The sequence below is a fragment of the Nicotiana attenuata genome, chromosome 3 (genome assembly GCF_001879085.1).
Source record: "Nicotiana attenuata strain UT chromosome 3, NIATTr2, whole genome shotgun sequence".
Lineage (NCBI taxonomy): Eukaryota > Viridiplantae > Streptophyta > Magnoliopsida > Solanales > Solanaceae > Nicotiana > Nicotiana attenuata.
In genome coordinates, this window is record NC_031991.1 from 51,393,956 (window position 1) to 51,458,783 (window position 64,828).

The 64,828-nt window shown below is 39.4% G+C and overlaps 2 protein-coding genes across 4 annotated transcripts; one reads left to right on the plus strand and one right to left on the minus strand.

Moving 5' to 3' along the window:
* On the plus strand, positions 34,345–42,214 carry LOC109223746 (rac-like GTP-binding protein 3). 3 transcript variants are annotated; one of them, XM_019388164.1, is made up of 9 exons: positions 34,345–34,656; positions 34,768–34,904; positions 35,396–35,483; positions 35,636–35,745; positions 35,826–35,889; positions 37,556–37,620; positions 37,705–37,770; positions 39,295–39,389; positions 41,949–42,214. In XM_019388164.1, the coding sequence occupies exons 2-9, from the start codon at positions 34,800–34,802 to the stop codon at positions 41,986–41,988; spliced, it is 633 nt and encodes a 210-aa protein (XP_019243709.1). In that variant the 5' UTR covers positions 34,345–34,656; positions 34,768–34,799; the 3' UTR covers positions 41,989–42,214. The 3 variants fall into 3 exon arrangements, with proteins under 3 accessions (XP_019243709.1, XP_019243708.1, XP_019243710.1); XM_019388163.1 differs by having other exon boundaries at positions 34,345–34,645; XM_019388165.1 differs by having other exon boundaries at positions 34,345–34,605.
* On the minus strand, positions 43,038–51,372 carry LOC109223745. Its single transcript, XM_019388162.1, has 5 exons — positions 51,277–51,372; positions 50,734–51,138; positions 48,988–49,359; positions 44,287–48,695; positions 43,038–43,636 (listed from the first exon to the last, which is right to left on the minus strand). Exons 2-4 carry the CDS (start codon positions 50,878–50,880, stop codon positions 44,313–44,315), a joined length of 4,902 nt encoding a protein of 1,633 aa, XP_019243707.1. The 5' UTR covers positions 50,881–51,138; positions 51,277–51,372; the 3' UTR covers positions 43,038–43,636; positions 44,287–44,312.

The following is a 64,828-nucleotide window of genomic DNA, read 5'->3' on the forward strand; positions in this document are numbered from 1 at the left end:
CTATTCATATTAGGTTAGTTTTGATTCATAGCAGGTCGGTTTTAATTCACAATTTGGTTATTAATTAGTGATGGTCGAGTCTGCTTTGGTAATTGTTTCTATAATTAGTTTAATTTTGATTAGTTTAATTGGTATTTTGATTTTTGATTAGTTTCCATTAAGTATAGGTTTTAATTTTCTAGTCGATCCTGTTCGAGTCTTGCTTGAGTGTTAATTAGTTTAGTTTAATTCAGGTTAATAAAGTAATTGTTTTAGTAACTCCATGTTCAGGGTTTAGTTTAAACTCTGCTAGTTTGTTAATGTTCTTCAGTCTTCATGGTCTGATCTTGTGTTTAGTCGACTCATAATTGTTTATTGCAAATAGATTTTAATTGTTTCAATCTCCTGATTAGTTAATCTGTCTAGTTTGATTTAGGGTCTGTTGGGTTAACCCTAGTTAAGTAGATTGTTTGGTTATAGCTGATAGACTTTAACTAGGATAAAAGTGGGTGAGGTCTAGTTTGGTATAGGGTTAGTAATTTCAGGGGTATTCAGGGGTATTTTGGGCACTTAAAATGGGTTAGTTTGTTAGGTTCAGTAATTTCAGAATAAAAGAAAGGGTAGCATAGGTATTCCATGAATAGAAAAAAAGCTAGAATACCCTAGATGCTTCTAGAAGAGGGTCTTAGTGTAAGTTTCAGCATTCTTAATGCCGTAACTTGGGCAACAAGCCAAAAATTTAGGGATTAATGTATAAAAACTGAAATAAAAAGGGGGGAAAATGAGTGAATAAGTTCTGGAACCTTCCTGCTCCTTTTCTGCCTATAAAAGGCATGCCTAGTGCCTCATAAGGTTTGGGACACATCTGAAAATTCCAAAAATTCCCCCCCCCCCCCCNTCTGCAAGTTTAAGATCTGAAATTTGAATTTCAAATTCAAATATTCAAATCTGAAGTCCTATAACTCAAACCTTCTCTTAGATCTTATTTCTGCCAAAAATACAAAACAACGAAAATACAGTAGAAAAATCCAAAAAAAAAACACTGTTACATAGCATTTTCCAGGTTAATTTTGAGTTCTATGCATTGATTCTCATCTCTTCTAGTTGCTAAAGTTTTCAAAGGGTTTCTAGTTCAATTTCGAGTAAATTTGAGGTCAAACAAGTGTGTTTTTGGTTGATTTGTTGCTGTGGATTCCCTGTTACTCCTTCCTGGGTATTGTGGTTTAATTTGGGTTGACATTGGCCATATATTTGCTGGTGTGAGCTCTGATTTGCCGAACTGCTGCTGACCTCTCTCTTCCTCTTGTTACTTTACACTTCCAGGTACATATTCAAACCATGAGTTGATGTAGCTTTGAAGAGAAATCATGAAATGAAATACTCATTTACTTGCCTCCAATGTAGTTGTTCGAGCTATCATAGTCAAATAGATAATAGTTCTTTTGTATTTGTTTAAGTTTACTTTTGCTTTGTGTCTACATGAACCTTGGTTTGTATAACTGGACTGTATCGGACTGTTTGAGACCATTAGGCTTATGATTGCTCGTCTATTAGTAGCCTTAGTATAAAATAGTCTCTTGTTTTAATTTGATTCTTTTGTAGGAGAGTGTTATGAGCTGAGAACTGATTCTGAAGTCATTAGAATGTTAGTAGTAGTGTTAGTAAATTCAGCCTTGTTATCATATTCAATAAAAATCAAATTGATCGCAAGCGGTTGGTTGGAAATTGGATTTAAAATGGACTACATGTTCCTACTGATGTAAGATTAGGTGTTTTAGGTTTCAGTTGCATTAGACAGCTCAGTTCTTCATTTACAGGTTTAAGTCACATACGAAGATTCATAGAATGTGCTGATTGAAACTAATTTGGTTTTATGTTTGAGATTCTAAACTCAATACGTTGTGGCTGATTATATGAATTGACTATTCATGTGGTGACTAAGTTCAAGGTTATTCGATAAGAATCAATATTTGGAATTAAAATCAGCCTTCCATTTAAATAGCTGTGGATTAAAATCAGTAATTGGAAATCCACATAGAAATCAATATTTGCTTATGAGCCCATGTATGCCAAACCTGGCAGCTCCTCGCCTAAATAAGATTTGGGCCCAAGAATTTGTATGACAAGGGCCCAACGCAGGGCAGCCTTTCATGAAGCTGACGTATTCCTGGGCTAAACTTCCCGGCCCAAAAATGCTGAAGGTTGGGATTTATATTAAGATTACGGGATTAAATTCATAACCTAGGTTTTGGGCCTCCTAGTTAAGTAGCATGCTTGAGTTAAGAGGTTTGCCTCTTGTTCAAGTGTGGACTTGAACTTGAAGCCCAAATTCCTTGATCACTTTAAATAATAGCAATTGATAATATTAATCAATTAGGGCCTTTTAGAGACATTCCATACTAGAAAACAATAGTCTCTTTAGGGGGGCCTTTAAATAAAATGAGGTGCGCCACGCCAAACAAAATTCATAAATTGCGTGACCCCTCTTTTAAAATTTATATCAAAATACTTAGAATTCGGGACGTTCCGTTTAGCGAATTTCACGGCCTCCCGCAAAGATAATAATACGCTAGTCGCTTTAGGCGCGCTTTTTAATAATCTTACTTTCCTAAATGCGGGTGTGCATTTCATGCAACCCAAATCCAAATCCCAAAATGTTGAATAAAAATGTGTCGAGGATACGGGTGCATTTCATGTGACGTGATCCAAAAGCGCGTTTTTAAACGACGTTCACTTTCTTAAAATTTTTTAACTAAAAGCGGTTAAATAATTTTTAAAATTGCACTATAGGATGACATGAATTAAAATCAGACTTTAGCCAAATATAGCAGTTGAGCGACCGTGCTAGAACCACGGAACTCAGGAGTGCCTAACCCCTTCTCCCGGGTTAACAGAATTCCTTACCCGAATTTCTGGTTCGCGACTGTTAAACAGAGTCAAACCCTTTTCCTCAATTCGGGATTCAAACCGGTGACTTGGGACACCATAAATCTCCCAAGTGGCGACTCTGAATCTTTTAATAAAATGAATCCCGTTTCGATTGTCCTTTAATTGGAAAAACTCCTTTTATTATACCCTTCGCGGGGTGTAGTAGAAAAAGGAGGTGTGATAAAATATAAGCCAGCTCTGATGAACAGTAAGCAAGAAAATGAAGAATGTATATTCCTTTTTCAATCAATCGTCCATTACAAATGAATGGGATCCCCTTTATTTAGTAGGGGAATACTAAATAAGGTACACTTCTAATTATAGTAGGGAATCTCATTATACGGCTGTCTAACCGCCAAGTACAAATCCATTCCGAAATTTACGCCGGGATCTTCGGGTCGTTGCGGGAATCTCGCTATTTCTGTTACTAAACTATAACGGTATTATCTCGAGGTTGGCCATACTCGGCCTTGGTCTTCATCGAGCACTTTGGTCTTCAAGTTCCACACTCCGCCATCGAGCTCGAGTCAAGTCTGTTTTGAGCTTTTTCTCGAAGCAACTCCCCGAGCCTACGAAATTGGGCATACCTGATTTTGACCGTATACAGATAGTCCTCGCGTTTCTTAGAATAAGATCATAAGAAAGGATTTGTGCCTTGATTTTTCGGAGCCCCTGATGATGATGGCATCCTCATGACGTGTGCTCTCGAGGTGACCGAAACGTCCCGTCGGTTAGCTTCCCCAAAACGTTAAATGCTTGCCAGTGGCGGTTGGCCACTAGCGCCGCCGAACCGTTGTCGTTTGCCTATAAGTACAAGGATCCTTATTCGAATTAAGAACTTTACTTCCATCTTTAAACCACCTTCTAATTTCTCTGATCTCTCCCCCTCTTCATCTCTCTCTCTCTCTCAACCTGCTACTTCCGCCCTTTTAGCGCCGAAAGATATCAAACTCCACCTCTTTCCGCTTCTTCTAACCTAAATCAATGTCGAAAACCTCCAAAACAGTTCCTCAAAAGGAGAAAGCTTCCTCTTTCTCTTCCCGATCGGCCGGCGATAAAGTGTCGGCCCTTTACGAGATTGTTCCTGGCCCCTGTGTCATAAAGAAAGATTTCAAAGTTGAAAATACCCCCGCGATTCCTGGCCAGTGTGAGCATGTATCGAGGTATATTTGCTCGATAACGGAGAAACACCTCGAGGTCATGAAGAGGGATTGTGGCTGGGGGATGAGGTCGTGGTACAGATCCGCAGCCCCGAGGAGTGTATCACCACTAATGTGGAGGGGTTCCTAAGTGTTTACACTTACCCCTTCACGCTGGGTCCCATCGATCCAATTGTGATCGACTTCTGCAAGAGGTATCAGGTCACCCTCGGTCAGATCCATCCTTCTTTCTGGCGCATAGTGATCATGCTTCGATATATCTCCAGCAAGGCCGAGGGACTAGAGTTCACCCTCAGTCATCTTATCCGATTGCATCGGCCTCAGCTTTTCCGAGGGTTGATCAAGCTCCAACGTCGGTCGACCAAGGCCTTCTTTGCTAGCAACAACGATGATAAAGATCGGGGTTGGATGAGCCGGTTCGTGCGAGTGAGGACCTACGATATCATCCTAGAGGAAAAAATGTCGTTCCCAGAGAAGTGGAACCCCGATCGTAAGTGAAGTTTCTTCCCAGTAGCCTTTTGTACTCCATTTTTGCATTGTATAATGCCTTCAATTTTTTGTAGCGGTCGCTTGGATACCCAACGTGGTCACCGACCTCGAAGAATGGGTCTGGAAACTAGCTGTGACCTCCTCGTATGACGAGCGCCACTGGCGTGACTTGGCGAGGGGCAGATGGGAATCCAAACTGCACGGTAAGTTCTTCTTGTAAGTTTTTTATGCTTTCCCCTTCATCGGAGATGTTTCTTGACTCATACCTAATTTTCGTTCATGTAGGCATTGGAGAGGTTTCTGAAATGAGACCAGCCCCGCCCGGGGAGGAGACCGAGTCCCCGATTCCAAAANAAATGTCAACCACCCTCGAGCCTCAAAGTTGAAGGTCTTCCGGAATATTTTCTTCCCTGCTTGCAACCACTCTGGCACAGTACCTGGGATTGCCAAGTACTGGGCCAACCAAGGATGGACTTCCTCACCCATCCCTAACTTAGCCAAATAAAGTGACTCATCTTTATCACGGAACCCCAAATACTCATTTAAAGATATTCCATCAAACAACACTGTTTTGTCCCGAACTTTGGTCACCTTAGTATCCTTGACAATGTGAGCCACATTAGAGTAGAATTCCCTGACCATGTACTCATTAGAATCGATGCACTTCTCCATGAAAAACTCCCAGCCCCATCTAGTTCTGAACTCCCTCTGCACATTAGGTTTGTGGGGTAAGAGGTCAGTGTCAATAAAACTCCTCTCCGGTATCAACTTTCTCACCGGCCACCACTCCTAAACTTGTGAAATGCCACTTGACTGACAAATCGATCTTCCCAGACTTCAAGTTTTCTAGTTCGTTCAATACCCCCAATCTGAGGCTCACCTCCCTCATCTTTGCCTGCACTCTCCCCAGATAATGAAGCTGTGGGGCAGGTGGAGTATTTCCCACTACCGGCAGCCGACTCGACGCTACACTAAGGTAGGAAGAGCGGGTCGCAATAGATTTTACCCGAATAGTGGTTCGGGATCGAATTTCCACAGGGAGCTAGTAGTGGAGTTGTATTGTCTGTCTAGTCTAGAGATGCGTTTGTACTTCTAATGTCACTTCAAACATTTTTGGTTTTCTTTGATTTTTATATCTACTATTATAAAACTAATGATAAAAACTAAATTATGCTGCGAGAATATTGCTAACTTGTATTTAATATAGGGAAAGGCACTAGGGTCGTGGCATTACCTAGGTGACTAACCAACGGGTAGATGATACGAAGGATAGTTGACATATTTGGGGCTTATGCTATAACCGTTGCACAATTGTACCCACTCCCACACCTCTCGGTAGAGAGAGTGATTTTGCCCAATTGACTCTCTCGAGATCAATTGGGTAGGCCAATTAGATCAAGCAACTAGGGTTCAAGTAGGGTGATTACTCTCTCGAGATTTAACCCGTTAATTGGGACTACCATTTCTCATGGGTCCATCCCAATTCATTGTTGGGTCAATTTTGGGGTCATGGACTCTCTTTCTCAAGAAGAGTTAAACCCACAAAGCTAGAATCAGTGTTTGCAACCACCAATCCTTAATTAAAACCTAAAATCAACCCAAATAACAAACACCCAATATCAATCTAACCTTAGATGGCAACACCCATCAATTACCCACACTAGGGTTGAGCCACAACCCTAGCTACAGGTTTAGCTACACATAATAAAGAAGAAACAGAAGAAATAGAAGAAGAACTAAACATAATAATTAATTGCTAAGAAGAAACTAGAATAATAAAGAGCAAAAGTGCCAAAAATGGCTACAATATTCGGTCTCACGAGCTCAGCTGCGTTCAGAACATAAAACTTAACCTAAAAATGGTAAAAGGTCCTATTTATACTAGGCTGGAAAAACTGGACAAAAATACCCCTGCGGGGTCAGCGCGGACCGCGCAAAAAGGACCGCGGCCACACTGGCTCTTGGACTCCTGATTTCAGCCTCTCTGAAGTTGGGGACCGCGGACCGCGTGGAAAAGCAGCGCGGCTACGGTGGAATTTGGCGCAGCCGCACAGAAACAAGCGCGGGCCGCGTTGCTTGGAATTGCCAAAATTAGGGCTCTCTGAATCTCTGCTCCGCGGACCGCTTAAAAGAGTAGCGCGGCCGTGGAGCCTGACCGCGAGAATTCAACCGCGGCCGCGTAGCTTGCCCCCTTGAAACTGCCATCCTCTGAACCTCCTAGTGTGGCTGCGTTCACATTTGCGCGGTCCGCACTAGGTTCTCTCTTCCTCACCTTACTTAGTCTTTGACACTTGAGCAGGTTTCACTCCTTTTTGAGCCGATCATCGACATTTCGTCACTTTGTCGATCAAACCTGCAATCAAGTACAAGTTGTGAGCATTTTGGTTCTATTTTGTAGCAATTTGTACAAAAGCAATAGCAAGTAGGGGTATAAATCATGGTAAAATCCTAACTTATCAACTCCCCCAAACTTAAGCCTTTGCTTGTCCTCAAGCAAACAAAATAAGGCCCACCCCTTAAAGGAAAATCCAAGTAATTCCAGCTATCCTAAAGCAACCTCAACAAGCATCAATTGGGACTAACAATTGCCCTCAATACGAATGCATCATTAACACATTTAAACTTTGAAAAACCATGGATCAAGTGTGACACAAGAGCATCAAGAGTTGACACATTTCATCAAAGAACTTATCTCAATTACTTTGGTCATTGTGGAACCCAAACTCACACATCCTCAACTCTCCCTAAGCGAACCTCACCTTTTAGAGTATTAACACACAAATCAAGGTTGATGGAGTTTCACTCATCTCTCTCAAGAAGAAGGTCACAAGTCCGGCTCTAGGTACCATATGCTTGCCCCTTATGTAAGTATCCACTAATGTAGGTTTCCTTCAACTCAAGATCCTATAGGGCTTTTGTGGAGTCATTATGAAGGCTTTTGGGTAAGGGTAGGACATGTTTTTATTCAAGTGGGTTCAATCTTCCCTTAAGCACTTCTTTTGATTCATTTTGGCACAACTCTCTTGACTCTTTTGAGTATTTCACTTCTTTACAAGGGGTTAGAGAGACACATTGTCACTCTTTCTTATGCAATTCAATACGTTTCTCCTTTCTCTACTTTTTCCACACCTTTTTCACTTTTGTTTTCCTTGAATCACTTTTTATTCTTGTTCACTTTGGACTTTCTTTTTGTCTTTTTCTTTTCTTGCTTTTTCATTGCCTTCCTTTTTTTATTTTTTTGTACCTTTCTACCACTTTGTTTCCTTTCTTGTCTCTCCCCCCAAACTTAGACATTTGCCATTACTCAAGGGAAGATTTGGATGCCAAGAAAGGGTAATCATTTAGAACGGGTATAGGCTTGTAGCATTGGTTCTTGAAAGAAAAAGGTTTAAGGCTCAAAAGGGTTAACTAGGGATCATCTCTTTGGTAGGCTATGGAATTGTTAAACTTAACATTCGGATCAAGGAGAGCCTATAATCACTTCTCAAGTCAAATTCCACCTAGGATTTCGCCTCAACAAACATTCAAGGCAAGTTCTAGACCATTGGCTCGGGACATGGACTCACAATTTGATTCCTCACCACACACACTAGGGGATTGCTAAAGACATCGAGTCGAGGGCCCACAACGACCTTAGTTACGATTCAAGCACACAATGGTCCGAAAAGACCACATGATGATTGTTTGGTCAACGCAAGAGTCTCAAAGCCACGACTTTCACCATCCTAAACACAACATTATGTCTTTGACCATGGGATCAAAGGCAAATATGCTAGGCCCAAGTGAAGCTTTGCTTGAGGTACCCTTAACTACAACTATCAAAAACAAAAGAAAAATCAAAGAAATAGACTCAAACCCTTAAGAAGGTTGTCACTCCATCCATCATCGGGAAGAGCCACCCGGTTCACACAATACTCCACCCTTGGAAAGAACCGTGGCCTTAAGAAAACCAAGGGCTTATTGGAAGCGTTAAAAACAAAACAAGAGGCTACGAGCCTAACTATAAAGCTAAAAACAAAAAAAAATTGCGAAAATAGAAAATAGAAAATAGCTCTTTCACAGACTCTTTGGAAGCCCGTGATCTCCTCATTTTCTTGTGCTCCTTGGCAAGCTCCTTCAGAGCCTTGCCATGTGACTCCACAGCTGTAGTCAAAGTAGCCTGTGTCTTCATAATCCTTTCCTGGTTCTCCAGGAGCTTCTTCAAAGTGTCCTCAATGGACTGGGGAATCTGAGCTGGCTGAGGTGCTGATTGGGTCTGAATAGTAGAAGACAATGTGGATAACTTGGATGTCGCAGCTGAGATCCAGTTGTTCAAGCTAGCCAATGTTTGGCTCAACTGATGGGCAGTGAAGGGGTGAGTCCTGGAAGATGGCACTCCTTGGCCAGCTGAAGTACTGGGACCAGCAATAGAAGAAGGTCTTGGAGGCAAATCCTCAAATGTAGTGGCAGCAGGTATGATGGAAGGCTCGGTAGAAGGCTCTACCGCAACTGGCTCCTCAGACTGGCCAGTTGGGGCAGAGGCAGGTGGCTGGTAGTTCTTGGACTTAGGGTTGTCCGGACCCTGCATACTGTACCAAGAGTAAGGAGCCACAGGCTTGGTCTTGACATCATATCTCTTCTTCTCCACCTCCAGGTCCCGGAAATACATTGAAAGGGTGTTGGGAAAAGGGTAATTCCGGTCATGCTCCTGTCCCACAGCAGAAATCACCCGGGTCATCACATTTCCCACATTGATAGGGTACCCGGCCATAAAAGATGCAACAAGAACCGCCCGGGTAAGTGGAATAGTCTGATTGTGGGTAGAAGGATCAAGCCGACTGCATACAAATGTCAACCACCCTCGAGCCTCAAAGTTGAAGGTCTTCCGGAATATTTTCTTCCCTGCTTGCAACCACTCTGGCACAGTACCTGGGATTGCCAAGTACTGGGCCAACCAAGGATGGACTTCCTCACCCATCCCTAACTTAGCCAAATAAAGTGACTCATCTTTATCACGGAACCCCAAATACTCATTTAAAGATATTCCATCAAACAACACTGTTTTGTCCCGAACTTTGGTCACCTTAGTATCCTTGACAATGTGAGCCACATTAGAGTAGAATTCCCTGACCATGTACTCATTAGAATCGATGCACTTCTCCATGAAAAACTCCCAGCCCCATCTAGTTCTGAACTCCCTCTGCACATTAGGTTTGTGGGGTAAGAGGTCAGTGTCAATAAAACTCCTCTCCGGTATCAACTTTCTCACCGGCCACCACTCCTAAACTTGTGAAATGCCACTTGACTGACAAATCGATCTTCCCAGACTTCAAGTTTTCTAGTTCGTTCAATACCCCCAATCTGAGGCTCACCTCCCTCATCTTTGCCTGCACTCTCCCCAGATAATGAAGCTGTGGGGCAGGTGGAGTATTTCCCACTACCGGCAGCCGACTCGACGCTACACTAAGGTAGGAAGAGCGGGTCGCAATAGATTTTACCCGAATAGTGGTTCGGGATCGAATTTCCACAGGGAGCTAGTAGTGGAGTTGTATTGTCTGTCTAGTCTAGAGATGCCTTTGTACTTCTAATGTCACTTCAAACATTTTTGGTTTTCTTTGATTTTTATATCTACTATTATAAAACTAATGATAAAAACTAAATTATGCTGCGAGAATATTGCTAACTTGTATTTAATATAGGGAAAGGCACTAGGGTCGTGGCATTGCCTAGGTGGCTAATTAACGGGTAGATGTTACGAAGGATAGATTGACATATTTGGGGCTTATGCTATAACCGTTGCACAATTGTACCCACTCCCACACCTCTCGGTAGAGAGAGTGATTTTGCCCAATTGACTCTCTCGAGATCAATTGGGTAGGCCAATTAGATCAAGCAACTAGGGTTCAAGTAGGGTGATTACTCTCTCGAGATTTAACCCGTTAATTGGGACTACCATTTCTCATGGGTCCATCCCAATTCCTTGTTGGGTCAATTTTGGGGTCATGGACTCTCTTTCTCAAGAAGAGTTAACCCACAAAGCTAGAATCAGTGTTTGCAACCACCAATCCTTAATTAAAACCTAAAATCAACCCAAATAACAAACACCCAATATCAATCTAACCTTAGATGGCAACACCCATCAATTACCCACACTAGGGTTGAGCCACAACCCTAGCTAATGGGTTTAGCTACTCATGCTAGATACAGAAATTAAAGAAATAGATGAAGAACTAAGCATATTAATTAATTACTAAGAAGAAACTACAATAATAAAGAGCAAAAAGTGCCGAAAATGGCTACAATCTCGAGTCTCACGAGCTCAGCTGCGTTCAGAATCTAAAACTTAACCTAAAAATGGTAAAAGGTCCTATTTATACTAGGCTGGAAAAACTGGACAAAAATACCCCTGCGGGGTCAGCGCGGACCGCGCAAACAGGACCGCGGCCGCACATGCTCTTGAACTCCTGGTTTCTGCTTCTCTGAAGTTGAGGACCGCGGACCGCGTGAAAATTTAGCGCGGCCACGGTGGAAGTTTGTGCGGCCGTACTGAAACGAGCGCGGGCCGCATTGCTTGGAATTGGCAAAATTGTGGCTCTCTGAATCTCTGCTCCGCGGACCGCGTAAAAGAGTAGCGCGGCCGCGGAGCCTGACCGCGGACCGCGAGAATCCAACCGTGGCCGCGTTGCCTTCAGCTTGAAACTGCCATCCTCTGAATCTCCTAGTGCGGCCGCATTCACATTTGCGCAGTCCGCACTAGGTTCTCTCTTCCTCAACTTACTTAGTCTTTGACACTTGAGCAGGTTTCACTCTTTTTTGATCCGATCTTTGACATTTCGTCACTTTGTCGACCAAACCTGCAATCAAGCACAACCTGTGAACATTTCAAGGCTATTTTGTAGCAATTTATACTTAAAGCATAGGCAAGTAGGGGCATAAAACACGTTAAAATCCTAACTTATCAGCCATCAACAAGCATACCAAAGCGGACTGGTTCCAAAATCCCCAAAGCTGAACAGAGTGCCCCGAGTGATTTGCTCGGGGCCATTACAGTAGGTCACTCTCCTCCTCTACTGGCTTATTCTGAGGAGGCCATAAGGGAGGCTCGGGCTCTGCAAATGCCTGACTTAAGCGGAGTCCCAAGTGAAGAAGATCCTTTCCGGGATTGCTTTACGGGGTCGACGATGCCGCCAATCTCAACGACGTAGCTACTCTCTTCGAAGAGGCTCAACGCCTTTTCTCTCAAGTAAGCATTGATTCCTATCGTTGAAATTTCCTTTTTCTTCTTCTCTCCTTACCCTGACTGATATCCTTTTTCCTGTGTAGGCTTTCACCAGGTTCAGGGCCGACCTGAGCTAATGCGAGGTCGAGCTCCAGAAGACCTCGGATGAAAGGAATTCCCTGAAGCTCCTTTGCAATAAAAAGGAGGAGGAGCTCAAGGACATTTGGGCAGACTTGGCCAAGGCTCGTAAAAATGAGGTCAAGCTAGACAAGCAGGTAACTTTCATTTTGAAAGAGTCTGATCTACTCGACCCAACTGTGGAGGCTAATACTACAGTGTCTCAGCTGCAGCAAAACTGGCTAGGATTGAGCTGTTTTGAGGGGAGGTTGATCAGGTCAAGTCCGACTACAACCAGTGGAAGGAGAATATGGACCGCCTTGCTGCGGAGAAGGAGGCTTCTTTAGCCAAACTAGCATCGGCTAAGGCCCAACTCCGATGCGCTGAAGAGAAAAGTTTGGCCCAGGCCAAAAGGATCGACAAACTCGAGGTCAAGCTCGCTGAGGCCAGGGCTGAGGTCGAGAAGACGAAGGTCACAGCTGATAAAATCGTTGCCGTATACTTAAGGGATGCTGAGGCTGCTCAAACGGAGCTAAGGAAAGCCTCCGACCGAGAGAGACGGAGTAATTTTGGCCAAGTTCCAATCCTGGAGGGAGACTCCTGAGGAAATCCACGCTCAAGATTTCGACCTCACTGAAGAGATAGCTCAAGCAAAGGTGCTCGAAGCTGATGCCAGATTTCTTGTCTCCTCCGACGACGATGATGATGACGAAGGCAGCCAAGGCGGGTCTGACAACGAAGAGGGGCCCGAAGAGGAAGCTGCTCCCGAGGGAGAAACCAGCCCCGGGCATAGCTAGGATTTTTCTTTTGTATTTTTCTTTTTCTTTTTGTAAGACCTCATTTCGGTTTCTTGTAGATATCTTTTTTCAAATATATAAAAGAAAAATTTCCTTGAATGTCTTCTCAATGTTTCTTGCCTTGCAAAATCTTTGCATAATTTCATGCTTTGAACGGCGTGTTCGAGACTCTGTCTTGGATGGCTTCCTTGAAGTTTCCGCGGTCGAGTTCGAATAAGGTTCGAACTTTAGCGCATAGACCCTTAAGGGCTCGTGTCGGATAATGGTGAGTCCTCGAGCCATAATCAAGTTATTTTTTATTTGGGCTCGTCATAGTCGAACCCCTGGGTTCGGATCGGGTAAGAACAAGATCTCGAATCCTAAGTGTATTGGACTTTAAGCTCTTTTAGATCAGGCCATTATGGCCTCTAAAAGATGGCTATTATTTCCCCCTTTCGGCTTAAAAGACTTAGTAAAAATTTCTTTATGCCTTAGCATATATTATTTTTTTTACCCATTTGGTTTTTTGAGGGCCCGATGCCGATTGAGACCTTTTTGCTTTTTGTGCCTTAGCACGTTTGGTACCTCTTAAGGTTTTTCGAGGGCTGATTTTATCGAAGCCCTTTTTTATTGGTTTAGCCTGGTATAGCCTTTTAACCGGTTTTTTCAAAGTATTTTAAGGCCTATTGCTTATTGCGGGGTTCGGACATCTCCGAGTCGCGTTATTTCGGCAGTAGCCTTCAATATGGCCTTAACCTTCGGGTGCGCCTCTTGGACTTATTCCCCGATAGTTCAAAATGTTAGTCCCGAGTAGGGCCTTAGCCTATATGTCGATGGGTGCCTCTTTGAGGTCTTATGAATCCGAGTTTAGATAACTCGAATGTGTTGACTGTCGATGACAGTCCGAGTATTCGAGGTGTATTTGCATTTTGGCCCTTGAACCATTTCTCACATAATCACAAGTATGGAGCTCGTATAGTAGCAAATTTCTTTGAGACACAAAGCGTTTGATATAGAAAGAATGCTTCTTTGAATAATTCATACATGTGTACATGTTTTGCCATCGGGACTCGGCTATTCTATATGGACACGGTTCATCGGACCGTTTGGCTCATTACAAAGTTTTCCTATCGAGACCCTCTTTGGCGTGAAGTATTTTTCTTGAAAATACAACCTTCGAGGGTGATGCCCCCTAGTATTCGAGGTTGATTGAAAAGAAGCCTTGGACACTGTTGAATTTTCCTTAGGTAGCACATAATTGTTGCCTCGTTAAAAACCTCACCATAAAAACCCATTTGGGATAAAACCCAATTAAGGGAAAAAGAGTGCAACGCATGCTTTAAAACCTAAGGTCTTTGTGTAGAAGAGTTCTCTTGACGCTTTCAATCGAACACCTGCAATAAGTTAGTATCAAATACAAAAGGGAAAAGGGGGAAAGTCATACCTTAGCAATAATATCATTGAGTAGTGATACATTCCAATTGTTTGGCAATTGTCCGCCCTCCATTGTGCCGAGTTTGTAAGATCCCTTTCCGATGACGCCGATAACTCGATATGGTCCTTCCCAATTTGGGCCTAGTTTCCCCTCGTTTGGGTCTCGAGTATTGAGGGTGACTTTCCTTATAACTAAGTCCCCGATTCCGAAGTGGCGAAGGTTGGTTCTTCTATTATAATATCTCTCGATTCTATGCTTCTGTGCAGCCATCCGAACAAGTGCAGCTTCTCGTTTTTCATCTAATAGTTCGAGGCTATTATTCATAGCCTCGTCATTTGATTCCTCCGATGCATGTCGAAATCTGGCGCTGGGTTCCCCGACCTCGACTGGAATTAAGGCCTCGGAGCCATATACTAACTAGAACGGGGTTGCCCCATGCTTTACTTCGATGTCGTTCGACACGCCCAAAGAACTTTGGGTAGAACCTCTCTCCATTTCCCTTTGACGTTGTTCAACCTTTTCTTTAAGTTTTGAATGATGGTCTTGTTTGTCGATTCGGCTTGTCTGTTCCCGCTCGGGTGATACGGCGTTGATAAGATCCTTTTATTTTGTGTTCATCGAGGAACTTCGTTACCTTGCTGCCGATGAACTGCTTTAACTTCTTTTTCTCTGACCTTCTCGAAGTCCTGTGCTTTCACCCATTTAGAAAAGTAGTCAGTCATAAACAAAATGAATTTAGCTTTACCTGGGACTATTGGTAGAGGGCCGACGATATCCATTTCCCATTTCATGAATGGCCACGGGGACAAGACTGAATGAAGTTGCTCTCCGGGCTGATGAATCATCGGTACAAACCTTTGACATTTATCACATTTTTGAACAAACTCCTTAGTGTCTTTTTCCATGTTATCCCAGTAATACCCTGCTCTAACAATTATGCGAATCAAAGACTCGGCGCCGGAGTGGTTTCCACAAGTGCCTTCGTGGATCTCTCGTAAAACATAATCGATGTCCCCTGGCCCTAAACATACCGCCAATGGTCCTCGAACGTCCTTCTGTATAACGTTCCATCTTCATCCAATGTGAACCGAGCAGCTTTGGTTCGTAAGGCCCTCGACTCTTTATGGTCCGATGGCAGCTTTCCATTCTTTAAATATTCAATATATTTATTCCTCCAATCCCAAGTCAAACTTGTAGAATTTATCTCGGCATGACCCTCCTCGACCATAGATCTCGATAATTGGACGACAGTCCCCGGGATAATATCATCTTCCTCGATTGATGATCCCAAATTTGCAAGTGCATCGGCCTTACTATCTTGTTCTCGAGGTACGTGGTCTAGAGTCCACTCCTTGAAGCAGTGCAAAGTTACCTGTAGCTTGTCCAAATACCTTTGCATCCTATCCTCTCGAACTTCGAAGTTTTTGTTTACTTGGTTCACCACCAATAAAGAGTCGCACTTGGCTTCAATGACTTCTACCCCCAAACTTTTATCTAGCTCGAGACCTGCAATCATGGCCTCATACTCGGCCTCATTGTTAGTCAACCTAGAAGTTTTGATAGATTGCCTAATAGTGTTACCTGTGGGTGGATTCAAAATGATGCCTAGCCCATACCCCTTCACATTAGAAGCGTCGTCTGTGAAAAGGGTCCATACCCCCGATGATGTGCTCGATTTTAGCAAGAGCTCTTTTTCAACTTCGGGCACGAGGGTTGACGTGAAATCGGCCACGAAGTCCGCTAAAATTTGAGACTTGATGGTTGTTCGGGGTTGATACTCGATATCGTACCCACTGAGTTCGACGTCCCATTTGGCCAATCAACCCGAAAGTTCGGGTTTGTACAAAATATTACGAAGTGGATAAGTGGTTAACACACATCAGGGGTGACAATGAAAGTATGGTTTCAGCTTTCTTGAAGCGCTTATTAATGCAAGTGCTAATTTCTTTAAGTGTGGATATCTAGTTTCTGCTTCCCCTAAGGTTCAACTTACATAGTAAACGGGAAATTGCGTACCTTGGTCTTCCCGAACTAGGACACCACTTACCGCAATTTCCGAAACCCAAATATAAGTATAGATTCTCATCGGCCTTCGGGGTGTGAAGCAATGGTTGGCTCGATAGGTATCGTTTTAATTCCTCTAATGCTTGTTGACACTCCGGGGTCCAGGTGAAATCATTCTTCTTCTTGAGTAGAGAGAAAAATATGTGGCTTCGATCTGATGACCTCGAGATAAACGGCCTAGAGCAGTTATCCGTCCGGTTAGCCTCTGCACGGCTTTTACGCTGTCCACGACGGTGATGTCTTCGATGGCCTTGATTTTATCGGGGTTGATCTCGATCCACCGATTTGACACCATGAAGCCTAGGAACTTCCCGAGCCGACCCCGAAAGTATATTTCTAGGGGTTGAGTTTCATGTTATATTTCTTCAAAATATCGAACGTTTCCTGCAAATGAGCCAAATGGTCCTCTGTGCGCAGGGACTTAACTAGCATGTCATAAATATAAACTTCCATTGACTTACCTATTTGTTCTTCGAACATCTTATTTACTAGGCGTTGGTAAGTAGCTCCTGCATTTATTAGCCCGAAGGGCATTACATTGTAACAATATGTTCCATACTTGGTGATAAACGAGGTTTTCTCCTGGTCTTCCGGGTTCATCTGAATTTGATTGTACCCGGAATAGCCGTCGAGAAAGGTAAGGATCTCGTGTCCATCCGTGGCATCGATCATGCGATCGATGTTAGGCAGTGGAAAAGAGTCTTTAGGGAATGCCTTGTTCAAATCCTTGTAATCTACGTATATTCTCACTTTGTTCCCTTTTTTAAGGACTACAACTACATTGGCTAACCATTCGGGGTATTTTACCTCCCGAATGGACCCTATTTTAAGAAGTTTAGTTACCTCATCCTTTATGAATGCATGCTTTACCTCGGACTGGGGCCTTCTCTTTTGCTTCACCAGTTTGAACCTGGGGTCGAGGCTTAGCCGGTGTGTTGTTATCTCCGGTGGGATCTCTGTCATGTCTAGATGGGACCAAGAAAAACAATCCATGTTATCAATAAGAAACTGAATGAGTTTTCTCCTGAGTTTGGGGGTTAACCCCGTTCCCAGGTATACCTTTCGCTCGGGCGTGTACTCGATCAGTACAACCTGTTCCAGCTCCTCGATCGTTGATTTGGTAGCGTCAGATTCTTCGGGTACAATAAAGGTTCGAGGAGTCAGAAAGTCCTCTTCTTCTTCTTGTATCTCCTGCTTTCCCGATTCGGTCGAGGCTGGTGGCTGTGATTGCTATTTGGTTTTTTGTTTACCTTTAATGCTCGATCTTTCCGAGGTTGATGACGTTGATACCGGTATTACCTCGTCTACTACAAATATTTCCTTTGCAGCATGATGCTCCCCGCATACTGTTTTCACACCATTCGACGTCGGGAATTTCATCATTTAGTGAAGAGTCGAAGGAACTGCCCTCATATTGTGGATCCAAGGCCTCCCGAGTAGGGCATTGTACCTCATGTCGCCCTCGATCACATGGAACTTAGTATCTTGAATGGTTCCGGACACATTCACTGGCAGAGTAATCTCACCCTTAGTTGTTTCACTGGCCATGTTGAAGCCGTTTAAGACTCGAGCTGCGGGCACAATTTGATCTTGTAGGACGAGTTGCTCCACGACCCTCGATCGGATGGTATTCGCCGAACTACCTGGATCCACTAAAACACGCTTAACTTGAACTTTATTTAATAAGATAGAAATTACCAGAGCGTCGTTGTGTGGTTGAGAAATGCCTTCTGCCTCCTCATAGTTGAATGATAAGGAACTCTAGGGCACATAATATCGAGTCCGCTTCTCCCTCATAATCGACACCTTAGTGCGTTTTGTTGATACCCAATTTTTCCCTAGATTATTTTATACTCAAAATACTTTCAAAATAACATATATATGCATATATGAGCATACCCAAGTTTTTTGGTATTTTTCCAAATTTTTAAAGATTTTTTAAACCAATTTATTGTCTATTTTAATACTACAAAATTCAATAATTATTCCGAAAAAATTATCATTCTATGAATAATTCATTTTATTCTCATATTTACACCAAAATATAATTAAGGTGATTTTTTCATATTTTTTACAGATTTATTTGGTATTTTTAAAACTAAATTGCATATAATTGCAATTATAGCCTATTTTACAATTAACAGCATTTTACAATTATAAAATCGTTTCCAGTATTTTTAGATTAATGTTTATACATTATTAGTTACTTAAGTGCTTTTAATTTGTTTTTAAAATCAAACTCACTATTTTATAAAATAAAAAAAGGGGAAAAATGGCCATTAAGTGCTAGCCAGATTTTATTTCAATTGTAGCCACATTGGTCCCCCAAATTAGCCCAATTTTAGACCCAATTAATCTAGCCCAACACCCCGTTTGAACCGACCCACCCGGTCTCCCATCTAACCCCTTCTAATCACAGTCGTTGATCTAAAAGATCAACGGTCCAAATACACCCTTTCCTTTTTAATTTACCAAACCCCCCAACCCTAATTCATTTCCCTCTACCCGCCGCCCTTGAATTCCCTTCCTCTCCCATTCTCTCTGCAAACCCTAGTCGCCGCCACCCAAGCTAACCCTAATCCCTTCGATTCTCGCCGGTTTCCATGGCTTCTCAGGCCGTGAAACCCTCATACTCACCTCCTATCGCTCTTGTGCGCTTGGTATTTGAAGGTTTGAGGCTAGACCTCAAAGGTCTCCACCCAGATCTCCGCCGACTTGAGGGTTCCGGCCATCTCCGGCTTGGCTCCGGCATATCTTAGCCTCCTGAGCCTGTTTTCAGTCTTATCCGACTTAGATCGGACATTTTTCGAAGCCTTTCTCGTTCTAGGGCTCACCTGAAACCCTAACTGTTCGAGGTTTTTCTCCAATTCTCTTCAGATCAGTGTGTATTCATGCTTTACTTTGAGTTTTTAAAAGGTTTCCCCAACTTTTCTTTATAAAATTCTTTTTCCAAAGTCACTTCTTTCTGATTTAGGGTTTCTGGAAAAATTGCTTATGTGTTTTCCGATCTTTCTTCTCCCTTTCTCGTGTATGTTTGTCTCTACCATGTTCTTATGTTTTTCTCTTTTTTTTACACATGTTCTTCTACTATGTTTTCTATATTTTGTTCTTCCTTCTACTATGTTTCTGTGCTATGTTTTCACATGCTATTTTCTGTGCTATGTTTTCACATGCTATGTTCTGCTGCTTGCCTTCCATTACGACTTGATATGCTTCGCCTACTGTATTTTTCTACCATGTTCATTAAGTGTTCTTACCATGCCTGCTTAAGCATATTTTCCTCTACTGTTTCTTCTACTCTCATTGTGTTTCGAATTAATTCCATGACTCTGTTTGCATTAAACCTTCTACTGTATCTGCTTGTTTCCTCTTCTTTGCATTTGATTCAAGTCGAAAACCCTAGGATTTGGGATTTTTGGCGAGTTTGGTCTTGTGTGTTTGGACTAGGGTTCTATTTGAGCCCTGGACTCTCTCAAACTCACTTGGGGTCCATGTACTGAGTTTGAATCCTTTTGTGTATGAATTCTTCTATACTAGACTCCTCTGATTAGCATGACAACCCATTTTATATGTGTTAAAATCTTTCTTCAAAAGGTTTTCCAACTTGTGTTCGAATCAGAATCCTTCTTTTTTTGGGTTTAATTGATTGCTACTGATTCTTCTTAAGTAAAACCTTTTCCTTATCCTTTCTGACTTGGTTATTCATGAACCAATAGTTGCAAATCTCTGATTCCTTGATTTATTGGTACTGATTGGTTCTTACCTTATTTGTTTAACCGTGTATTTCAAAATTTCTTCCCTTAATTAAACTCCTATGTATTTATCCCTAATTGCCTACTTTGCACAAGATGCTTACTTGATCTCTTTCCTTAAATACTCTTTTGTTCATTACCGTTTAAGTTTGAACTCCTTAATTAAAGGAAGTTCTTCTACTGATTGTTCTAATTTGTACATGGTTATTTCTTTGCCTTATTCCTTGCCTGTTTTCAAACTATAAATACATGCTCTTTTATTAACACAACATACCAACATTCGTAGTTTTCTGAACTCACACTCACACTCAAAAAGTATTCTCTCTTGTTGCTTGTACTGTGGCCTATTTGCAAGACTTCTGCTTTCTTTTGCTTGTCTCTTTCCGAAACTGGTATGTCCTAGTTTTAATTCCAGCATCAACTCTAATGTGTTTACTTACCAATTCTCCTGTCCATGCTTACTTTATTGCCTGTAGAATTTAACCTTTGTATAATGTGCTCATATCTTGCTTATGTCTTGCAATGAATCCCATTCCCCATGTCCCCCTATGTGTTTGAGCTATAGTTTAAAAAACATGGCAATATACAAAATTATTGTCCATGGATGTAAACTGGACCCTTTGGGTCCTACGCTCTTTTAGTTTCCCATCCCCATTCCCTTATGTGTGTTTGAGTTAAGGTTTGCCTGGCAGCATCCAAATTGTTGTCCAGGGTTGAACCTGACCTTCAATAGGTCCTAACTCTCCAATGTTTGGCTAGTGGGCTGGTCAGGGGTGTGCCAGCATTTTATGTTGCTGGGCATGACCACCAGCCTGCCTTGGCATCCCTTATATCCCTCTACTGCACTTACACTTGTTCCTAGACTCTAAGTTCTGCCCCCCTCCAATGAGCCTTGCCTTGGGACCTTGAGCTCCCTCTGAACTTGGACATTGGAGGGCTGGCCCTTCCACACTGCACTTTCATTCAGTTCTGATATCTGGGTGTGAGCATTGCCTGGAGTTCTTGAAATTTCTTGGAACTTTGACACATCCCGGATAAGAGAAAGGCTTTGGAACCTGATCCTGGCAGTTGGCTCATATCATATTGTTAGACCTTGGGTTTGAATTAGGCTCCTTGGATGCAGCTTAAGAGTTCTGATTGTAATTTTATTTCGCGTTTTTTATTCATCTTGGTCTGTAATAAAATTTTGTAATAACCTTGGGGGTGATTAGTGAAAAGAGAAGGGTAACCATGCATGCAAAGGGGTAGATATCATAATCATAGGGAATTGCCACACTTCTGTACTCATGTATCTTGCCTACAGCTTTGCACATTTGCATATCACACGTAGATACCATGTCTATAGGTTTATGCATCCACATAGATATCATGTCTATAGGTTTATGCATCCATATAGATACCATGTCTATAGGAATTTTGCATCTCCATATGGATACCACGCCTATAAGTAACCAGAAATCCAGACTCTACGCATGCATTGTTCACTAGGCAAACCTATTTATAGGATTAAAAACTAACAGAACTCAGATACCATGCTTATAGTATTTCTGCGCTTTCGCTACGCCTATAAAAAGTGTTTAAATTAACGACGCTAGAAAGTATGCCTATAGGAATTATCAATCAAATCTGAATCACTCGTTTTAAGATTAGCACTAATTACAGAACTCGCACCATTCTGTTAAAACTGGCAACTTTCTTAATCAGTTTGTTTCTTTATTCCTGAAACCAGTAGATGCCATGCCTATAGGCCATCACGTAGGCAAACAAGTATGTAGTTAATTAATTGCACTAGTCTTCGATAAGTTGCAGCCAGGCGAGCCTAATGCGAACTTCTTGCCTGAAAATATGTAATGAACCAGCCTGCCTAACGTTAAGCATAATTTTGACCTAATCAGTACATGTAAGACATGCTAAACTACATGATTTTCTGTGATTAAAGGAGGTTTATCTGAGCCTTAATTGTTTTGTGCTCCCGTAACTGCTTTCATGTGTTTTTCTTGACGCCTTAGTATTTTAACCTTTTTAAACCTCTAGAAAGCCAAGCTTCTTCCCTTTAGGATTAGTAGTCCTAAAAGCCTCCAGGACTGATAGGTGGGACGGGTAATAGCATGCAATAAGTAAACGAGACTATTTCGCACTTAATACCTTAACGGGGTGGGAAGGGTAGACATGGAGATGATGATCACACGATAACACTACGCGTACAATTGATTACCGGTGTTGTGTGGATGATCCATGTGATTTATAAACCTAGGACCCCTTTTCTTATACAACTTTGTTTAATATCTATAAAATCCTGTCTTTTCAACTACTCAAAACTCCTCCTTAACTTTACTGCATTATGCCTTTTCTTCCAAATTTTTCTTCTTTGTTTATTCAATGTATTGATTAATTTTCTGTGTTTAGTCCCCCTTTTAAACAAATTGTAGATCATCTAGACCTTGATCCCACATACTTGTCACGTATTTATTTGCAACCTTTATGTGTAAAATTCTTCGTGTATCTATTTGCATTAAAGTCACAACATCGCATGGCCGGGAACCACACTAGTGGATCTTGAGGGGTGCCTAACACCTTCCCCTTGAGATAATTTCTAGCCCTTACCCGAACTCTGGTTTTCCAACTCAAAAACCCTTCTTAGTGTCCTAATGCACTCAATCATTAGGTGGCGACTCTTCAATTCCAAAAATCCAATTCCCAAACGGGAATAGAGTTGTCTTCCCGAATGTCGTAAACCCGATTTCGCGAGAAAAAGGGGGCGTCGACACGTTTGAATACGGGCCCTTGTGGAATATCTACCCCGCCGACGATCAAATGAATGACATGCTGCGGTTCCTCCTGTTCATCTTTCCTATTGGCGTCTCTGTTTCTGAAATGGTTCTTGGCTCGATCGCTGAGGAACTCTCGAAGGTGGACCTCGTTGAATAGATGGGCTACCTCCTCCCTTAATTGCCTGCAATCCTCGGTTTTGTGACCATGTGTGCCATGATATTTACATATCAAATTTGGGTTTCTTTGGGAAGGATCAGTTTGTATGTGTCTGGGCCATCTAGTATCTTTGATCCTTCCTATTCCCGATACAATGCCTGATGTATCAATGCTGAAGTTATATTCCGACAATTGAGGTGCCTCCACGGGATCGACGTGCTCATCGAAATCGTTTTTACTCATAAGTCCCCTAGAATTTTGTCCTCGACCGTTCCTTCGATCATTCCGGGGAGGATTGCGTCCTAAGACATTATTCCTGCAATCCGCAGTATATGGTTGATATCGCTCCCTGTTCGACCTCGGTTCCCTGTCGACGTCCATCTAGGTTTTAACTGCTAGCCTGTTTGGATGTACTGAACCGGAAGGGGCTCCTAACTAATCATCCTCGACCCTGATCTCCGATTGATATCGGTTGTGCACATCTGCCCAGGTTACATCTAGATACTCGACCAAGTTTTGTTTCAACTGTCATGATGCTATCGAACTCCGCTCGTTCAACCCTTGGGTGAAAGCTTGAACGGACCAATCATCTGTGATCGGTGGCAACTCCATGCGTTCCATTTGAAAACGGGATAGGAACTCGCTCAGCATTTCATCACCCCCACTGTCTTATCTTAAAAACGTCAGATTTCCTCGTAGCGACCTTTATGGCCCCGCGTGCGCCTTTATGAAAGCGTCTGCTAACATGGCAAATCAGTCGATAGAATTCGGTGGTAGGTTATGATACCAAATCATTGCTCCCTTTGACAAAGTTTCCCCATATTTTTTCAACAAAACCGACTCGATCACATCATCGTTTAAGTCATTTCCTTTAATCCCGCATGTGTACGAAGTGATGTGTTCATTAGGATCGGTTGTCTCGTTGTATTTAGGTATATACGGCATACGGAACTTCTTAGGAATGGGCTTCGGAGCTGAACTATGAGGAAGTGGCTTTTGCACGAACTTTTTTGCATCCAAACCTTTTAAGAGCGGGGGTGCCCCCGATTTTTTATCAATTCGGGAGTTGTATGTTTCCACTTTCTTGTCATTATCTTTGATTTTTTTCTCTCCCGACTCGATTCTTTTGGTGAGCTCCTCGAGCATCTTAATAATTGCAGGACCAATCCCCGATCCATTATCGTTCGACCTTTCTGGCACCGGCTCAGTACGGCGAGTGACTTCTGGTTCGACCACACTCGGAGTTTTGTGTTGACTTTAAAGCTGAGCGGTAGCAACTTGCTGAGCCTGTAGCATCTCGAATATTACCTGGAGGCTAACTCCCCCGTCTCCTACACCCTATGTTCCTTGGCCACCAGATCGACCCTCCCTACGTACACTCCCTTCGGGGTCTGCGCCTAAATCCGCATTCAAAGCAATGTGCGAACTGATATCGACTGGATCGACCGGCACTCTCCCGGGATTAGCCGGTGGCACCCCGGCTCCTAGAGAAATTACGTTATCGTTTCCCCCATGAAATCCAAGACCATCATCGCCATGTGCGAGTGAGTTTTTGTGAATTTGACATGTTTTAACCTGAGAACAAAAATTCTTGACAAGAACAAGTGTGAAAATAACGTGTGTTATCAGAATCAGCACTGAAACAATCACTATTATCCTTAGCCCCACGGTGGGCGCCAAACTATTTACCCTCGAATCCGAGTAACAATTAAACTTATATTGTGGTTTTAAAGATATGTGATTTAATCCAATAACAATTGATAAACAAGGAGTTAAATATATAAATTGAAGAAGTAAAGCAAATCAAACCAGTGTGCAAGCCAAGTCTTGACCTCGAGTTATGCTGGCCTCGAGGCAGGTTAGTAAGAACAATAAAATAATAAGGCAACTCTGATGAACAGTAAGCAAGAAAATGAAGAATGTATATTCCTTTTTCATTCAATCGTCCATTACAAAAGAATGGGATCCCCTTTATATAGCTGGGGTATCCTAAATAAGGTACACTTTTAATTATAGTAGGGAATCTCATTATACAGCTGTCTAACTACCAAGTACAAATCCGTTCCGGAATTTACGCCGGGATATTCGGGCCGTTGCGGGAATCTCGCTCATTCTGTTACTAAACCATAACGGTATTATCTCGAGGTTGGCCATACTCGGCCTTGGTCTTTATCGAGCACTTCGGTCTTCAGGTTCCACACTCCACCATCGAGCTTGAGTCAGGTCTGTATTGAGCTTTTTCTCGAAGCAACTCCCCGAGCCTACGAAATCGGGCATACCTAATTTCGACCGTATACAATGTTAAAGCTGAAAAATAATATTATTTGAAGTTAAAGTTGAAAAAAAGGTTTCGTGAAAGCTCAATTTGTGTTCCGGAATTATACTCCTAGCTTCGTTAGATTTTTTTTTTTTTTTTTTTTTTGGTGAAAAGTAAGACTTGTCTAGTAGAAGCTAAAAATTTGGGAATAAGATGAATTTCTCTCGTTTTCGCTGCTTCTCTTTCCATTTTATCTTGAATCGAGTATTTAACGGAAACAGCATCTTTATCTTCACACGCAGAGGCGAAGCCATCTTTTACAAAGGGTGGTCAACTGAATATTACGAAAAATTACACTATGTATATAAGTAAAATATTGATTTTAAATGTATAAAATATATATTGAACACGTTTTGTCGAGATTTTTTTTTTTAGTTCTTTCAAGTTTGAACACCCTTGGAAATATTTCTGGCTTCGCCATTATTCACACGACAAGCATAAAGTTTGTATACAAACTACCATCTTCAGACCCCTCTTGTAGAATTATACTGAATTTGTTGTTGTTGTTCAATGAAGTCATAGTTTAGACTCGGAAAGAAAAAGCGAAAATTTAGTGGGACGCAAAATGGAAGTTTCTGTGATGCTAATTTCTCTAATCTAGTAATCTTTTCTCTATTCTTACTAGTATTTTTTTTCTCCGTAGAGGAAAGGAAAATAGTTGCACTTTCATTTCCAAGCACAGGGGAAGGATTTTGACTTTTGAGGAGGTCCATGTTGATGCAACATTGGAAGAAAATAAAATGTTGATGCGTGTTCTTAGAAAAACTGTCGAACAGGACGAAATTGAAACTTTTTATGGATCTACCGAGCCCAATAATAAGAGGCCAGGAACACATGAAGAGAAGCAACAAACGAAGTACCAACACATCAATTGATTGGGCTTGGAAATTTGATCCTACACAGATCATTAGGCCCGTAATGATCAAGTATTTGATTGGATGCCATCTAACCATAACCAAGACCAACAATGGGGCTGATTGATTTAATTATGTACACTCCTATTATTTGTAAAATAATCTAGAAACATATAATTTTTTGAAAACATCACAGGAAAATCAATATCTCATGACACAAAAAGAAGAACGAAAACAAAAGAATCTTTGAGTTTGTGACTGTCAATCTCTTCATTTCCCCTAACAATATGATTTCTATTTCTTCCTTCTTAATTTCTTCGAAAAAGTCGTCAATCATAATTATTTATAGTCTTGCTTATCTTTATTTAGACATATATCAATTCAATATTTAATAATAGAAGAAAAGAAAGAAGCAATGTGATAAAGTGTAAATTTGTAAGTAATCTCCATGGGAATTTCGACTACAAATATGGTTTGTTGATCTAGAAACATAATAAGGGTCATTTACGAGTCTCATTTACGGAATGTGGCCGAAAGAGTCTTATTGCACAAAGTTGCAGCTAACCTCACTTTCTCTTCTTTAGGCTTTAGTACTTTTTTGAATTTGCCAATAATGAATCCCAACTTTTATCATTTTGCTTAATCTTTACTTATGGCACCTCCCACCAACTTAAAAGCGCTCAATAATTTTCCTTTGCCTAGACATCACCTTTTCCTTAACCAAAAAAAGGACCAACAATAATACCTAGTGCAATACTTGGTTTGAGGAATTAGGAAAAATAACACCCACATAGCTAAAGCAACTACTGGTTAAATGTAGAGAAAAATACTATCATCACATGATTAATGCAGCGTTTGGTTGATCATATTCAATAATACATCTATTAAGTTATGTGATTATTCATGTATTATTTATGTGAAAATAAATTGTAAAATAAGAATACATGTATTGGTAATGCGAGATTAAAAGAATTTGAGGACAAAAAATTTCTTAAAATAAATAATTCTTACATAACATTCTACATTTTAACATCCGTCGCATAATAAATTCATACATTATTATTATTATTGTTCGGTGCATAATCTGTTAATTATTTTATTATTTACATCACTAACAACTGTTCGTTATAATAAATCTTTGTTTAATCAGTATGTGAACCAAATGGCCTCTTAATAGTTAAGAGCAGCCGAAGCATAGCGCTTACATTTAGCCCGTAGAGCTATAGCCAGCTATAGCCACCAGCCCACCACATTTCATTTAGCCCGTAGAGCTAGCTTCCTCTCATCTCGTCCTACACTAACTTACCACTAGTAAACTTAGTAAACCATTTTTAGTTACGCAAAATATTCTTCCTTATTTTTAAATGAATCTTTCTATGATTGTTTGGATACAAAACGAATCATATATAAGCCGATCAGTGACAAAAATATCAAAATTTTGAAACGGGCATTGCTGGTGGAAGTGGTCCTAAATAGATGAGCCATTTTTCCCAAACAGAGCCTTGGAGGGGAACCTTGGAGCAATGATAAAATTTTCTTTGTGTGACGTATAGTTCAGGGGATTCGAGTGGAACCAGTAATACTTACAATAGGACAAGATGTCATCACACCCCTTGGGGCGCAACTCTTTCCCAAACCCAACATGAACGCGACGGAACTGCCCCTTTGTCCGCATTCTTCGGTATATAAAATCAGCTCCAGGCAAAGGCTTATTGTTTGAGGATCGAGGCCATGAGCAGATCGTTGGATACTCAGATGCTGATTGGGCAGGATCACCTTCTGATAGACGTTCTACGTCTGGATGTTGTGTCTTAGTAGGAGGAAATTTGGTGTCTTGGAAGAGCAAGAAACAGATCGTGGTTAGTTCTCTCACAAGATCAAGATACTAACATCTACAAACTCGACTTCACAAATTTTGTAGCAATATCTCCCGAGAGTATCTTTTCTCTAACAAAGTGACAGTCAATCTCGATGTGTTTAGTTCTCTCATGGAACACTGGATTTGACGCAATATGAAGAGCAGCTTGATTATCAACGGCGCCAAAATTTGATCACGCCCAACTATGCCTTAATAAAAAGGACTAAGCGGACGTTGCAAATATAATCTGAGTATTTAGCCCAGAGTCGAACCCACAAGGAATTAACCTATCAATTACTCTTGTTAGACTCACTAAATTCTACGTAACCAACTTCCCAAACGTTTTGAATAAAAATTGAGGATATTTTTACTAACTATAACTGACTGCAACTAAATAAACAAAGACTAACTATGATTAAGTTGTAAATAATTAAGAGAAGGATCTAAGGTTATGATTTCCCCTATTGATGGAATCCCTTCATGTTATGTTTCATATAGATTTGCCTAACCGTATCTATCAATCATGAGCACTCTTATTACCGTAAATCTTTCCCGGGTAATCACGACAATTTACTAGACGCACTCTCCCGAGTTACGCTAGCTGGCTTTTATTACATCTGACTTAAGATTGCATCCAAGGCTTCGTTATCCCTAATCCCGCCTTTAAACCCTCGGTTATTGATCCCTCATATACTCTGGGAGTGGTGTTGTTCAACAGTTACCTAAATATGCACTCTCTCCCGAGTAATTCATACTAAATAGGCACAGCTAATTGAGGATCCTATCAATTAACTACAACAAGAACATAGTTGAACAAATAGAGAATAAATCGGGCAAACTATATTAACATATCAAGAAGTTCATCCTTCAATAGGTTCCATCAAAACCTTAGACTAAATATTTAGCTACTCATACTAGTGTTCATCATAACAATAGCCAAATTCATCACGAATGATAAAATACAAAAGGAATAAAGGAAGAACTCGATGTTGAATTATCCTCCTTGCCTCTTGCCTCTCCTTGCCTTCAACTAAGCTATAAAAACCTTGATAATCTTCCTTTGGGCGAGCTGGACCTTTTATAGGTTAAGTGGAAATACCCCCAAACTTCCAAGTTTACCCCTGAACTTTATTTTTCGGAACTGGACTAGCGCGGTCGCGCTCATGGGCGCGCTAGTGACCGCGCATATAGCATAACATTCTGCCTCGAACTCCTGGGCTAGCGCGGTCTCGCTAGTGGGCGTGCTAGTCTGGGTCTATTTCAGCTCTTCTTTCTCTCTTTTTACAACGTACTCAGCTCCGAGGGGCTTCCCTTGCTTCAATTTAGCTCCAATTACAGTTCTAAGTCCTCATACACGCAACTTGTTCCTGCAAAACATGAAATTCACAATTAGAGCCAATTTATCATCATTTAACTATCCTATAACGGTGAAACATAGTCAAGCTGGGGCATAAACAGTCGCCAAATTACATGAATCTAGCATGTTATCAACACCCTACACTTAAATCATTGCTAGTCCTCGAGCAATCCACCACACTCTATAAAGGTTCTTTCACTAAGCCTTTTCCCTTAACGTATCACACCAAGAACAAATCACCAAAGTTGCGCCTAGTAGTGAACAATCTTTGCCTCAAAAGTCGACTCTCACGTGCCGTGCAATATTCGTACTTACTCAAATTACTCTATACAGAAGTCAAGACTTACCTTTCCTTCGTGACTCACATGCCCTCACATCACACAATAGAGTAGTTCCACAAATATTAATATTAAGACAATTAGGAACTTAGATAGAATAAATTCGCTCACTCTCAAAAAGAACATTCACATGCCACAAAGACGCATCATATGATTGCCCGTAGTGTACTACTCTACTAATCGAGCCCATTCTGTCTAAGATCAACTAGGACTTCACTTGGATGTAATGTAGGCTAAGTGACGGGTAGGATATATTTGGATATAGTGACTAACCTCCCTAAGCAATTTTAATACATTCACATTAACCTTCAAAATCATACTTATGTCAACCAGACATTTCACCACATTTTTATTTATAACATCCCACTCCATTAGGTGCAATTGTATCAAGTTAGCACTTATCAACTACTACATTTACTCATTCTCTCTTTTTTTTCTTCTTTTTTTAAGTGGTGCTTATTCTTTTACTCTTCCACAAACTGCACCTTTCTCTATTTCATCGATTCCACTCAAAAACCAAACCACCACCCCACACTTTAGCTTTTGCATATTTCAATACCATCCAAGTGCTTATGGGAGGTAAAGGGGTTCAAACAGATGGCCATTCAAACAATTGGGTAAGGTTCGCAATGTGGTTGCCAAAGAAACAGGCTCATAGGCTCAACGGGGTTGACTACGATGTATTACATTTAGGTGGGTCTACTTTGTATATCTGGCTTAACAAAGAAATGCCTATATCACTTCTAAGACTGAATGAAGCTACTATTTCGCTTTGCAAACACAGGGGCAAGTTCTAGGCATCAAATGTAAAGCATAGAATACAGTACAACTCACACACACATGGCATATGACTCACTCCAGATTGGCTTATCAAGACACTCTCGTTGGAGTATTCAAGTCAGTTACAAACATACAATTTAAGGCACCTTAGCAAGAATCAACCACTGAGACTAAGCGTTACACTCTAGTGTCTACTCTGTTCAGGTGTATCAACGCCAAGGGTTTCTCTTTCTATTTCAGCTCGTAGCCCATCAATACTAACTAAAACTAAAAACAAAATAAACAAAAACTAACTACACCCAGTTCTAGATAAACCCTTGGAAAAGAACCGTGGCCCAAAGAAAAACCAAGGGGGATTTACTACACTACCTAAAACAAAAAAATCTTTTTGGTATTTTCTTTAGACTTACTTCCCTCAAGAAAACTGTCTAGAAGATCCGTCATCAGGAAGAGTCCACATATTCCTTTTTTTTACGTCGACTTAGACCCTCAAGAACCCCGTCGAAAAAGACCCTCAGAGCTTTAGTGAGAAACCTATCGTTGTGCATCATTCCAGCAACTTCCGGGAAGAAAGACCTCGTCGCCGTGCAATTTTCCGGCGACTTAGAAGGCTGCCCGTAATTACATCAATTTCTATTGGTGTGTGCAAAAATCCAACACCACCACGAGACTCCTCAGGCTCCGGCGACCAAACCCCAGTAAACACCACAAGGAATTAACCTATCAATTACTCTTGTTAGACTCACTAAATTCTACGTAATCAACTTCCCAAACGTTTTGGATAACAATTGAGGATATTTTACTAACTATAACTGACTGCAATTAAATAAACAAAGATTAACTATGATTAAGTTGTAAACAATTAAGAGTAGGATCTAAGGTTATTATTTCCCCTATTGATGGAATCCCTTCATGTTATGTTTCATATAGATTTGCCCAACCGTCTGAGCACTCTTATTACCGTAAATCTCTCCCGAGTAATCACGACAATTTACTAGACGCACTCTCCCGAGTTACGCTAGCTGGCTTTTATTACAGCTCACTTAAGATTGCACCCAAGATTTCGTTATCCCTAATCCCGCCTTTAAACCCTCGGGTATTGATCCCTCATATACTCTGGGAGTGGTGTTGTTCAACAATTACCTAAATATGCACTCTCTCCCGAGTAATACATACTAAATAGGCACAGCTAATTGAGGATCCTATCAATTAACTACAACAAGAACATAGTTGAACAAATAGAGAATAAACCCGGCAAACTATATTAACATATCAAGAAGTTCATCCTTCACTAGGTTCCATCAAAACCTTAGACTAAATATTTAGCTACTCATACTAGTGTTCATCATAACAATAGCCAAATTCATCACAAATGATAAAATACAAAAGGAATAAAGGAAGAATTCGATGTTGAATTATCCTCCTTGCCTCTTGCCTCTCCTTGCCTTCAACTAAGCTATAAAAAACTTGATAATCTTCCTTTGGGCGAGCTGGACCTTTTAACTTCCAAGTTTACCCCTGAACTTTATTTTTCGGAACTGGACTAGCGCGGTCGCGCTCATGGGCGCGCTAATGACCGCGCATGTGGCATAACATTTTGCCTCGAACTCCTGGGCTAGCGCGATCGCGCTAGTGGACGCGCTAGTGGGCGTGCTAGTCTGGGTCATTATTTCAGCTCTTCTTTCTCTCTTTTTCCAACGTACTCAGCTCCGAGGGGCTTCCCTTGCTTCAATTTAGCTCCAATTACAGTTCTAAGTCCTCATACACGCAACTTGGTCCTGCAAAACATGAAATTCACAATTAGAGCCAATTTATCATCATTTAACTATCCTATAACAGTGAAACATAGTCAAGCTGGGACATAAACAGTCGCCAAATTACATGCATCTAGCCTATTATCACCTCTTTTTTTAAATTTCTACATAACTTAGTTTGAAACTGTAAATAATAATCATAGTGGTCCTATATAGACAACGAATGAGACTACTCATACACCAGAAACCTGTGACACTTCACCACAATATGCATGTGCTCTTCTTTGTTTTTGTGTAAATATGTACCAGAAATTTCTGCGTTTTTTGCCTACGGATTTTGCATTCACATGTTCTTTGTTTCTTGTTCTCTTATATTCATGAGTTTCTCTCTCTCCACTTTTCATCTTTTTCCCTTTTTGGGTCATGAATGGTTCCTTCAAACAGAAGGATAGTAAAGATTGTCCTTTCTAATTTACACATTTGCCTATACAAGGTTAAAAGAAGAATGTACTGAAAGTTGTCAGAATTATATATATAATATGGTGGTTAGGATAGTGATGAAAGATGAAGGAAGAAGAGGAGGGGGACAAGAATAGGGGCAGATGAGGAGAAAAATAGATAAAAACAATCTGACAATTATTTTTATTTTTATGTTCTATGTAATATATAAATATAAATTAAACGTTTTTCAATCTTTATCTGAGTTCAAGTCAAAGTGGACTGAGTCACACTAACGACAAGCTGATAATTTATAGCCATGTCAGACTGTTAGATCCAATTAAATTATATTAACAGCACACCAGCTTAAATAATAGGTACTCATAGTAAAAACTCCATAAATTCAAGATTAGTCTTTAGAGGCCAGTAAAATTAAAGAGAGTAATTACAACAATAATATACCGGCATATTTTTACAAGTGAAATTCGGGAAGGATTGTATGTATGTACTATGCCGACCTTACTCCTATCTTGTGAACGTAAAGATATTGTTTCTGATAAACCTCGGGTCAATAAAAATAATTGAAGAGAGTAACCTATTTTGCTAAAAATGCACCAGCTCTCCCTTTGTAAATTTATACGTATCAAATAAAATAATGGAATTGCCAGTCTCATTAATATACATTTATCTCAACTACTCAAATGATGATGTCTAGACATAGCTACAAATTTATGGCAATAAAAAAGCTAGTAGAATCTAACTACCAAATTAAAGTCGATGAACTTTAATTACCCATTGAACATTTGAACTCAAAAGAATTGTTCTTTTTAGCGTTGGTTGTTGCTTGGAAGCTAACACCATTTTATGAAAATATAGAAAAATTAATGTTCTTTCTTTGGATTGAAAAATGCGTGAACAAATAGTCCTAAATCATTATTCGTTTGGCAATAATGGTTATGTAAAATGTTCTGTTTCTGCTTTCCTATTCTTTTGCAATAAATTATATTCTACTCCATAGTATTTTCTTTTATCGTGTAAACACGACATTATAATACTCAAACCAATCATTTTAAGTAAGAAATTTACAATAATAGTGCAGATGTTTTTACACTATTTATGTAATTTTACTTATTGCAATATACTGCTTTACAATAGCAGTGCAAATTTCTATTTGAGTAAAAAATTTACAATAGTTGTGCAAATTCGATTTACCATTATTGTAGGTTATTAACGCATACTTGCTATCAAAGTTGTTTATCCCACCATTATACCAAACGACTCCTAAATAATTTAATACAAATTAAATAAATCAGGTGTGTCCAAATTAATACACCATTTTTATTTTTAAAAAAAATTGGCTTCTACAGAATTGGTTTTCGAATTATTTTTCAAAATTTCAAGTTGTACTACTCCCTCCGGTCCAAAATAAGTGATTTTTTGGCCTTTTTCTTGCGGTCCAAAATAAGTGATTTTTTCAGATTTCAAGAATGAATTAATTATTTTTTTTTCCTACATTGTCCTTGGAGTAAATAGTGTTGGAATATGTGTTAGAAGTGTTTATGTGAGATAGTAAAGGTTAATATGGTCAATTCCATTGCTAATTAATGTTAAAAGATGGATTTCTTAATCTGTGTGAAAACATCCAAAAAATTAATTATTTTGGACCGGAGGGAGTAATACTTAAGAAATAAATATAAGAATAGTAAAATTATTCATTTAAGAATAATAGGAAAATCATTTCAATCATAAAGCAGCAATATGATTTTTGTTAATGGCTTATCCCGGGCATATAATTTAATTTGTTCAACAAAACCAAGACCCACATCTCATCTGTCACAACTCACAGGACCCATTTTCCACTTAATCCACTCTGAGGAGGAGTCCTTCTAAGCTATCTCTACATCCTCTCCCAAACAAGAAAATTAATAAATGTAAAACGTAGCACTAGACCCCCAGTTACATACATAAACACACAACATTTGCAGAATTTTGGTATGCAATTTTACGTAGGAGTAAGTAATAATACCAAAAATCAAAGATCCAGTCTTTTTATATTTTCCAAGAAGATTGAATCAATAAAAAGGTGACAGCTTTGCTACAGAGTACAGAGGCAGTGGAATTGAGTAGGAATCATGTGATCTTTACTCACTGTCTCACCTCTCTCCTTTTCCAATTTCACCCACTACTCACTACTGTATTACTACTTCTTTTTCTTGGGTAAAAATATTCTTTCTTCTTGCTGCAGCTTTCTTGAGGTATTTTTTTTTTTTATGTTCAATGGCCTCAAGTGCTTCAAGATTCATCAAATGTGTTACTGTTGGTGATGGCGCCGTTGGAAAGACTTGTATGCTTATTTGCTATACCAGTAACAAGTTTCCCACTGTAAGTGTTTTACTACTTACTTCTTTTCTCTTTTCCCCAAAAGATCCATGTGGGTTTCTTGGTTTGTCCCTCATTGCTTGTGTTTGATGCCTAGATAAGCTCAATGTTGGTTTTTTATATGTGGGTTTTGCAGCTTTTTTTCTCTTTTGTTTCTTCTGATTTTATTACTTTAGAATATGCTCTTTTCTTGCCCATCTGTTTTTTATTTTGTTGCTTTATTTAACCTTATTCTTGAAATATTGTCTTGGATTGTGCTTTCTCGGTATGCTCCATTCTTGGCCTCAACTAGGTCACAATGTTGGGTTTGGGCGGGGGGGGGGGGGGGTTGGAAGAGAAAATACCACGTAAGAGAAAATGTAATGGTGACCTAATCAACCAGAAAGAACTGAATGCTATGGCTTACTTGTGTTATTGAGGAGTATTTCTTGAGTATCTTTCCTGAACTTGAACTTCAGTTTTCTGAGTCCTCTTCGTATATTTGTTCGAACCAGGATTATGTTCCCACGGTGTTTGACAACTTCAGTGCCAATGTGGTTGTTGAAGGGACCACAGTAAATTTAGGTCTTTGGGATACTGCAGGTAAAAATAAGTTCACTCAATACAACTGATTAGTTCCAAGTTGACTTCTTATTCCCCCCTCCTAATCAAGTGCTAACATCCTGTAATAAGCATTTCCAATCGTTTAAGGAGGCAAAGGAATTCTGATTTCTCGACCTCTGATCATTTTATAGGCCAAGAAGATTATAACAGATTAAGGCCACTGAGCTACCGAGGAGCAGATGTTTTTGTCCTAGCATTCTCCTTGGTTAGTCGCGCAAGCTACGAGAACATACTTAAAAAGGTACATCCTGTTTAAAACTGTGAACTTTGTGAGTTTATGTCAAATGTCTTTAAGACTGCTGAAAGCCCCTTTTTGGTCAGTGGATTCCTGAACTTCAGCATTATGCTCCTGGAATACCTGTAGTATTAGCTGGCACCAAACTTGGTAAGTATTTAACATGTTTCCTGAATTAGCAATTATAACAAATGTTGATTCCTGAACGTAATTGCTTTCAGGTTTAATGTCACTTTGTTCTATGAAATGCTAATACTGTATTTTGTAGCATAAATAACTTAAAGGGTATTGGAGGATGGAGGTTAAAAAACGTGCATGTTGAGCCAAGACGACAAAGTGCGCTGGAGTTAATAACAGAGGCAGATGAGTGAAATATTGTACAGTTGCAGGCCTAGGAATGAGTACTTTAAATTTTCATGGAGATGAGATGGATCTATTTAAAAAACTTTGCAAGCAAATAAATGTTAATAACCCGTCAAGTACTAAGCATCTATGCTAATCATGAGTCTATTGCTCCTCTAATCCATTTTGTGTCACACTCTCTCCTTTTAGTCTATTCCAGAAAAGAATCGACACTATTTTATATTAGAAACTATTTAATTTTAAATATCCTATTTATCATTAATGACATGATTTTATAGCCGTGGAAATGTCATGGCATGTTTAAGACCACAAGTTCCAAAAGTCTCTCTTTCTTTCCTGAACATCGTTTCTAGTCAAACACCTTTACATAAGATAAAAAGGAGAGTGTGTTACTATACAGGCCTTGTCTGTGCATCAAAGCGGTCATTATAACTTGGTACGACCAAAAAAATTGCAGCTACATTGACTTTTCTAACTCAAGTGTTCTGAAGTACAGCAGTAAAGTGGCAACTAGATGGAAAGTCACCTAATTAATAATTTTGCTGTTTTAACATTTGTATATAATAAACCTTCTTCAAAATGCATAAGCTACATATTTTTGCAAGATTGTACTTGCTGCTCCAGATGGGGCACCATATGCTTTGCTAAATTTCAATCTCAAACCCAAAAGCAAAAGCCTACGACGAGGATAGAGCATATTTAGTACATTGGGGAAAGAGGAGATATAGATTGCCGCCCCGGCGGCAAAATTTAAAGAATGTGCATGGCTACCTTAGGAATGTTGCAGTGGAGACTTAGGTTAACTTCCATTTAGTTTTGCAGTATAGCTTGATAAGTAAGATGTCTACTTCTCTTCAGGGGCCAAACATTTAAAAGCAAATTGCTAATGCTTCCCTTATCTTTTTTGATAGAATAGTAGATGCTGTAATGGATAGCATTACGGAACAATATTTTCTCCTAAAATTGTATTTTAATTTTCCTAGTTTATTCCTTAAAAATTTCTGGTTGCTCTCTGGTATTTTGTTGGAGTCTCTGTTCCAACTTGATTGTCCTGAGCATTTAACCTTCTCGCCCTCTAGCTGAAACATTATCTTTCTATCAAGAATGATATTTCGGATATCAAGAGTACTTAGTGCTGAATTATTCTTAGTTTAAGTCCCTGTAACAACTTTGTGTCTCCTTGATGGAGCAGAATTTAAGATTACATAGTAGAATGGATTTAATTTCTTGTGTAACAGTCGTCGTTTATTTTCATTGAGTATCTTTATGGAACCGATAAACATGGAATATACTGAATGTTGTCAGTAATGGTATAGTCACTAGATGACTTTGCTATAGTTATGTGTCTTATTCGCTGTCTACTTGTGAAATTGGCAAGCTCTGCTCATGGTGTGCAATGTTACTTGATTCTAAGTCATGCATTAAATCTTTTTCTGTCTGGATGATGCTACAGATCTTCGTGAGGATAAGCACTTCTTGGCTGATCATCCTGGATTAATTCCTGTCACCACCGCGCAGGTCTGCCTCCAATCTGTCAGTTGTATCTTGCTCCTTTACACCGTTTTGAATAAATGGGAGGCATAATGATCTCTACATGTTCAGGGAGAGGAGCTACGGAAACAAATTGGTGCTGCCTATTACATCGAATGTAGCTCTAAAACACAACAGGTTGGTCAAAGTAGTATCTTTTTCTGAACAAGTGTTGTGCATGGTGTTTAAAATTTTCCATGAATTAAAGATTGTAGCTCGTTTCAAAAGGCTAAAAAATCATTCAATATATTTTTTAATTTGGAAAAAGAATATCAAACCAAACTAATAGTGTTTGGTTGAATTTTTTCCTCAAAATGCTGAAAAATTATGAAATTTTTTTAGAAACAAATACCACCGTGCTACAATGTTGGTCTTGTGTTATTTGTCTTTGCTGCTTCATGGCTGGCATTCTTATATCAAATATAGCCCTCGATGCCTATTAGGCATCTACCTATGGATGTGGATCGATTATCTCTATCTTGTTCGTCCTTAGATAATGTAGGGTAGATAACCCTTTAAAGGATAGTATTTCCTTCTAGTTGTAGTACTTAAGTGCCCTCAACTTTTACTATCAGGAAAGAAATTCTCTTGATGCTGTATCACATCTATTTCTTTATTGGGATAGTTGAAAATATTCTTCTTTAAAACTATTGCAACACTCTTGTCAACTTCTTTAAGTAGGTGAATGACTATAGTAGGTGAATGTATTATGTATATTAATGAAAACATTTGTCAGACTTCTATATTTGTGTTATCGTTTTTAATCAACTGACTGAAAATGTCCATATGCTTCCCCTAGCAAAAGTTCTCTTGTCCCACCCCTATTAACATCAGCCATATGCAACCTAATTTACATTGGTAGGTTGACGATTCACTATGAGATCGCCAAAATAAGTGTTTCTAGTGTCTAGTCTGCTTTGAGCCTTTTGGAGTTTAAAATAGTGGTTGCACAGACACTGCAGTAGTTAGTGGCAATTTAAAAATAAGCATGTACTTTTGTAAGAAACGTTTTGCTATCCCTATTTATCAACTCATATAGAAAAACTTCATTCAGCGACTGAGTGTTTTTTTCATTTTCTGGTGGTCTTTGGTTTATTCATATGGGTCAATCTTCAAATATTATCCAGGCTTGTGTTATAACATCCTTTGACTGAATATCAACCTGATTTTCAATTAAAGTTAAGAAAAGAATGATTAGAATAGATTATGAATCTTTAACTTGCAAAGCAGGGCCATACAGTTTTTGACTTCCTCTTTCCTTCTTCCTTGCTCTGCTGGCTATGCGTGTGTGCGTGGTTGTTGTTTGAGACTTTCTTGACATAGTAAGATACATCATCGATGAAGCTATTCATTGAAATGGCAGGCCCGATTGGCCACCCTTATTTTGAAAATTAGTTCAAGACCTTAAGTTTCCAATTCAAACTTGTACCAATTAGAACCAGTTTAAGTATTGAACATTCCAGATATTGATCTCTCTTTCTAACTTGTCTCTTCCTAAGAATCCTCCCTTCCACCTGGTCCATGCTCCTGATTTTTTTCCTTCCACATTTTCTTTACTGAAGATGCAAAGGCTCTTCTGTTTGTTGCTTGATGGTTGTTTACTTTTGTTTTTGTTGCTAGACTATTTGTTAACTGATCTTACTTTGCCTATTTAATTTAAAGAATGTGAAAGCTGTCTTTGATGCTGCAATCAAGGTCGTCATCAAGCCACCACAGAAGCAAAAGGAGAAGAAGAAACAACGTCGAGGATGCCTCATGTTAGTAACTCTATTAACCTTCTCTGTTAAAATCAGTTTTTTAGCTTTGTATTATATGGAAAGGTGCTACATGATGTTTGCTGAATTGATGATGCGTGGTTCTCCATTGACGTATTAAGTTGACATGCAGAAACAATAGTTGTGCTACTTTGTCGAACCTCTATGCTTTGCTGAAGGGTCTCCTAGTGAATAAATAATTCCTTTTTTATTACAAAAAGAAACAAGGAATAATTGCTCTTATGTGTGGCCCAACTTTTTGTTCGACTGACAACTCAAAATATTTTCAAGATAGGGCAAAGTCCTTAGAACATGCAAGTCTAATGATACTGTTGTATATGTAGAGGTACCCTGACTTCATACCATGTACAATGTATGAAGACCAAATGAGGGACTCATCATTTGTTTTATTTATTCATCTCATGCAAGAATAAGTATTTATTATCCTGCAGTGACATCTAATCTACGAGTTTAAATTATAAATACAAAACAACTTCAATTTTGAGTTCTTGCTGTCCTGCCTGGTAAACATGAACTGAACCAGAAGACAAAGTTCTCTGTTCTAGAGATAGTTGTGACTGCAAAATTAACAGATTGCTTTACCCCAGAATTATGGTTTTATAAACAGTTTGCACCAATGAAAAATCTGATGAAAATAACAGTAATCTTTTCATGCGAGAACGATTTTATTCAAAGGAGGAATAACTACAAAGCATTCTGTTTTCTTTCTTTTTTCCTTCCTCTCCACTCTTAGTGTTTCTTGTGCTTTTCACATGTGGAATTTTTTTAGCGCCTCTTATATTGATTTGAAGTAAGAAATTCAGCAGATAAATTCACAAGTGTTGATATGCAGCTGCCTAAATGCCATTGTGAAATGATTTGTATAGATACTTGAGAGAATTCACGTCGTGCATGAATGCGTACTTTTTTGGGTAAGGGGGTTGTGTATAGGAATAAAGTTCTGGTGAGGCTGCGGCCTATCATACAGTTGTTGCTGTTAAAGTGTCTGCACTAGCAACAATCTTTGCTTTATATTCCGTTTCTATGTTATCTTTATTAGCTAGCCTACAAAAGTTTGATCTATCCAGTGCTAGCTTAGGGAAGAGTATAGATACAGTCAACTCTTCAGACCAAGGCTTCTTCTAACAAAGTTTTTAAACAGAGACATAAGGAGATGAAAGAGAATAATAAGGCCCGTCTAGTCTCTGGTATCCAATCTGGCCTTCTTCTGAAAAATTCCATTTGGATAGCCTATTTGAAAACAAGTAGACTATAGAAAGTGTGACAAACTTCTAAAGTCGAGACTTGTGACCTGTTTTTGAGGGTGATGACCGGTGTTGGCTTCACTAAATCGTGAGATATCTAACTGGTCGTTGAAGCTACTTGATGATTGGACTCTTCTTGACAGATTTATCACGGTGTTCCTTCATATTGACTTACCCCATCAGAAGAGGAAGGGAAGTCTTCAACTAATCCTGAAACACCAAAATATCCGGTTCCTTCTCCATAACTTAATAGATTACACAGAGACTACTCTGAAGATCTCAATTCAACTTAGGAGATCTGCGTCCACAGAACTTTGACCGTTGCGTAATGTCACTAGTGCCAAATGAACAAAGATTACAGCCTCAGCTCAACACATCTATCCTCAATTTTATATGACTTCGTTTCAGTATTTGAGCTGATAACCTGGTGGCAATTATCAGGAGCCTCAAGTAGAATGGGGTTTAATAGTCACATGAAAGCTTATGCCCTAATAAGTAAGGCAAATGAGGTCAACTTAAAGAAAGTTTATTGCTACTTCTGGATCTTTGCCTTTTATTTTATTCCCGAGTAGTATCTGATGTTGACATACTGATGGCGAGATGAACTGTCATTACCAAATAGCTTAAGTATTATCCTGTGGAAATCCTTGTCCAGTGGTGCTCGGCTGCTCGCGATGCTGATTCCCTGCTACTCCCTCCGTTTCAATTTATGTGAATCTATTTTCCTTTTAGTCCGTGCCAAAAAGAATGACCCATTTCCATATTTAGAAATAATTTATCTTTATTCAATGATTTATAGCCACACAAAATATATGTGCCTCATTTTACACCACAAATTTAAAAGTCTTCTCTTTCTTCTTAAGTTCCGTGCCCAGTCAAATAGATTCACATATAAATTAAAACGGATGGAGTACTATTTAAAACACCCTACTTCTAACACTACCTGTTGAAACAATTATAAACATATGGTTCGAGAACTGTGTCTAATTTGCAACAAAATACAAAAGATATTCTGCGTTTAATTTGTGGTTTGATATTCGCTAATACAAACTTGTGACTTTGATAGAGAGACGTTGTCATTGACTTTTCAGTTCTGCGTGTGTTCTGAAATGGAATTCCTTGCAACATAGCATTGACTTTTGAGTTTTGCTTCTGCTGTTGAGACATCCAAGTTTTGTGTTTTTGCCAAGGATGTTGGCCTTCGCAATGTTTCCTTGCAAAATAGCATTGTTAGTCTTTGCAATGTTTGTTGACCTCTCTCTTCTGTAACACTAATTTCTCTCATCTGCTACTGCAGGAATGTGATGTGCGGAAGGAAGCTCGTTTGTTTGAAGTGACATCTCAATGTACATATTTCCCATTTGTTCGGCCTCTAACATGATTATATCCTTGCTTGAGCGCGCTGCCTATAAAACTTACATATCTATCAGAACTTTGTGAAGAGCATAATGTATTTGTTTTTCCATAACCCAACTTACTGCTGGACGGCCTTGATTTGTCTGTAAAATACGTTACATGGTAGGTTTATATTTCAAGCACATGTATTAATTCTATTGAACCATATCACTCGCTGTATACCAGAAGCTACGCAAGGGGCTGCAGTAAGTAAATTAGGGAGTAATGTGTGCTAGCGTTTTCCTCGAGTATAGCAAGACAAGGAATACTGGAGACGTACAACATAAACTACACTGTCATAACTGTGGAGTCCATCTTTCGTGGTAGTAGGTTTCAAACCAAGTTCGTAAGCTAATATATGACTTTTCTTGAGCAATGGATGCACGGTTATTAACCACAACCCCAATACCTTTGTAGGAGAGTTACCACGACAAGATTGCATTTAAAGGAGAGAGTAACACAATAATATTGCATCACAAGCTTGCAATCTAAATTGTGGAACCACGTGAAAACGCCCAAATGTATACAGCCAGTCGGAGCAATTGCACAACTCATACTTGGAACAAAGCAAATGAAAACTCTCTTGGGTTATAGGAGCAATGGAAAAGGGAAGATGAAACAAAAATGGCCCGCGAAACAGCGGACAGAAATAAACAATGGTCCCACCACACACTTGTGGTTTCTGTGATTACCTGCACAGAAGCATATCAGGTTGCACCCAAACCAGACCGCAATCTCTGCATTGTAGAATACTCAGCATTCACACTTGATATGCGTACTCAGCTCACTTGATAATTAACATAGCATCAATATGAGGACCGGCCATCACAACAAGCTAATATCAGTTACAGCTAAACAGCTATTACTGGAACAGCCATAACAATAAGACAATCCTAACCCATGCAAAAGCTCCGCCCATTTAATTTCTCCAAATCGGAGAACAGAAGTTGTCTTTTCGTTGCTCACAAGACTGTTGGTTCAGATTAGTAGCTTGAAAGAAAAACAAGCACATCACCCCACCATCATTGAAAAAATCATTAACAAGAGTTCTATCATCTGTGAATGAGACTACAACTAACGTTAGAACGATTTAATTTATGGTACAATGGCAGCCACAACAACTAAAACATGCCTGATGAAAGCATTAGTACCAAAATTTGGTGTCAACCCTGTATACATATGTAATGGGCAAAGGAGGACAGAAAAAAGCCAAGAACACGGGAAGCAAAGAAAGATGATTAACAGCAAAGCACAAAGAAAAGCTTTCCGTTTGATTCAGTCTCGAAATTGGACCTCCATTGTCAATAATTTGGACAGGATAACATTGATTTATCCCCAGTCCCTGGGCATCAAAGATATCAAGCTTTCCAACAGTTAAATATCTACAGAGGGAAAACTCATCTGCATCCACCCAGAGAATATAGCTCACCAAAGTGTGCTTGCAAATCATGGAAATCCCAACTACACTGATAAGCTGAAGAGGTGGTGGTCGGAGACTCTGAACATCAATTTTGCTCACTTACCGCCCACCCACTGGAGCATGCCAGAAGCTGAGAGTTTGAGGAGTTAGCCAAGTCCATCCTCCAGTAGCTGCGTTAAAAGGAAAAAGAATAATAAAATTGGGTGTAAAAATGTCAGCCACACCAAAAATATAGGAAAATATCTCCAAACTTGGAAAATAAACACAACTCAAAAAAGGAATGAAGAGGCATCAACAAGTTCTAAGGACAAGGAATATAGCTCAGAGATACCGGGGAAGAAAGTGTGATTTTCTTTTTCTCAAGCATTTCTCTTGTTCGAAGGATAGGGATTTAACAACCTACTGGAAATAGATATTCAGGGGGAGAGGAAAACAACTATAATATGTCTCGACAATAAGACAGTAAGACCCAAGCATTTCCAACTTCAAAAATATTTTATTCTTTCAGAATATATCAAACTAGAAAAAGAAGAAACCATGCTTCAGCAGAAACCTTTAAAATAATTGTGCACAAAGGTGCAAGCGAGCTTTTCATTGGTTGTATATCATAGTTTCTGCGCAGGAGTAACAGCTCAAATATATATGAATGCACAAGCTTATAGTTTGATACGCAATCTTAATGCATGATGTCCTAGCGCTTCCCTACATAGTTCCATTCAAATGCTTAAACAATGTAGGAGGTACAGGTCATACTTTGAAGTGTAAAGGCTAAAAAAGAATCTGCTGAGTTAACAATAAACATACAAAACACACGCCTCACCTTATAAAATCACCAGATTGCAGATCTTAGTGCCATGACTGCTTGAATCTGAAGTTCTCACTGTCCCACCCACCCTCAGGCTCCTTCCTCTTCAGAACACCCCCAGGAACAGCATACATCCTACCATGCTCGTCCGTTAATGCTTGTGAACCGGCAACAGAGAGTTGCCTTGACGACAAAGAAACCGACTCTTCTCTCCCTTCCATGTCCACCACTCCAGGGCCTGCATTAAGATCCAGACCCTGCCTTCCCCATTTTCTATTGTGATCCATGGTACCGTTGCTGCTACTGTCAGGAAGTCCAACCACATAAGGCCTTGGATACTGAGATGACACAGCGCCAACAGGACCCAGCAACTGTGAATTTACAGGGGGCGTATAAAGCCGTCCACCAGAGGAAGAATCTGCGAAAGAAGTTGATCCAACTGAAAATGTTGCAGAAGGAAGTGGGAAGCTCGTTCCGAAAGGAAATATAGGATACTGAAAAGGGGAGGATGGGTAAGGCATGGCAGGCGATGATGACAATACTGAACTCCGGTAAACATCCGGAGTGAAAGGAGAACCAGCAGCTGGAGGACCCAATATTCGTTGTGCACCAGGTGTGACCATTGGGAATGGCGGCTGCTCCACACGATCAGGCAAAATTGATGGAAGTGTCACAGTTGAATAAGTATTCCCAGGAGTAAACCAAGAAGAAAGATTCCCCATTTCTGGATTGTTCAGTCTGAGGCTAGAAGCAGGCAGTTGGGAACGCATGCTTCCCTGATGATTATCGTGGAATAAAAACTGTTCTGCGCTGGAATCATCAACACCAGGCCCATTATTTAAATCAAAGTCCCTCCTCACCTCCCCAGTTGGCAAGCCAATGGATGATGATGTTTTGGAAGGTAAAACTGCACCATCCAATCTACTACTGCTACTCACAGAGCACTGCCCAACATCACCAGGTTCATCAACTCTATTTAAATCAAGATCAAGTCCTCCAGAACAGCGAACAGCAGGAGAATCTATTACTTCATTCTTCAATGCAGCACAATTAGTCATATGGTCCAACGGCGAGATCAACTCTAGAGCAGAATCTCGAGAATTTATTTCATCAAAAGTTCTTTCATCTGGTACATTCAGGTCAATATCTAATTGTGGACGAGTGTGCTTGCTGGTAGAAGCTTCAGGATGAGAGATATTTGTGGAACTTAATGGCATATCAAGAGATCTCCTGGGCTCAGCTGGGCGAAATGCACTTGTGGCAGCTGATCCTTTCCATCCAAATTCCCCTTTAACCCTCAATAGCTCCTCTGGTGGAACAAACGGACCTTTGGCGGCGGCAGCCACTGTAATGGAGGCAGGAAGACTACAGGAAACTGAGGATACCGCAAAAGGTAATGGGTTCATAATATGGACATTGGATAGAGATCCAGGGCCTGCAAAGTTGATTGTCTCCCCGTATTTTCCTTCATCAGAAATAAGACCTTCATTTAAGTCAAACTTCACCTTTGAAGCTGAATCTGGAGCAGCAGCAGAGACCGAAGAAGTCTCCAGAGTGGTGGATCCACAGTCCTTTGTTTTATCTTCTTCAACAGCAGAGAAATTTGATTCTCTAGATTCCCGATGTTTCAGCACTTCTGCATTTGAAAAACCAGGTTTCTCTTTCTGATTGAGTAACAAGCCAGAGTTCTGCACAGTGACATCCTTCCTTTCAACACTAGTTTCACTTTTCTGATTTCTAGTAGTAAAATCAATATCCACACGGGCTTTATCCTCAGCTGAAACATCAACAGCTCCTTGATCACATTTTGTCTTTTCAGACAGATGAACAAGACTTATATTTGCTTCATCAGACTGTCCACCTTTGTCTGTAGTGGGATCTCCACTTGAACTAGTTGGTAGACGCTCTTCCTTGTCACTTGCCTCCATCTTTTCAGATTTTGCCACAAAAGATGGTTTCATCTCGGTACTAGCATTGTTCAACACCCTATTCACACCATTCTTGTTCTCAATTTCAAACTTAGAAGTGCAGACTTCAACTGTTGGTTTCTGGTCTTTGAAGCTTACTACTGCATTACTGACCTTGTGTTCTAATACTGAAGTACAACTTCCACCTAATTTAGCATCTAGAGCACCATCAACCTTGACCTCACGGGACACCACCTTTTCCTCCTGGGATTGTTTGCTTATATCACAATCGATTGCCTTGTCAGATAGACTATGAGGTGAAGAAGCAGCTTTTTCCATCTCACCTGACTTCTCAGTGATCTCCAACTTCACTCCAGCCGGCTGTGAATCAATGCAGGGAGAGTTGAACTGTTTGTTGTATCCTCCTGTCATTGTCTCTTCAGGAGATAAAAAAGAGGCCTTTCTATCTCCAGAGAACTCCGTAGCAGCACCCTTGGATGGATGCAGTTTATTCTCCGACCATGAAGCACTAGCACTAACAACCAGTTTCTCTCTATCACCATCATCATCATTTCTACGGTCACCAGTGGAGATATCAGCCAGAGGTGACTTTGACTTGACATCATCACCTGTGCAAGCATCTTCAGCAGCAGGGGTATTTCTTTGCGTAGAAACAGAAGGTGAAACCATGTCAGACTTGGACATTTCTTCGGCAGCCACACTGGCAAGGAGATTCATTCCAATAGCATCACTCAATAACATAGGCATGTTTGCTTCAGAATATTTTACACAGCTCTCAATCAAAGCATTCATGGAGCTAAAAGAAGCTTCGTGCAGTTTTCCAGACTTCAATTCGATCCCTGATGTACAAGCAGCTCTAGCTTCTGCTGATTTCCTGCCCTCATCGACAATCTTGCTTCGCTCTTCCTCCGGACCAGTAGCTGGTGATCCATCACCGTCTTCAGAACCGGTTAGTACATCTTTGAAATCATTGCTCTGCCAGGATTCAGCTTTCGCACTTTCTTTTAATGTTCGGTCAAATTGATCATTCTTTTCAGAAAGCACAGGAGAAGAAGCTCGGCTGCTCATGTTCGTAGGGTCCTCATAGGATCCTGCACTGGCACTCTGTGCAGGACTGCGTCCCCTGCTAGATATCTTAACTATCAATTTGTGGTTGTGACCACTCCCCTCGAGAACTGGCACATCAACAGTTCTCTCACCACTCAATGCAGATTGCGGTAACTTTTCTGAGGTAGGATTCCTATGTGAACTTCTGCCTGCAGCACTCTCCTTTTGGCTTCCAGATACTGATGATCCAGGATATCCATTAATTGACTTCCGGTGACGAGAACCGCCAGTAGAGATCTTGATGCTGTTCATTGACACTGCAGTCGAACTTCTCCCATCCTCCTTCCCCGAGAAGGACTGACTGTGGTTGTGAGACTGGCTAGAACTGCTGCTCTTGTCTTCCCTTGCTAAAGGAACATCACAGGATCCGCCAACTGGAACTCTGGGCTGACCCTCCTTTCCAGATGCAGGTGATGATGCTGGTTTTGTTGAGCCCGGAGACAAGGACGCAGACTTTGTAGTAGTTTCCCCTTGTGAAGGCTTTATCGAGGCCATTTTAGATGCAGAAAGCTGTGCAAGTGCACCCTTTGTAAAATCATTTGAACCACCAGGATTTTTGCCAACATTATGAGAAGCCTCAGGCAATCTTGATTTAGAAGGCCACGTGACAACCTGATTTGAACCAGACTTGGCATCAATGATGTTCATCTCAGCTTCAACCCGTTTCTTCCACGTGTCAACTAAACTTCGCGCCTTCCTCTGTATTTCCGTGTTTTTATGCTGCCGCAAGTGATTAACAGACTTGCCAATATTGCACATCTGCAGCGCTTGAAGGTTCACGGGAAGCTTATCAAGTGCACGAAGCAAAACGAAGAGAAAATCTTCAACCGATTTGTCACTATCTTTTGTGTTGCTATATTCACCAATCCGCCCCTTATGAACATCTTGAAGCCACTCGTCTAACACAGGCAGACCTCTTAACTGTACAAACCTAGTAAGACAGTCAAAATTGTCAGTTGCAGCTACAACACTTGCAAGCATCGAACGACTGATCAAATCCATTTTCCTATCCATTCTATCCGGCTGCATCAGCTGAACTAGGTTCTCAACCCCTTCAGAGTTTACAAGCCCTCCTTTGTCTGTAATTTTAGAAATTTCAGATTTAAGTACACTTTCAGCTTTGATTTGACCAGAATCTATATCATCTGTCTTGATTGAACGTTCACGTTTAATTGACTCAGAGCCCTGATCTCCCCGCTCCCTCTTCTTTCCCTTGACGTGTGAAGGAAAAGAAGCTACACTGCTTTGTACATTATCTGAACCCGGCTTCAATTGTGATGTTGACATTGAACCATTCATTGGTTTCGGAGAGCGACCACCCGGTTGCACTGTTGCATGCATCTCTACTCGTGTCTTGTTTAATAGTTGGTCTAATTCCTCTTGTAGTTCCTGCACAGGAGCAGAAATACTGTATGAGTGAAAGATGAGAAAGCAATCAGAAAAATAAAGAATGAAAAGTGTGCAATTTCTGCTTTCTCCTAGCATCTCAGATGCCACCCTCGACCCAAAAGAAGAGCCCCAAAACACTTTTACTTCTTTTATGAAAAAAGATCCAAGGATTAAAAAAAGAATCTCTCTTTTTGTTGAACCATCAGCCCTGTCTCCCTTGTCTGCTCGAGGATAAATAATCTCCTACAATTTAACAGAAGGAATACAGAGCTATCAAGCGATAATAACCTACTTTGATGTAATCTTGGTCAGTTAACCACCATAAACACTTGTTTGAAATGTCATAAACACGCCGGCAGATAAATGAGGATATCCCTGTTGGAAGTTCAGCACCTTTAGAAAGGAATGCAACTTTACACGGATGCAGTAGTGATGCAGCAGGAATCTCATCCCCATGAAAGGAATAAAAGATTTCGTTGGGTGCGGCCTCCGGAAGGATGCCCTTGCTAAGCTTCAGCTCAGCAGGTCGATAAAGCCAATTAACACCTAACTGCAGGTTATTATCTTTACTCAATGTAAGCCTTCGGATTATTCCAATGAAAGGTGGGGAGTCGTGTGGTGGTTTGAACAAAGCACAATCGCCCACAAAAACTTTGCGACCATCCTGCAAAGAAAGGATAAATTTTCAACTTCACCAAGTAAAGATGTTAAATCAATAAAGAAACACGCAATAAATTCAAATAACTAGAAGCAAACCAAGCAACGGTAATAAATGAACTTGTACGAAACAGAAAGACATAAATAGCTGAGCTCATCCACATCTTTCATGTTGTATAAAACTTGCAGTCGCGTAGGCTACGTATTTTTAGGTTAATTGGCAATTTTATTTCCAAAAACTTCATCAAGTACAACCAACAAATCGGCGATCCATGCAAAATCTGGTAGATGCTCAAGTTTGAAGTGACTTAACAATTTAACTGCTTGCTTCATATAAACATCAAACAAGACTCAATAAAAGTGCACGAGTTACAATGATGTAGTTAATCTAAGATATAATTCTTCCCCTACTTTGTAAAGCCGCTATCTGCATTGCTTCCTAAGGATTTATTTCTAGCAGCAAGAAATTTCTCCGAACACAAAATATACATGCTTCTACACTGCAACTTTGCTAGCTTAGATTTTATCTGCCGAGCTCCTCCTGAATCCCTTTCTTCCCTCACGCAAACAACGGAAACAGCAGAGTTTTATTGCCGAAGCTCCACTTGGGTACAATCTACTTTGTGACAGCATGGCAGAAGTGATGTGAGAGAGAATGTATTGGAGCATCTTTCATCATTTCAGCAACATTTTCACGGACAAGAATAGCAATAAGTCGTCGACTTCAGGTTGGGGCCAACATCTTCGGTGCATTGATAAAATTCTTTGGAAGAGCTATTTGCTAGAAAAGAAACAAATATTTTTTGGAACTTTCTTGTAGCCCCGAATGAAAACTTGAAACCAGCAATGACAACCTTACCTTGCTGGAAATGTCAAAATTAAACAAATGCAGAAGCATAACAACATCATCGTTTGACATGAGAAAGTGAGAAGCAAAACTAGTTCCACAACGTACCACATTATGGACCTCTCCAAAAAACAGAACAAACTACTTTTGAATGCAAATAATGCACTATATCCAAATGCAACACCATGACAAGCTTCACAAGTTGAATGATAAGATCTTAAAACAACTTCCAGTCCATGATACGAGTATGCCCATTTCTCACAAACTTGAGATGAAAAAATATACTTAAAGAAAAACCCGGCAGAAGGACAGTTAGAGAAACAAATCCCTTGATAAGTACTACGGGAGATCAGTCTGCAACCTGAACTGGGCTTGCAGTATACCTCAGATAAAAACAACAAAAGCAAAGTACTCCAAAGGAAGAAATTTTTTAAGGCAAGCGCAATCAAATGAATCGAAGCAATAGAAAAGAATAGTAGGCAAAACGAGAAATTAAGGAAGAAAAAAAAAAGGAAAAACCCACCAAGGCAATACCTTGCAGAACGAATCAGAGGTAATAGAAGAAACAACAGAAGAACGAGCGGCGGTTACAGTGGTCGTGGTCGTCGCCGGCATGTGCTGACCACCAGTCGTCGAGCGTCGACAAACCTCACTTTCCCTTTGTCCCTTCCCATGCAGCATAATACAATACGACTGGCATCTTCAGCACCTCCTATAACCAGCCCAGCCTCAAACATCAATTATCCTATCCAATCCAATCCAATCCCCAGTCAATTGAGAGCAATATCAATTTACTTCACCAAAACCCTAGCAAAATCCCCAATTTCTCTAATCCCCGGGAAACCCTAGAAATCCCAAATCCTCCCTCGATCGCCTTAAAATCCTCAGAAACCCTAATTCCTTAACTCAATTCCAAGGACAAAGCGCCAATTCTCCGATCTGCAACCCATCAAATGAACGGTTAAAAACTCCAGATCCAATTAATTCGATTCATACTTGCACACATACAAATCAATACTTACACAAATATACACATAAAGAGACATATATCGATATATAAAGAGAGAAAGAGCTAACCTCCGTATTTCTTACGACCTAGACGAGTGAGAGAAAATGTGTTTTAGAGAGAGAAAAAACTGTGGCTGAAGAGAGGAAGAGATTATAATGTATAAATATATAATTTAGTTTAAATAAATAGAGCGATGTGTGTGTTTTGTACGTGCGTGTGTGTGAGAGAGAGAAAAAAGAAAAGAAAATTAAAAAAAAATAAGAAAATCAGAAAGAGAAAATGATGTCCCAGACGGCAAAGGGAAAGTTGTACTTACTTGTTACTTTAGGTTGTAGAGATAGAAAAATAGAGAGAGAGAAAGCGGGCAGAACGGGCAGAAGGGGCAGGGCAATAATAACATCACCCACGTAGGAGTTAAAAGAAAAGGGAGAGATGTGGAATGTGACTGTGACTAAACTAAACTAAGGTTTGTGTTAGGGTCGGATTGACTGATCTAAGGTTTGTGTTGTGTTGTAGCGTGAATCATTTGACTTTGTTTTCCTATGTCACGCCCTCTCTTTTTTCTTATCTGTGTCTCTTTTTCTGTGGGAAATTTCATTGGTATTGGATTCATCACATACCCAATTGTTTGTTCTGTTTTCGTACGCATGTGGTTGGGTGATTCAGAAGGGCGAATGTGTAAATTTCTTGTTTGATGGAGGGTTGATTTGGAGTTTTAAGAAATTGGAGGGGGTTCTATGGTTTTAAGTGATGTGGAAGTAAAGTGTAAAAGGGAATAATATGGGCATTAAGGTTGTCTTCAGATGTACCAACACTTCATGTAGTATGTTTTCTGTGCCATTCCTTCCTTACTCTGCTGCCCAAAATTGGGTGCAGAAAATTTTGCAAACAAAAAAAAAAAATTAAATTTTGTGCTGTTCCATTCACTGAGGTTGCACTTTGTTGTGATCGTTTAATTATAGCAAGAATATAGCACCTTATAAGTCAAGGAAAACATTTAATTTTACAATAACTATCAATTAATCACGAGACACGTGATATTATGACTTTAATTGTAATATGTTAGTGATTGAATTTTCTTCGAATGATAATAATAAGATTATTGTTTTTTACATTTTCCTCTTGTTTTTATGATCTTTGTGTGCCTTCATTCTATTATGGCCCTATCAGTATTTATTGTCTAAGGCACCTCATGATCGCCCACCACCTTCCCCTCTCCGTCTAATCTCACAAAGTTAAATTCTCATATTTTGTTCTATATTTAAATAAATTTTCATGATGCATTCTCCCTTTTAGAAAATTTAACACACATCTCATCAGCAAAAGTTTCATGTTGCTATCATGTTTGGGTATGAGAAAAGGAAAAGAAAGAGATTAAGAGGTCGTTTGGTTGCCAGCTAGAGAGGAGTTACTCGTGTATCAAAATTTAGCATAATTTTATACATTATTTACTGATAAAAAAGGGGGACAGGAAATAATCTCTGCATAAAATCTAGCATAAGTTATACAATATTTGATTATTTTTTTCTCTTTTTCACATGAAAATATAACATTGATAATACAATAGTTCCACATAATTAACACATATATAAATTATGCGGAAATCTATGTATTGTTTTTACAGGGTAGAAGATAAAATAACTAATACATGTATTAGTAATACTTGGCTTAAACACACAAAATAACAAGAATACCCACTATTCAAACTTTTATTTTTCTTATTTAAAAAATATGTTTAAGATATACTAACAATTTTAATCGAAAAAAATTAGATAAATAATAAATAATACTCACATTACATTTATATATATATATATGTATTACTAATCCCTATATAATTAGTTTTGTATAACTACCGCATATAACTAATTTTCGTGTAACTAAATCCCGCATAACTAATTCCTACATGTCCAATTATCTTTAACTGTTTAACATGAGTTTTAGCTTTGGATATTATTCTTTGAACGTATTAAGTGTGAAATGTGGTATTCGATTATATTGGTACTTGCCAACTTTTATTAATGAGTGCTTTACTAAAGTTCTTTATTTATCTCCTAATACGGCAATTTTTGTATTTATTTTTATCACAAACCAAATAAGATAATAAATTCAACATGAGATAGGTTGAGGTAGTAGTTACACTTTCTATTTTTTTTTTAAATGTTCAAAATGAAGATGAACATAACTTGACAAACATGTCACATTTATAATTATTACTAAAACAAAAATATACACTAACTAAAACCATGAAAATATTTACCCTAAAATGTTCCTTCAAGTCGGAGAGCAAATTAATTAATTGAATTTCCAAGGTTTGAATCTAAGCATTAGATCTTATGTATAAGAAGAGAAAGTACTCCAAAATCTATGGTAAAGAGCTAGTGTATCTAGTTTGAAATGCTAATACTTGTGCTAACTTGTTTAGACTTGGAAATAAAAATGTTTGTTATTGTGGAATCTAGTTTAAATTTGTGATGAAAACAATAAAAGAAGAAGAACAATATCGCAGAGAAAGAGACAGAGGGGAAATTCTTATTGAATTTTGGGATGATTTACAATGGGGTAAGACCCGTCTATTTATAGGGAGGAATGACTTAGCCATCAAGTAATAAACCCTAGAATCTCTCTAAATATAGACATTCACCATAAATAAAATTCTATTTATAACACTCCCCCTTGAATGTCTATTCAACAGATAATGTGCCTCGTTAAAAACCTTAACTAAAATAAAACCCAATGGGAAAAAAATTCTAGAAAAGGAAAAAGAGTACACATATCTAATAATACGCCTTTTGGTTGCCTCGTTAAAAACCTTGCAAGGAAAACCCAATGGGACAAAACCTTGTAAGGGAAACCTTTTCCTTTTCTCCTGTCGTTAACTCTCGAAAGTCTTGCAAGGCTCTCAAACGGTCTAACTATCGGAAACTTTCGTAACCGTTCCAACCGGTCAAAGAGTGTAACGCGTATTAAACCCCCTGATGAGAGCATCATTTCACATCCTTGAGCCTTCGCATCCCAATCTTATGTACTAGCTTCTTGAAGGTTGACGTCGGTAGATATTTTGTGAACAAATCAGCCATATTATCACTTGAACGAATCTGTTGCACATTGATATCACCATTCTTTTGAAGATCATGAGTAAAAAATAACTTTGGTGAAATGTGATTTGTCCTATCTCCTTTTATGAATCCTCCCTTCAATTGGGCTATGCATGCTGCATTGTCTTTATACAAAATCGTGGGTAGTTTGTCACATTTCAAACCACATTTGTCTCGAATAAGATGTATTATAGACCTCAACCACACACATTCTCGACTTGCTTCTTGAATAACAATTATCTCAGCATGATTAGATGAAGTAGCCACAATTGATTGCTTAGTCGATCGCCAAGATATGGCAGTGCCTCCACAGGTAAACACATAACCTGTTTGAGACCGAGCCTTGTGTGGGTCAGATGAATACCCAGCATCGGTATAACAACATGATCAGGACTGCAATTATTATCATAAAATAAGCCCATATCGGTAGTCTCTTTTAGATACCACATTATGTGTTTGATTCCATTCCAATGTCTCCTTGTAGGAGCAGCGTTATATCTTGCTAAGACATTAACTGAAAAGGTTATGTCAGGCCTTGTAGTATTAGCAAGATACATTAGTGCACCAATTGCACTTAGATATGGTACTTCAGGACCAAATAGCTCTTCATTCTCTTCTTGAGGTCGGAATGGATCCTTATTCACATCATGTGATCGAACAACCATCGGAGTACTTAATTGATGTGCTACATCCATGTAAAACCGTTTCAATACCTTTTCTATGTAGGCAGATTGATGAAAGAAAATTCCGTTTGCCAAATGTTCAATTTACAAACCAAGACAATTTTGTCTTTCCGAGATCTTTCATCTCGAATTCCTTCTTTAAATAATCAATTGGGAGTTCTATAGGAGTTCTAATAAGGTTTATGTCATCAACATATACGGCAAGTACAACAAATTCCGATGTTGTTTTCTTTATAAAAACACACGGGCAAATGGCATCATTTATATAGCCTTCCTTTAATAAATACTCACTAAGACGATTATACCACATCCATCCTGATTGTTTTTGGACCATACAAAGATCTTTGCAATTTGATTGAAAATATTTCCCGGGACTTTGAATTATGTGCTTTAGGAATTTTAAATCCCTCGGGAATTTTTATGTATATCTCATTATCAAGTGAGCCATAAAGGTAGACAGTAACCACATCCATTAAATGCATGTCAAGCTTTTCATGGACAGCAAAACTAATGAGATAGCGGAACGTTATAGCGTCCATAACAGGTGAATATGTCTCTTCATAATCGACACCAGGCCTTTGTGAAAATCTTTGTGCAACAAGGCGTGCCTTATATCTTTGTACCTCATTTTTCTCATTACTCTTGCGTATAAAAACCCATTTATAGCCAACAGGCTTAACACCATTAGGTGTTTGGACTACAATCCCAAAAACTTCACGTTTCGCAAGTGAATTCAACTCTGATTGTATTGCTTCTTGCCACTTTGGCCAATCACGTCTTTGTCGACATTCTCCAACAAATTGAGGTTCAAGATCCTCATTATCTTGCATAATGCTATATGCAACATTATATACAAAGACATAATCCACCACTATATCCAATCGATTCAAATTTGTCTCAATATCGATTGGATTTATTGATAGTTCCTTATTTTCTTGAGTCTCAGGCCCAGTGGGTTCCTCATGAATCTCAGAATTTATTAAATCATGGATTTCTTCACGAGATTCTTTCGTAGTGTCATTTTGATAATTTGTTTTCCTTTTTCTAGGATTTCGATCTTTGGAACCCAATGGTCTGGCACGTTTTAGGCGTACTTTCGACTCATTAGCTATGACACTAGAAGATTGTCCAATAGGGACATCAATACGGATTGGAACATTCTCTGCAGGGATATGTAATTTTGTTATCCTTTTCAAATCCGTAAATGCGTCTGGCATTTGATTTGCTATTCTCTGCCAATGGATAATCTTTTGCACCTCTTTTTCACAAATAGAGGCACGTGGATCAAGATGAGATAATGATGGATTTTTTCACAAAATTTCCTGTTTGGTTTCACTAACTTCTCCCCCTAATTTTGGGAAAACTGTCTCATCGAATCGACAGTCTGCAAATCGTGCAGTAAACAAATCCCCAGTTAATGTTTCGAGGTAGCGAATAATGGAGGGCGATTCAAACCCAACGTATATTCCTAACTTTCTTTGGGGACCCATTTTGGTGTGATATGGCGGTGCTACATGCACATATACTGCGCATCCAAAAATTCTTAAATGAGATATATTAGGTTCATGGCCCAAAACTAATTGCAACGGGGAATATTTATGATAATTTGTCGGTCTGAGACGAACTAGCATTGCTGCATGCAAAATGACGTGACCCCAAACAGAAGTGGGTAACCTCGTTTTCATGAGTAACGGTCTTGCTATCAATTGCAAACATTTAATTAAAGACTCTGCAAGGCCATTTTGAGTGTGAACATGAGCTACAGGATGTTCCACTTTTATCCCAATTGATAAGCAATAATCATTAAATGTTTGGGATGAAAACTCAGCAGCATTATCAAGTCTAATAGACTTAATTGGATTATCGGGGAATTGCGCCCGTAATCGAATTATTTGTGCCATTAATTTTGCAAACGCGAGGTTGCGAGATGACATAGCACACATGAGACCATCTAGAAGATGCATCTATTAAGACCATAAATATCTAAACGACCCACTAAGTGGGTGAATAGGTACACAAATGTCCCCTTGTATACGTTCCAAAAACGCATGGGACTCAATTCCAACCTTTGTTGGTGATGGTTTAATAATTAACTTGCCTTGATAACAAGAAATGCAAGAAAATTCATGATTTAAAAGAATCTTTAAATTCTTTAATGGATGCCCATTTGAGTTTTCTATAATCCGTCTCATCATAATTGATCCAGGGTGTCCCAATCGATCATGCCGAAGTACAAAAATATTGAAATCAATAACCTTTTGGTTTACAGTAGAATGTGCCTCAATTGCACTTATTCTTGTCCAATACAGGCCACAACATAAAGATGGGAACTTCTCAATAACCCTCTTTTGGCCAGAGACATTTTTGGTAATGATGAGATATTCAAGATTATTCTCATCTATTGTCTCAATATGATATCCATTTCGGCGGATATCTTTAAAACTCAACAAGTTCCTCTTGGACTTGGAGGAGAACATTGCATTCTCTATGATAAGTATTGTTCCCTTAGGCAGAGTTATAGTAGCTCTTCCAGAGCCTTCAATTAAATTACTACTACCAAAAATTAAACATCTGCCTTACACATACTTAAATGAGAGAAATATTTCTTCTATTTGAATATTGTATGTGTTGTACATGAATCAATTAAACAAATATTTTTACAATTGAACTTTGATCCAAGTTTGCTTTGTGAGATATCCATATTTGCTTTCCATTGTTTGACATACAAAAGAAATATACGAATAAATATTAGTATTTATAAACCGAAAGCTATTGGAAGAAAAAACAATGTGAAAGCTTTTGTTTTGAAGTCCACACAAATCTTTATCTCGTCTCATAAAAGTTAATCTGCCTATTAGAATAGCATTTATATGATGTCAAATACACTTACAAAATGTTGCAATTACAACACAATACAACAACTTACACATCATATGACACATGGACGTGTAATGCAATAATGCATTATAAGAATAACAGTTAATAAATATTATACATACACAGCTGTTTGTAAAATATAACAAATTATTTTATACAATGAATGATGTATATTTTGCATGCAGTCACGGATATTTAATCAATGCAGTATAAACAAAAAATTGTTAAACAAACTTTACTATTATTGTTTATCATCAGTGATAAGTGCTTAAACATACATAGTCAATCTGCAATGTTATAACCTACAAAATATAAGTTCACAGTTTAAATTCATAACTAAAATTACACTACGGCATGTAAATGTTAAGAGTAATAATACAAAGCACAACTGATTTGCAGTAACAATAATACTAAATACATCATATATATGTATAAAATTGAGAACAGTATGTATAAATATAATAATCAATACATACATTCAAAATTAAACTATTATTCCCACTCCATCCTTAAAATACCACCTACTAAATTTTATCCGAAAAAAAGGTCTGTATTAAAACCACGCGAAGTATAAATCAAAATCCAATAAAATAATAATACTAATTGATAATAATGACTACTACTCGTGTAAAGGACTTTGATTATATGATGTTTATTCATTAACTACTATGAATAGGCAAAAATAAAAATTAAACTACTCAATCATCTTTAACCACGGATCCATCACCGAGCAAGTGGTCTATTTTTCCATCAGGGCGCACAAAGAAGTCTGCCACATCTAAGTGGGTGATGTCAAAATCATTGTCAGATACAAAATTGGCTTCAGGGCCTTTATTCTTTAGAGATGCTTGATAAAGCTCAACCAAAAGTCTTGGTACACGACAAATATTTGCCCAATGCCTTTTTCCACCGCAACGATAACATTCAGTTTCTGAACCATTTGCCTTTGGCTTCTCATCTTTCCCTTTCCACTTTTGGTGGTTATTTTTCTTTGGGGGGTGATTAAAGGAAAATTTCTTCCTTGTCCACGGCCACGACCACGACCACGACCACGAATAAGGCCACAGCCTTTTCCACGCTTAGCATAATGGGAATACACCTCATCGACTTCAGGCAATGGTGTAGACCCAGTGGGTCGATTTTCGTGATTTCTCATGAGCAAATCGTTGTTTCATTCAGCCACAAGGAGAAGAGAAATCAACTCAGAGTACTTCTTGAAACCTTTCTCTCTGTACTGCTGTTGCAGGACCATATTGGAGGCATGAAACGTTGTAAACGTTTTTTCAAGCATATCATAGTCAGTGATAGTATCTCCACAGAGTTTCAATTTAGAAGTAATTCTGAACATCGCTGAATTATATTCAGAAACAGACTTAAAGTCTTGGAGCCTCGGATGAGCCCAATCATATCGTGCTTGTGGAAGAGTGACCAACTTTAAATTGTCATATCTTTCCTTTAAGCCATTCCACAAAACAAGTGGGTCTTTGACTGTGAGATATTCTATTTTCAACCCTTCATCAAGATGATGGCGCAAGAAAATCAAGGCCTTAGCACAGTCTTGGGTGGATGCTTTAGTTTTGTCTTTAATGGCGTCTCCAAGACCCATTGCATCTAAATGGATTTCAGCATCCAACACCCATGCCATATAGTTCTTGCCTGAAATTTCAAGGGCAACGAACTTTCTTTTCATAATATCAGTCATAATTAAAAGAGGAGAAAAGTTATACCTTAGTCTTCTCAAAGAGCTTCTTGAGACGGTAGAGTCTTGTGCTGATAACGTGTGATGAAAACAATAAAAGAAGAAGAACAATATTGCAGAGAAAGAGAGAGAGAGGAAATTCTTATTGAATTTTGGGATGATTTACAATGGGGCAAGACCCCTCTATTTATAGGGAGAGGGTGACTTAGCCACCAAATAATAAACCCTAGAATCTCTCTAAATATAAACATTCACCATAAATAAAATTCTATTTATAACAAAAATACTTTATTTTGTCTTGAAAAGCTGTGATCCTAATTAAAAGTGAGATCAGCCATGAGAATACAATATTTCCAAAACATAGAGAAATCTTAGAAAATCACGCGTACTATCGTTTATGACTACGCAATATTATAAGATCAGTAAACATATAGTCTATTCCTTAATTTATTTTCTTCTTTTTTGTTGCTCTTAATGTATAGTTCAATGAAATAAAAAGTAACTTATGGAGGCATACGACCTACTAATTATTGAATTAGCGAATTTCAGTATGTACTTGATCACGCCCAACTATGCCTTATAAAAAGCGCAAAGTGGTCGCTGCAAATATATTCCGGTTAACAAGTCCGGAGTCGAATCCCATGGGTAATTAACCTATTAAACACAGCTATTGGACTCACACAAATACACGTATTCAATCTTCAGAAATATTTAAGTAATAAATTAAATGTTTACTAACTAAATATTACGTAATAAAAATGCAATAAATAAGAACTAACTACGACGGTTTGTATACAAGAATTGGAATAATCTAAGATTATGATTTCCTCTATTGTCGGAATCTTTTCCGCTACGTTTTCTATAAATTTGCCTAAGTCTTCTCTACCAATCATGAGCACTCTGGCTGTCGTAACTCTCTCCCGAGTAATTACAACAATATACTAGACATATTCTCTCGAATTACGATGTGGCCTTAAGTACAGCTCACTTAGATCGCACCAAGGTTTCGTTATCCCTAATCCCACCTTTAAACCTATCGTATTGATCCCTCATATACGTTAGGAGTGATGTTGTTCAACAACTACCTAAATATGCACTCTCTCCTGAGTAATACACACTAAATAGGCACAGTCGATTGAGGGCCCTTCAATCAACAGCAATCATAATATAGTTGAACAAATAGAAAAAATACTACGGCAAATCTATATTAACGTAACAAAAAAATCATCTTCCAATAGGTTCCATCAAAACCCTAGATTAGGAGTTTAGCTATGCATAATCGTTTTCACAATCATAACAATAGAATTCATCATCAATGATAAAACGAGAGGAAGAAAGATAAAAACTCGTTGCCGAATCTTCCATCTTGCTTCTTGCCTTCAAAATTTTTCTAAAAACCAAGATACCCTCATATAGGTCAGAGAGAGTCGCCTCTTGAATTACAATTTTAGCCCTGAAATAATTTTCCTCGGAGAGACGTGCGCGGCCGCGCACCTGGGAGGGTGACTGCGCATCTGGCCGCGTACTTTGTGAATTTTCTGACTGACTTGTGCGGCCCAGTGCGTGGTTAGCGCGCGGCCGCGCACCTGGGCCTTTTCCTGCACTCTTCTTCGTTCTTCTTTTTAAATGCGCTAACCTCTTTCGATCCTCCAACGACCTCCCAATTTACTCCATAAGCTCTTACTTAGTCTTCAACTCTCCATATTGGCTCAAAACGCTCCTTAACCTCATTGTCGTCCGGAATTTCTCCTGCAAAGCATAGAACACTCAATCAGAGCAATTTACTCCCATTTAACCTCAAACATCAATAAAGTGCAGCCAATTTAGAGTGCAAATAGTAGCCAAAACACATATTTATAGCCTACTATCAATACCTCACACTTAAACCTTTGCTCGTCATCGAGCAATCAAACCACACCTTAATAGACACCCACTCACTAAGCGACTTTCCTAACTCATCACACCAAGAATATTTCAAATGGTCTAAGTACATCGGTGTAACATCTTCACCTCAAGATTTGACTTACAAACACCACGCATTATTCACAACTTGCTCACTTACTCTACACAGAGGTCCAGAATCACCTTTCCTTCATGAATCAACTGCCCTCACACAACAAAAGAGAGTAGTTCCACACACAATACAATTTAAGAACAATTAGGAACTCAAAATAGAAAGAATTCACTCACTCTCAGAAACGACATTCATGTGCCACAAGAAATGCACCATAGGCTTGCCGGTAGTGTACTACTCTACTAATTGAGTTCATTCAGTCAAGGATCAAGTAAGACTTTTAACTGGTTGTATTGTAGGCTACGGGATGGGTAGGATACATTTTGATATAAGAGTGACTACACCTCCCTAAGCACTTTAATACATACACTTTAGCAGTTGGAACCCCACACTTATGTCAAACCATACTCCACATTCAAATCAATATACATTAAATCCCAATTATTTAAGCACCTTTTCATCAAGAGTCACCACTTATCAAGGACTAATTCTTTTCTTTCAATACAACTATTTTTATTTTTTTTTCAAATCAAGTGGCTCTTGCTTTTTCAAAACAGTGCACCTTTCTCCTTATTTCATTAGTTCCACTCAAAAGCCAAACCAACCACCCCACACTTTAACTTTTACAAAGTTCGTAATAATTCAAGTGCTCATAAGAGGTGAACGGGTTCAAATAGATGGTTAATTCAAACAATTGGGTAATGCTTGTAATGTGGTTGCCAAAGAAACAGGATACATGCTCAAAGGGGTTAACTACGATACATAACAATTAGGCGGGTAAAATATACATATCTGGCTCAACAAAGAAACGCCTGTATCACTTCCTAGACTGAACAAAACTACTATTTCACTTTGCAAATACACGGGGCAAGTTATAGGCATCAAATGTAATGCACAGACTACAACAAAACGAACACACACATGGCACATGACTCACTCAAGATTGGATCATCAACAACACTCTATTCAAAGCACTTAAGCCAAGTTAAGAACATGCAATTTAAGGTACTTATATAAAAGTCAACAACTGAGCCTAAGCGTCACACTAAATCACTCACTATTCTCAAGGCATAATGAAGTTAAGAGACCTTTTTTTCATTTCCGCTCATAGCCAAGGGTTCCTACTTCTAAAAAATAACACTAACTATACCCGGTTCAAATAAAACCCTTGGAAAAGAACCGCGACCCAAAGAAAAACCAAGGAGAAATTGCTACACTACGCAATAACAGAAAATCTTTTTGTCTTTTTCCTTTCGACTTTAATCCCTCAAGAAACCCGTCGAATGATATCCATCGTCGGGAAAAGTCGAACTTATATTTTTTTTATATTACTCAAACTGACGAAAGAAACTGACACTAATCTACATTACTATATATATATATATATATATACGACATAAATACAACATATCCCCCACCCGACACTTTAAATGGTGTCATGTCCCCATGTCACACAAAGAAGAATGTAAGGTAAAGGAAACTTCCCTGGTAGCGTCAGTCCTGGTCGGAGACAGTGCCGGATCGAGATGGCAGGCTCTGCCAAGTACACGCAACCAAGCCATGACCTTCCTCTTAGATTTGACACTTTGGGTAGCAAGGGCATCCACTCGAGTGCCCAAATCCATGACAGAAGTACGCATCCCCGCCATTTCCTGCTCTAAGGCCGTCATTCGCGTGTCCCAGCTGACCACTAAGGTACCCTCAACAACCTGCTCATGAGGAGGTGAAGCAGCCACAGCCTCAGCTTGCCCTTCAATACCCTTGTCAGGAGCATCAGACTCATAGCTACATGACTCAACAGGTGCAACAGGATCCTTCCCAATCACCACTTTATCAGCCCCGAACTTTGGTTCCTTTTTTACTTTCCAATCCAAGTCCTTGTTTTCTGGTACACGTGTCGCACGACATAATCTAGTAATTAAGGAAGGAAAGAAGAAACCATACCTTTGCACCAGACAACGAATGAACATTTCGTCATGAATAACCTTGGCCACATCAAAATTGTGGCAGTGATGAAACACCAGATCACTGCAGCGCGGGGACCATTCACCTCAGTGGTATTGGAAGAAGGCATCAGGCGGCTATTGATGACGTAGAGCCAACACTTTCCTTCAAAGGTGAGCGAAGCCGAATAAAACTTCTTCCGAGGCGTAAGCCACACTACTTCATTGTTGGGCACACATATTGTCCTAAAGAACCTCTCCCACGGGTATGGTACTTTGCCATGGGTGTCAAAGCAATCCTCCGCGTCAGGATCTTCCTCAAACATTGGCAACTGGTAATCCCTCCGATGGCCTCTATGGAGGCATCTACACTCTTTTTCCGCATCGTGCAGACGTGGTTCACATGTTCTGGGCAGTTGGCATAAAACTCTCGCATAATCATTAAATTGGCGTCATCCGGCTCTTCAAACAAGATATCCAGCCTGCGCCAGACCAATTCACGATACATATTGGGACAGTCATTTTGGAGGGACCCCATATCAATTCCCCTCTTCGGTATGGGTTTCTTGGATGTCTTTTGACCAAAGCGTTCCTAAGCTGCACGGAATACGAACTTGGTACTATCATACTGGCAAACATTAGCCGGAGCTCATGGCCTGGATGATCCAGCTTGACCACTAGAGGATGCACCTGTGGTTTTTCGTTTCTTGAATGGCGTCATACTACCTGAAACAAATATGACCATCAACTAAAAACAAGATATATGAACCAAGGGCGGTTATTCAGACTTCACCAGCACACTTGGTCACACCATTACATTCGCAAACTCGTTGTGGCATTTAAACAAACACTTGTAGTGCACAATTCACCCAAACTCCCAAACAACAATTTGATAACCCCAATTCAACCACAGATATAACAATGTTAACCTAGCCTATCATAAGGATATTCTACTATTGCCTCGACAAACCAACCCGTGTAACTAGAATACAATATAAGAGGAAATCCACTACAATCCAAGAGGAATCTACTACACTACACAAGAATTAAAAAAAACTAAGCAATGGCATACAAAACAAACTTAACAAGAGCACTTACTTGCTGGAATTGTGAGGATGTAGGTTGGGGAGAAGAGGACAACAACCAGATGAGGGAAGTTAGAGGAGAAGAGAGTGAAGGGTGGGGGGGGGATGCGGGGGATATGGTTGTATTGGTATGGGAGAAAGGAAGGATTTTGGGACTTTTAGATTAGGAGAAGGGGAAGGGGAATCGGGGTTTTCAGGTTAGGTGAAAGGGGAGGGGGGGG

Coding starts and splice junctions, on each gene's coding strand:
- LOC109223746 (XM_019388164.1), top strand. CDS start 34,800: ATGGCCTCAAGTGCTTCAAGATTCATCAAATGTGTTACTGTTGGTGAT. Junction 37,621..37,704: donor TTCCTGTCACCACCGCGCAG/GTCTGCCTCCAA, acceptor CTACATGTTCAG/GGAGAGGAGCTACGGAAACA. Junction 39,390..41,948: donor CAACGTCGAGGATGCCTCAT/GTTAGTAACTCT, acceptor CTGCTACTGCAG/GAATGTGATGTGCGGAAGGA.
- LOC109223745 (XM_019388162.1), bottom strand. CDS start 50,880: ATGCTGCATGGGAAGGGACAAAGGGAAAGTGAGGTTTGTCGACGCTCG. Junction 49,360..50,733: donor CCTCTGATTCGTTCTGCAAG/GTATTGCCTTGG, acceptor CTTTCTTTGCAG/GATGGTCGCAAAGTTTTTGT. Junction 48,696..48,987: donor CTGACCAAGATTACATCAAA/GTAGGTTATTAT, acceptor GCTCCTGTGCAG/GAACTACAAGAGGAATTAGA.